The sequence below is a fragment of the Theropithecus gelada genome, chromosome 6 (assembly GCF_003255815.1).
Source record: "Theropithecus gelada isolate Dixy chromosome 6, Tgel_1.0, whole genome shotgun sequence".
Taxonomy (NCBI): Eukaryota; Metazoa; Chordata; class Mammalia; order Primates; family Cercopithecidae; genus Theropithecus; species Theropithecus gelada.
The window spans coordinates 94,987,162-95,059,250 of NC_037673.1; positions in this window are offsets into that span (position 1 = coordinate 94,987,162).

The window sequence follows — 72,089 nt, forward strand, 5'->3', positions numbered from 1 at the left end:
ATATGGAAAAATGTTCAATGTCACTAATTATCAGGGAAATGCAAATCAAAACCACAATGGGGTACCATCTCACTCCTACAAGAATGGCCATAATATAAAAATAAAAAAAATTAGATGTTGGCATGGATGTGGTGAAAAGGGAACACTTTTACACTTGGTGGGAAAGTAAACTGGTACAACCACTGTGGGAAACAGTGTGGAGATTCCTTAATGAACTAAAACTAGATCTATCATTTGATCCAGCAATCCCACTCCTTGGTATCTACCCAGAAGTAAAGAAGTCATTATATGAAAAATATAGTTGCACACACATGTTTATGGCAGCACAATTTGCAATTGCAAAAATATAGGACCAGCCCAAATGCCCATCAATGAGTGGATAAAGAAAATGTGGTATGTATATACCATGAAATACTATTCAACTATAAAAAGGAATGAAATAATAGCATTTGCAGCAACCCGGACGGTATTGAAGACTATTATTCTAAGTAACTCAAGAATGAAAAACCAAACATCATATGTTCTCACTCATAATTGGGAGCTAAGTTATGAGGACAGAAAGGTACAAGAATGATACAGTGGACTTTGGGCCTCAAAGGAAAGGGTTGGGGTGGGGAGGGATAAAAGACTACTTCGTGGATACCTTATACACTTCTTGGGTGATGATGCACCAGAATCTCAGAAATCGCCACTACAGAACTTATTCATGTAATCAAATATCACCTGTTCCCCAAAAAACTATTGAAACAAATTTAAAAAAAGAACTTAGGATCATGGTGCAGTATGCAGAGCAGTAGAGTTCAGTGGTGATGCCCAATGCAGGATCCTAGACTGACTCTTTTTTTAGTTAAAAATTAAGGATGTACTTTCTGCTGCCTAGTTACCACCCTCCCATCACCACCTTTGTTCCCACCCAGTTCCTGAACCTGTTCACTGACTATTCAATTCTGCCACATACATTGTATCCTTAACATGATTCTTAAACTAGAATTGCTTGTGTATCTTCCAGTAAAGAAGCTTGGTTGATATACCTATTGTGAAAAGCCTAGAGTAAAGGGAAAAATGACTAAAATAAATGTGCCCAGAAGGGAACATCTCACTAGCTGCAAGAATTAAAACCTCAAGAGTATACCCCCAGCTACCAAGAGGGATTTGAATTACAGTATTTGAAATGAAGTAAAATATTTAGTTTCTGTATTTTCTCCTCTAAGAGGGATTGAAAACCATATATACATACAAAATACACATACTCATTATACTGATTCTCTTGGAATTCTCTGACATTGATAAGAACAAGGAAGGTGGTAAAATTTCATATTTATAATACCTAGGTAGGTTAATTTTATTTTCGTAGCTATATATAATCAAATTCAATTAAGTAAAACTACAATAAAATTATTCTATTACTATATCTGATACTTCTTAAAAGGGAACATTTTAATTTTATATTTTATTTTCTCTATACTTAACAATATTTTTTACTATCTCTGTGTGTAGAGACAATTCTGTTAGACTATATCAGCTTCTCTTTTCTTGAATGTTTTGGTTCAGTAAAAGGGCCAAAGGTGTATTGTAGAAGGTGAACTGTAATTTTGGAATGTATTCTGCCCCTTCTGTCTTCTCTTACCAATCCCAGCATCCCCTCCCCATTATGTTTGTGTTATTACATAAAATGTCTTCATTCTCATAGTAATGTTAGCTTTGAAACTTCAAGTCCCTTCTGAATCTTCCAACTCCTTGGCCCCTATTTTTAGTTAGTTGCAAAATGATAAAGATGCAAGCCTTCACTGTAGCTTGACTGGTCCTCTCTTGTTCTAACTGGCCCTTATAATTTTCTTAGTAGGCATGCACAATAATTACATGGTTTTTCCTCTTTATTTTATCCAATAGCTTGCATTTGTAGTTTGTCACTTCAATTCCTTGAAAACAAGCTCCCTATTTTAGCATCTATGGTCTTTCACCATATGACTTAAACCATATTTCCAGGTTGACAACCCTTAGTAATTTCTCTATGATTTTCATGTCCAATATTGAAAGTAGCCCTTGAATTTAAGCACATTTTAAAGTTACTACTTCTGTGATTTTTTCCTCATGCTGCTCCTCCTGCCAGAGTTCAGAATGACCAATATGTATAAATTGCTTACTACGTTTCAGGCTCGCCATGAGCTTTTGGCATGTTTTATCTCAATCTTCATAAAAATCCTATGAAATAGAAATGGAAATGATGCTTATTTTACAACTAAAGGAACTGAGACACAAATCACATAAGTCACATGCTCAGAACTGCACAGCTAATAAGTGAAAAAAATCCAGAATCTGACCATAGAGAGTCTAAACCAGCAACAATACTTAATTAATGAAAATATGTTAAGTAGATAAACGTATTTAAGAGATCATGTTCTTTGATTTGTCATGGTTGCCATTCAAAATGAATAGTAAGATATCATGTTATTATTGACAATAATAAAGAAAATAAGAAAAAAGGCCTTATCTTTCATTTACACAAGTTTTACTTGTTCCCTAAAGTCTATGCCTGCCAAGTGATTCTCCTTCACAATTTCCTGTCCTTTTTCTCTCTGGATGAAATCCACCCCCTTTTCGAACTCTTATAATTCTTACTGCATGTTTCTCTGATCCACTGTGGTTTATTCTTGCCTGGATTAGAGCTCTTCTAGAGGCTCGTATCCTTGTGTTGTGTTTCTGCTAGGCTGTCAGCTTCTCAAGCATGACTTTTCATTTTGTCGTTCTCTTGAATAGAGTAGGTGCCCCCAAAATACTTATTGTTCGGATCAAGCTCTTATGAACACAGAATTACAAACAAAAATGGCTAAACTTAAATTATCTGCGCTATCTTTGATGTCTAAAGTTGAAGCATTGTTATTTTAAAAGAAATTCTCACACTACAAATGTTTGTTTTATTTTTTATTTACATGTTGAAAATAATATTCTGCATGTTCTTTACTTTTGTTCATGGTTAAAATATGGAGTTGCTATTTCAGTTTTCAAAAAGGTTATTGCTTTTATGTATCCAGCTGTAATTTTTATCTCAGGTTGCAGTTATAATCTGCAGGAAGACATTAAGGCCAGTTTTCATATGATCAAATAATCAGGAAGAGTGCAAACTTATCCATGTGGAGGGGGCTGAAAAAATCCATGAAAATTTGGGGGTTCTGACTTGATGGTTTCAGATAGTGGCTGTTTTTCAAGGCGCTTTCTGAAAATGCCTTGAAATTTCAATAAAAAATAGCAACATTTAAATAAAAAATAACAACACAGTCAAATAGGCATTAACCAATGGGGGACTAGAAGCAGGAAAGCAGCTATAACTCTATTTAGACAATAAGTATGCTAAAATGAGGATCAGGTAGCTGAGTGAATGCCTTCTATTTATTTATTTTTTCTGTTTATGATCAATTGGTGCAGAGCAAGAGTACCATGGAGTATAACTTTGAAGCTAATTTCCACTCTTTCTGATAATGTGTGGTTTCTCAAATTGATCTGACAAATTTGAATTAATAAAAAAGTGTATTTATTTTACAGTGTTATAGGAGGAAAAGTGTTATCCACAGGATAATGGATAAATACACATTATTTCTACTATTTAGTTTCATTGTGTTCCTGGCATCTGCTGAAGGGTAAGAATACTCTGGGCCATTTCTTTCTTTGATGTTATACTATATTGAAAAAAACAAAGAAAAATAAATGCTAACACAAGTTACTACAATAGAGTTATACTTTAAATTGTATGACATTTGTTTTTGTGAAGCCCTTATGGTATCCTGTTTCTTTCCCAAGCCTTCTCCTTTGTACTCCCAGGATTAGAAACTTCCCAATGGCAGGACTATTTTGCTTTTTAAAATAAGATGTTGAACAACATATTTTATTTCCTTCTTACATGTCATATGTCTTTGCAAAGTTATTTAAACATCAAGGTTTTGTAGAAAGAAAAGGAGAGAATTAAGAGAAGTGAAAAGAAGGAAGGAGGAAGATCAAAAAGAGTTCCCTGATAGAAGAAAAATCACCTTGACTTTTCCAAAGTGTTGAGAACAGGGCTCAACAAATAGGACATATTCTGGAAATGGTTCTATCCAGACACATCTTAGAGAGAACAATGGAGCCCCCTCATTATTGGGCAATTGATGGTGACCTTGAAGAGCTATACTCCCTTGGAAAGTTCCTCCTGTTGTCAGACCTTGAGGAGCAGAGGTGCCGTGGGAAATCACAGCAGCACCATTGTGGGATACTGGGCTGTTTGGCACCAGGGACAGGTTTGGTGGAAGACAATTTTTCCATGGACTACAGCAGGGAGGGATGTTTTGGGGATGATTCAAGCACATTGCATTTATTGTGCACTTTATATTGATTAATATTACATTGTAAAATATAATACAATGAAATAATTATACAACTCACCATAATGTAGAATCAGTGGGAACCCTGAGTTTCTTTTCCTGCAACTAGATGGTCCCATCTTGGGGAGATGAGAGAGACAGTGACAGATCACCAGGCATTAGATTCTCATAAGGAGTGTACTACTCAGATCCCTCACAAGCACAATTTACATAGGGTTTGTGCTTCCATGAGAGTCTAATGCCACCACTGATCTGACAGGAGGCAGAGTTTAGGCGGTAATGTGAGTGATGGGGAGTGGCTGTAAATACAGATGAAACTTTGCTCACAGCCTGTAGCTCACTTCCTGCTGTGTGGCCCAGTTCCTAATAGGACACAGACCAATACTGGTCCACGGCCCAGGGATTGGGGATCCATGCTGTAGATTGATGTCAGCATCTTATGCTAGGCAGACCAGAGATGCACTGAGAGGTTGAGTTATCAGTGATCATCAGATGGCAGAATTTGAACTGAAATGTTATTTCAGTTTACTTGTTCACCTGATATTTCCAAAGTGTTGGTCTTGGAAAGCAAGAATTAAACTCATTCTTATACTTTAAATGGTTTGTCCTATACATTTTCCTAAAACATGCCATTACTTTGATGCATTAAGTAATTCAAAGCTTGAGTTCGAATATTAAAAAGTGAGGTTGCCAGTGCAATATTAAAAAATAGAAAGTATTTAAGAGACAGCTCCTACAAATAGGTGACCAACTGTCCTGCTTTCCTAGGAACTGTCCGAGTTTTTGCACAGCAAATCCCACATCCCAAGAAACAGCACAGTCTCTGGCAAACTAGGACTAAAGAGATGCTTGAAGATTAAAATGCCTATAGCTTCAGAGGTAGTTTTTTTCCCCCCTCAAGAAGCCTTTTATCTTAAGCATCCTCTAACATAGGTAGTGTTTTCTCAATTTCAAGGCACTACTGCAGGTCCATCTGTTTAGACAGCTTTTCCTCCATTGATAGGTGAGATAAACTACTGTTATTCCTCCTTTGCATTTATGAGGCTCTTTTCTCTGTATGCATAAAATGCTTTCTAGATATCTCATTAATCCTCACAACATTCCCGTTGGTAGGGGAGCAAGCATTATAACTTCAGGTAGTGAAGATTCTTGTCACTCTAATAATGGCATTTTATTACTTAGCTTAATGTGATTTTATTGCAGATGCCTGGAAGTTTGAAACAGAGTAGTTTTTGCAAATGGAAATAGTAAATAAAAAACATCATCCTGGACATAATGCTTTAGGTTAAATGTTAAAGTTTGACATTGAAGTTTGAGATATGAGAACACATAGTGCCTTCTTTTCCATTTTTGATTTACATTCAACTTTTCTATTTTGTTGGTTTAGTTAAATAGCCTAACATTGCTTGTTTTCTATGGAAATGCTTATGACTTCTCACATCTTTAGTATGCTTTAATGTGGAAACATGCAATTTTAGAGCTGGAAGGGATTCCAGAGATCATCCAACTGTCTATATTAATAATTCAAATTGTCAATTCCTTTTTCAAGTTAGGAGGGGTAGTATGCTACAGTGGCAAGACTTCTGGAGTGAGTTTCCACATTGTTTATGCCCCTGCCAGGCTGTGGGACTGTCAGAAAGTCCCTTACTCACTCTCAGACTAGGATTTTACATCTTGAAGATGAAGGAGTTGAACAAAGCAATTACTGGGTTTGTCTCTAGTTCTGAAATGATAAAGACCAGATGCTTTGGTAGTTTGTAATTCACCTGAGGTCAGAGAGTCAAGACCCTCATCCACGTCTCTGAATCCCTGGTCCAATCCACCTCCCACAAACAATCTATTCTTGTGATTTTTAAAATTATTTACATAATAATCCTTCTATTTCACCTCCCCTGGAATAAAATCATATTGAATATTTTCCCTATGTTTTTTTTTTTTTTGCTGGTATCTCCTGAGATCAGAAACACAACGAAACTTGCTTAGTAGGCCATCTGTGTTCATAGACCACCTGCCTAAACAAATTTGCCAAGCACCAATTATATTTCCTAGAGGTGCACTGCATCTGGTGGCCACCTGCTTTATGGGTCTGTGAGCAGCTCATCAAGTGCATTAGGTGGGAAAGTCAGAATTTTTGGGAGGAGTGTAATAAAAACCACAATCCCCCAAATTTGTAGAAAATTAAACCTTTAAAATGAGAAATATTTGTTGATTGCAAAAAATTCACTTAGCATAACTTGTAGCATCAGAAATTCACAAATCAAATTGTAAATAGTAATTTTGACCTATTTATACCGAATTTCCCCCTTTTATTTGTATTGCAATAAACTTTTCCTTCCAAGTAGCAAAAATTGCTATACATTTTGATTGTTTTATTTACATGTTATTTCATAGAGATTGAAAACATAATTATGTCCATTTTACAGCTGAAGGAGTATTGGTTGTGTGAAGAAATAATGAAGATACATTAAACAGAAATGGTTTCTGGAGTCCCACCTTAATGTTTTATCCATTAATGTGGTTCTCACTTCAGTATTTCACCTCCTTCTTTGGCAGGTTTTACAGCAAGCATTCCATCTTGGGCAGTGGTACCATTTCATTCTGCTATATAATTAAGATAGAATGGTCACACAAGTGATTTGCAGTGGTTCTTGAAATAGTAATTAAGGTTTCTACCTTCACACTGTCAGGCATTTATTTTTTTCCCCTCAAACATTAAATGAAACAAACTGTTTAATTACTTGAGCAGCTATACCTGTCTCTTGGGAATTAAAGTGTGCATCCAAGTAGAGGTGAAAAGAACCATTTTAAACATTACTGGGCAAGTGCATAGCTCACTGGGGAATGATTGCACCACTGATCATATGGCTGACAATCCTGTATAATAACTTCATGATTCTCATCAGAATTTATTCATTTTTTGGTACTCTGTATTAAAATTCTTCTTTGCGTCACACATTCCAAGATACATTGGGGATTTATTGCTAGATATTATCAGTCTTACTATATTTCCTCAAATCTATGACAGACTGTATTTGGTGAACAACTAACAAGGCAAAAACACTTCCATTCATGAATTCAGAGATTTCAAAGTGTGAAAAAGTGCATGCTACAATGGATGCAATATGATTGTTTTTAAAATTTTATTATCTATTGACCCAGGTCTGTGCCAGGACTGTGGGGGCTTATAAATAGTGAATAAAGCTACGACCTTTTAGTTTTGACAAGATCCACTATGAAGTACCCTTTAAAAGGCCTGTTTCAGAGAGAAAAGTGGGAGATACAATATTAGAGATAGTAATTTTTATTTTCTAATACTATAAGACTGGAAAGTCATTTTCCACAAACAGTTCAAACAGCTTCTAAGGGATTTACTTTCTTTTGAATAACTCATTTTAGACCTGAAAATACTTTATAATATTCCAAGGGAGACAACATCACTATTATAAACAGGCCTTAAACAGTGACTGAAACTAATGCAAAAAAAATCTTTCATTCCTATTTTTTTCCTGGTTCACAGAAGTTGTGGGTAGAGAATATACAAAGCATTGCTGTATTATTTGGTGCTGACATTTGTATGTGAATAACAGGAACATTTATTATTTTCTTCAAACATCAACCAAATGCTTTCTGACATTGTACTCTAATTTTGCAGGATACGGAATCAAGTGTCATAAATGACAGAGGAGGTGAGCTGCAAGACTCAGTTTAATGTCTCATTTTTCTCATTTTTCAGAGGTTGAGATAGAAATATTGTGAAAAAGTCACTTCTATGCATATGAATCTTCATAAATGCAAATTCTATTGACTTTAACATTCAATTTGGTAGCAAGCTCAAAGGGTTTGAAATTGTACTTAAAATGTTTTCTTTTTGGTAGTCAACAACAAATATTTTCTGAGCAGTTGATGACATTAAGATTAAGTCACAGTAAAACCACAATTCAATGCATAAACATTAAAATGTAGATTTCTATTTTCAGTTGGCAATGTCATCATCTTTCTTATGTGACAGATAAGGAAATTTTGACATTGTTTTTACTGCCTGTCTCTAGCACAAAGCTCAATTCCTAACACATTGCGTGCACTATATATTCATTGAACTAAACTTATTGTCATGAATAAATTACTAATTCATTCAATCAATAAATATCTTTTGATCAACTTATTTTTGCCAGTTCCCTGAGAAAACATTACAGCTGCTTTCTACTTTTTAGTCCCTGTTCTTTCACTTTCCTCTGTGTTTTTTTCTTACTAGAAAATAGACTCAATTATCTTTAGCTCGGCTGCTAGTACTTCATTTTCACTTGATTTTCCATTTTCAGGATAGAGTACATTTCATCTGTCTAGCTATTATTGTCAAAGCTGCATTCTTCATCTGTCACACTGACCCATCTTTCCCTACCTGAAGTCCTTTATCAATTTTCCATTGCATTGAACACCAAGTCTGCAATATTCTCATTATTCCCTAGGGCCTATCACCAGGAAGATCAAAATACTTTTTCTTTTTCCAGTCACCATCTCTCCCAATTTCTTTTGTTTACCTGGAATTTGTCTCCTTGGGTGTGGCTCATTTAAACTGTCAGCATTTTTTAAATTGTTGCATATTAATTGTACATATTTATGGAGTATAATGTGATATTTTAATGCCTACATTTTATAGTGCTCAAATCAGTGTAAGTAGCATATCCATCCCCTCAAACCTTTATCATTTCTTGTATTAGGAGTATTAAAAATTCTCTCTTCTAGCTGTTTGAAAATAGATAATAAATTATTGTTAACTATAGTTAGGCTAAAGTGCTATAGAACACCAGAACTTATACCTCCTATCTAGCTGTAATTTTGTGTTTTTTAGACAAAGTTATATCTGTCCTATTCCTACCACTCACACTTTTCCCAGCCTTTAGTAACTACTGCTCTACTCTCTACTTCTGTGAGATCGACATTTATATTATCCTTCTTTCACCCTCCAACCTCAAGCAGACCACTGCGCCCATTGTTTTCTTCTTTGTGTCCTTGTGTACTCAATGTTTAGCTCCCACTTATAAGTGAGAACATGTCAAATTTGGTTTTCTTTTCCTGGTTAGTTTACTTGGGATAATGACCTCTGGCTCCATCCATGCTGCTGCAAGCTACATGATCTCATTCTCCTTTAGGGTTGTGTAGTTCCATGGTGTATATGTACTACATTTTCAATATCCAGTCCACCATTGATGGGCATTTAGGTTGATTCCATGTCTTTACTATTGTGAATAGTGCTGTGATAAACATACATGTACATGTGTCTTTATAATGGTAGAATGATTTGTATACTTTGGGTATTATATACAGTAATGGGGATGTTGGTTAGAATGGTAGTACTATTTTAAGTTCTTTGAGAAATCTTCAGACTGTTTTCACAGTTGCTTAATTAATTTACATTCCCACCAACAACATATAAGCCTTCTCTTTTCTCCCTAACCTTTCTAGTGTCTCTTTTTTTAAATTTTTTAGTAATAACAGTTCTGACTGTATGAGATGGTATCTCGTTGTGGTTTTGATTTGCATTTCTCTGATGATTACAAATATTGAGCGTTTTTATATGCTTTTTGACTGTGTGCATGTCTTCTTTTGAGAAGTGTCTGTTCTTGTTCTTTTCCCATTTTTAAATGAGGTTGTATGTTTATCTGTTGGCTGTTTAAGTTCCTTATAGATTCTGGATATTAGAACTTTGTTGTTTGAAAATATTTTCTCACATTCTGTAGGTTGTCTGTTTACTCTATTAATAGTTTCTTTTGCCGTGTAGAAGCTCTTTAATTTAGTTAGGTCCCAATGATCAATTTTTGTTTTTTGTTGCAATTGCTTTTGGAGTCTTTGTCATGAAATCTTTGCCAGGACTTATGGCCAGAATGATATTTCCTAGGTTATCTTCCTGGGTTTTTACAGTTTTAGGTTTTACATTTACGTCTTTAATCCATCTTGAGTTGATTTTTGCATGTGGTAATACAAAGGGATTCAGTTTTAATCTTCTGTATATAGCTAGCCAGTTATCCCAGGACCATTTATTGAATAGAAAGTCCCTTTCCCATTGTTTTTTTTTGTCTGCTTTGTCAAAGACGAGGTGATTGTAGGTGTGTGGCTTTATTTCTGGAGTCTCTAACCAATTCCATTGGTCTATGTGTCTATTTTTGTATGAGTACCATGCTGTATTGGTTATTGTAGCCTTGTAGTACAGTCTGAAATCAAGTAGTGTAATGATTTCAACTTTGTTCTTTTTGTTTAGAATTGCCTTGGCTATCTGGGCTCTTTTTTGGCTTCATATGAATTCTAAGATACTTTTTTGCTAAATCTGTGAAAATGTCATTGATAGTTTGATAGGAATGGCATACAATCTGTAAATTGCTTTGGGCAATGTGGACATTTTAACAATATTGATTTTTCCTATTCATGAGCATGAAATGTTCTTTTATTTCTTTGCATCATTTCTGATTCCTTTCAGCAGTGTAATTCTCATTTTAGATATCGTTCATCTCTTTAATTAGTCATATTCCTAAGTATTTCATTCACTTTGTGATGATTGTGAATGAGATTGTGTTCTTGATTTGGCTGTCGGCTTGGATGTTATTGGTGTATAGAAATGCTACTGACTGGTTTTAGATTGATTTTGTATGCTGAAACTTTACTGAAGTTATCAGATCCAGGAGTCTTTCTGCAGAGACTATGTGGTTTTCTAGGTATAGAATCATATCATCTGCAAGAGAGGAAGTAGTTTGACTTCCTCTTTTTCTATGTGGATGACTTTTATTTGTTTCTCTTTCTTTATTGCTCTGGCTAGGACTTCTCTATTTTCAGTTTTTTGAGTAACTTTCATACTCTTCTCCATAATGGCTGTGCTGGTTTACATTATCACCAACAATCTGTAAGAGTTTCTTTTTTTTGCATCCTCACCAGCACTTTTTTTTTTTTTGGTCCTTTAGGTAATAGTCATTGATTGTAACTGGGGTGAGATGATAGCTTATTTGGTTTTGATTTTCAAGTTATTGACAATTAGTCATAGTGAGCCTTTTTTCATATACTATTGGCCATTTGTATGTCATCTTTCAAGAAATATCTGTACAGGTCATTTGCCCACTTTAAAATGGGATCATTTTGTTTTTGCTGTTGAGTTGTTTGAGTACCTTGTATATTCTGGATATTAATACCCTGTTGGATGAATGATTTGCAAATATTTTCTTCAGTTCTCCCATTTTGCCTTCGTTGCCTGGGCTTTTAAGGTCTTATTCATGAAATCTTTTTCCAAACCAATGTCTTGAAGCATTTCCTCTGTTTTCTTCTAGTAGTTTTATAGTTCCAGGTCTTACAGTTAACTTATTTTGAATTTACTTTTGTATATGGCAAGAGATATGGGCCTAGTTTCATTCTTCTGGATATGAATATCAATTTAATTTAAATTTTAATGATGTTGTACCCCATAAAAATTGTCAACATTTTCATTCTTTTGCAAACCACAGTTTATCTTGGTATACCCTCATATTCTAACATGCAAAACATTATTTAAGTAATTAAAACAGCTTCTGAAATGTCATTGTGTCCACTAAATCTTCCTAGACTATTCAAATTAGTATAAGCTTATAGTCATCCTAACTAATAAAGATAATGAGATTTCCTTGTATTATGCCCATATCTCTCCTGTAGTAATGGAGGGTAATGTTTGTCTTTGAAACACTTCTTAAATTTATTCACCCGAAATTATGTACATAGAGTATCTTACATTTTATTCAGTTCTTGATGTATGAGTTTGTTTCACTGTTGGTATATCTTATAAATGTTTTCACATGTCTGTGCTACCTCTTTGATGTCAGGAACTGTTTAAATAATTTTCTCTGAAAATATAAAAAAAAGTACTCTATGTCCAATTAAGTGCTTAATTTTTGGCTGCTTCTATTATTTGTTAGCTATTCTTAGAACAAAGAATATGATATACAGATACCCAAAATGTACTGAAAAGAAATATAAACTAGTGTGATGAGAATTTATTAAAAAAAGAAATGGCCTTTGAGGGGGAGGGGAGGAAATCCTATATTTTATACATAAACAGTAAATTTAATTTTATTGCACTTGAGAGTTTTTATTTTTACCCCGGGAAGTCATGGTTCTCATACTTCAATATGCATGATAAAAATCTAGATAAAGTTATTAAAATTATAAACTATGAGATCCTAGCAGTAGCAATTTAAATTTATCCTAGAATGAGTTCCAGGAGTCCACAATTTCAGATTTTAAAATGTAGCTTCTTACTATGCTTCTTGAGAATTTTGTATTTTCATTGTATTAGGCCATGTCAGCAGGTTGATTTATCCCATTATATGCCTGGAAAAAAGATTCCTTGAAATTAGAATTATTATGCCTATTTCTTATTACCTTACATTACTATTGCCATTTGAATAGCAAATTCATATAATATCATTTTACATTTTTATTGGAATTTTTGTCAAAAATATAAGGCATTCACATTTTCTGCTTCATATACTCTGTGGGAGACACTGGTCACCTGTAATAGAATGCATTGCTCTGACCTTTTGCAATTTTGCAATGCAATTGACTGTTAATACTACTGTATCATTTTATAGATTCCAAATAGTCTTTGAAAAGGAGTTATCAGGGCCACTTGTGACAAGAATGTGATGTGCAACACATAAAAACTTCAGAAGTAACTAGTTTTCTTGATATTGGACAGCAGACAGGGATGTAAAGCTATGTAGGAAATAAACATTGTTTCAGTAGGAAGATAACACCAGAGGAAGGAGAGTTCTTTAAAAAAATTGAACATAGTTTATGGAAACATTCTCTCCTCCTCCTCTGACTCTTTTTTCCCTTTTATACCTAACACATGAGCCAACTGACTTGTTCAGTTTCCTGTAAGGTAATATCCCTTTCTTAACAATAGCACTGTACCATTTGCCCACTGTAGCATTTACAATAACGTGTACACTACTCCTTTCTATTTCAATTCCCATAATTTTATCCATTTCCTAGTACCAGAGGATTGTAGTATAAACACATGGTTATCAGAATTAAGTCTTGCTTTCTACTTAGAACTTTTTTCCTTCTTTTTAAGTTTCTAATACTTTTATATATTCGATACTTTTTTTATTACACTTTAAGTTATGGGATACATGTGCACAATGTGCAGGTTCGTTACATAGATATACATGTGCCATAGTGGTTTGCTGCACCCATCAAGCCGTCATCTACTTTAGGTATTTCTCCTAATGCTATCCCTCCCCTAGTCCCCCCACCCCCGACAGACGCTGGTGTGTGATGTTCCCCTCTCTGTGTCCATGTGATCTCATTGTCCAACTCTCACTTATGAGTGAGAACATGCGGTATTTGGTTTTCCATTCTTTAACACAGGAACTAACATGTTTGCTGAGAATGATGGTTTCCATCTTCATCCATGTCCCTGCAAAGGACATGAACTCATCCTTTTTATGGCTGCATACTATTCCGTGGTGTATATGTGCCACATTTTCTTTATCCAGAATGTCACTGATGGGCATTTGGGTTGGTTCCAAGTCTTCACTATTGTGAACAGTGCTGCTGCAATAAACATAAATGTTCATGTATCTTTATAGTAGAATGATTTATAATCGTTTGGGTATATACCCAATAATGGGGTTGCTGGGTCAAATGGTGTTTCTGATTCTAGATCCTTGAGGAATCACCACATTGTCTTCCACAATGGTTGAACTAATTTACACTCCCACCAACAGTGTAAAAGTATTCCTATTTCTCCACATCCTCTCTACATCTGTTAAAACCTGATTTTTTTTTTTTTTTTTGAGATGGACCCTCGCTCTATCACCAGGCTGGAGTGCAGTGGCACCATCTTGGCTCACTGCAACCTCTGCTTACCAGGTTCAAGCACTTCTACTGCCTCAGTTTCCAGAGTAGCTGGTACTACAGGCACACATTGCCATGCCCAGCTATTTTTAAAATGTATTTATTTTTGTATTTTCATAGAGATGGAGTTTCACCATGTTCCCATGCTGGTCTCCAACTCCTGAGCTCAGACAATCCACCTGCCTTGGCCTCCCAAAGTACTAGGATTACAGGCATGAGCCACCACGCCCAGCCGTTTCTCACTTTTTAATTATCGTCGTTCTAATTGACATGAGATGGTATCTCATCGTGGTTTTGATTTGCATTTCTCTAATGACCAGTGACAATGTGCTTTTTTTCATATGTTTGTTGGCCGCATAAATGTCTTCTTTTGAGAAGTGTCTGTTCACATCCTTTGCCCACTTTTTGCTGGGATTGTTTTTTTTTTTTTTTTTTTTTCTTGTAAACTTGTTTGAGTTTTTTGTAGGTTCTGGACATTAGCCCTTTGTCAGATGGATGGATTGCAAAAACCTTCTCCCATTCTGTAGGTTGCCTGTTCACTCTGATGATAGTTTCTTTTTCTGTGCAGAAGCTCTTTAATTTAATTGGATCCAATTTATCAATTTTGGCTTTTATTGCCATTACTTTTGGTGTTTTAGTCATGAAGTCTTTGCCCATGTCTATGTCTTGAATGGTATTATCTATGTTTTCTTCTAGGGTTTTTATGGTTTTAGGTCTTACATTTAAGTCTTTAATCCATCTTGAGTTAATTTTTGTATAAAGTATAAGGAAGGGGTCCAGTTTTAGCTTTCTACATATGGCTAGTCAGTTTTCCCAACATCATTTATTAAATAGGAAATCCTTTCCTCGTTGCTTGTTTTTGTCAGGTTTGTCAAAGATCAGGTGGTTGTAGATGTGTGTGGCATTATTTCTGAGGCTTCTGTTCTGTTCCATTGGTCTATATATCTCTTTTGGTACCAGTACCATGTTGTTTGGTTACTCTAGTCTTGTAGCATATTTTGAAGTCAGGTAGTGTGATGCCTCCAGCTTTGTTCTTTTTGGTTAAGATTGTCTTGGCTATAAGGCTCTTTTTCGGTTCCATATGAAACTTAAAGTAGTTTTTTCCTAACTCTGAAGAAAGTCGGTGGTAGCTCTCTGGGGATAACATTGAATCTATAAATTACTTTGGGCAGTATGGCCATTTTCATGTTATTGCTTCTTCCTATCTATGAGCATGGAATATTTTTCCATTTGTGTGTGTCCTGTCTTATTTCCTTGAACAGCGGTTTGTAGTTCTCCTTGAAGACAGAACTTTTTTCTTTATACTGGATTTATACATGTGTTCATATAAACTTATATTTATATGGGTATATTTTTACAAGGAAAATGTAATAAATTTGTATTTGGCTCTATACAGTATTTCTTTATAAAAATATTTAGTGAGAACAAAAATGACTATTTTCTTTTGTTTATAATGTTATCTTTGCTTAAATACCACCTTACCTGTTTTGGTTTTATATAGCACACTTAAGAAGGAAGAAGCCTTATTAAGTCACAGATCTTGCTTAATAAGGAACTAAGAGAGAGCTAGTTTGTGTAGGTAGAACTGAGGGTTCAGAAATTTTGTCATCAGTAGTCATCTGGAGACACTGGCCATATATCTATTGTAACTTGAAAGTACTGAAAGGGTTTTATACATGACTTGAGAAAGAAAACATAAATAGAGAAAACAAGTGAATGGACATTGCTATGGTTTTACTCTGTGTCCCTACCCAAATCTCATCTTGAATTGTACTCCCATAATTCCCACGTGTTATGGGAAAGTCCTGCTGGGAGATAATTTGAATCATCGTGGGGGAGGGGGGCTCCCCCATACTGTTCTCATGGTAGTGAATAAGTTTTTAGTTTGAACCACAGCGAAAATATATGAAGAGATTCAGTTGGTAGGAGAATGACTTACCATGAAGTGTAACGTTATGATTCTCTCTCTCTCTCTCTCTCTACACACACACACACACACACACACACACACACTGCTTCTTGGTTTTTTATGATGTACATATTTTACTTCTTTGCTTCTTTGCCCTCAGAATCTTTACTGACTGACTTCTTGTTTTAACATTGTGATTAATTTCTTTTGAGCAAGGTAATTTAGAAAGAATTTGGACTTTGTGACAGTTATACTTACATTCTCATTCTAGTTCTGTGACATACTAGGTAAGAGAGTTTGAACAATTTGAAGATTATTTGCTTTCTTTGGATTTTATTCATTTTATACAATAGAAATATATAATAATTATTGTACCATGGAGAATTTTTGGCAAATGATAGGTTTGCTACAATATTAGTTCATCACCTTACTTTCATATTTTCTTTTTGCTGAAATGTGAGTCATTTGTCTTATTTATTTGTATGTATTTATGGCCTAGTCCAATATATGAGACATTATTGCTGCCCACTAAATGTCTGTTAAATATAAGTGGTACCCTACTCCACTGTGAGTCACTTTTATACCCCAAATTCCAAGAGTTTCCTCAGATAAGTTCCTATTAACTGCTGTTGGGTCCTTGTTAAACAATCACAGGCCTATGCAGGCATCTTTCCTGGGAATGTTAGATATGACTCACACTTACTTCATTAGGCTTGTAGAGACAACTGTTAAAGTGATGAAGATTCTAAGATAAATCTAGAATGAAATTATGGCAAGTTATAGATGTAGTTTTGTAGGCAAAAAGAGAACGTTTTAAGATGAAAATAACAATTATTATAGTGTCTTAATGCAAAGGACTGAGAAAATATCATGAAGAAAAGAGAGTGGTCAATATCTAATGTTGGAAGGATGGCATGTGAACTAAAAGAATGCCCTTAAATTTATTAATTTGGAGTTGATTAATTATAACAAGGGAATACTAAATATCATACCTATAAAAATAATTATGGTATAAATAAAAACATACTGCTTTGTGTAGATGGTAAGAAATGTATGGAACATTTTAGGAAGTGATACAGATTATCAATATGGATCTAAGTATTTAAAGTATTGCATGATATAGCCATATCAAATATTTTAACATGTGACCCTACTATGAAAACATTTTTAAAATAATTTAGTTTTTATAAATAGTTTTTAATATTGAGAAAAGAAAAATCCTCTCAGCCTTCCTTAATGCCCAAAAGGAAAATCCCTTTTATAAAATGCAAATTTAAAACACAAATTATTTGGGCTGTCTGAATCTTCAAACTTTTCTAATCTTCAAATTTTTAATATTTTTTTGAAGATTAATCTTCAAATTTTTTATTAAAATCTTCAAATTTTTATTAAAATTACTTTATTTTAAAGGACTACTTAAGAGTGAGAGACTATGTGTTTAAACTTTCCCATTAACAGATTTCTCTGTAACTAAGCATTATAGTTACATAATTTATTTCTTAATTAACCTATTTCTTTGTTTTCCCCAGATTGAACTTTACACTCTATTTAAAGCAAATTTATTTGCTGTTTCCTGACACATCATTTTTTTCTGCCCTCACTCCCTTGCTGTATGTTCTTTTCATTCTCTGAACATTAGTTTTGTTCTAGACTCATCTTCTTCAAGATTCATTCTACAGTAATACACGATAATTAGATTACATCTAACTCTGTCTACAAACTATGCAGACACAAAGAGATACATGGGATAGAAACCCATGGTTGTCAATTATACCTTACATTTAAGTAGAGACAGATAGAATTTGCAATTTGTGACTCAAATCTGTAACTGCTCATCTTCATTCACATTATTGCAATGGATAACTTTTCAGTCTTTCAAAAATATCGAACTCTTCTATTGTCCAATTTCTGTTGAATCCATATGTTGTCAAAGAAAAAATGCACTAGACAGAATTAAACAGGCAGGAAAGAATTTATTCAAGATTATTTTGATAGGGGAGATTCAACTCAACTCCAATGAAACAAAACATGGAAGAGTTTCCACTTGATGGGGTAGCTAGTGAAAAAGTGCTGAAAAAGTTAGTGGAGAGGTTAGACAATGGGATTAGGCCATCTGTATTTACTAGTTGGTGCTTACGGAAGTTAGGAGTTAGGCTCCTACCCTCTCACACAGCCTGAACGATAGGGCACAATCTCCTTAACTGATCACATTTCGAAGAGATGGCTCCCAAGTCCTTGAGAAAGGGTTGTGAAACTAACTAGAGGCTTGGAGAAGATTTCTGTACATTTCAGAGGGGCAGAGAAAGAATTTGCAGTTATAGATTCTCTAAAGTAAATAAAATGGAAGTCAAGACCTTATAGGCGGGAATAAGCCAGTCTAGAATTTGGTCAAACAGAAGGAAATAGTAAGGTCGTTAGGCCATCTTTGTTAAGGCCATGATGGTCCTCCATTGTAAAACTCCTTTAGTATAGTGACAATAACATACTTCTGACAGTATGTTGCGCTATATCTCACAAAAGGAGAGGAGAAGTAAATATTTATCAGGTACAATTGTTCATTATTTCTTTTTCTGTTATATGCACAGATTGATTATAAGTAGCTCTTCCCCACCTCCCCAAAGAATCATAAATTCTGGGACAGGTTTTTGAAAGTTGTTATTATGCATTATATACTATGATTTGGGATATTATGATTTTTCTGAAAGATTTAAAGGTGATAGGCATTAAGCTTATTTTCCCTTATGACTAGACAGAAGCACAATGTCTACGGGTCAAAGGTTCAGACCATGCAGGACCCAGTGCTTAATTATGCTCTACTCTTACCTTGGGTGTTTTTGCTTTGGTTTACTCTCACCTGAGAAAATCTGCTTAACTGCTTAGAATCTCACTTTTCATAGCTCTTGGCAGATTAATAGCTTCTTCTGTTTTCCCGAAAGTGGCTTGTTGGGACTTAGTCATGGTTACAGAATGCCTCAGGCTTTTAGGAGAAAGATGCCACATTAATGCTACATTACCAAAGGAAATCTGTAGAAACCTTTGTTTTTAGGCTGTATTGATCCATCTATATATGAATCATTTTTACACATTTCTGAAATTTAATATAATTTGTTACTACTCCTTTTATATTTCTGCTTTTAATATTATTTGTGAAGGTTGACATTCCCATGACTCCTGCTCAGGAATACTATCTGATATCCCCCCTGAACTATATGGAGTATGGGAATGGAGGGATGAGAGAAAAACCAACAGAAAACAATTAAACTTTGTGTTATTATTGCTGGGTAAAATCTATGTATTTGAGAAAAATATATTTCAAAGCCTTTTCATCTTTAAATGTTATTCAGTAGTTGAAGGCTAGCCATGAAACTCTGCAATTTCAGTAGCAACTGAAAAATCCATCTCAGACCTTTGCTTTTTTTTCATGCAAAAAAACAGCTGCAGGCACAAAAAGCAATCCCAAGGATGCAATTACACTGAATTGCTTTCTAATGTATTCTTCACTCTTTACAACTATTACATTTCCACAGTAATATATTACTTAAAGTAACAATTATCCTGTGATTTGGATTGTTTTACACAAAATTTTACAATAGCAGGAATACTATTTACATAAAACTATAAGATATGACTGTTCAGATGAAAAGTTTAGAAAAAAATAAATTTAAGTTTGGCTTTGCTTTAGCTACAATTTTAGGAAGAAACTTAACTTTCACTTTTTAGAATGGGAAAAATATGCCAGTTCTTTCCAAGGACATCGTATTAAGTGAAACAGAAGATACAGGAAAGCATTCTGCTACTTGGACAGGTTATGGACAGCTCTGTGTTGTGTGTGCTGGAGAATGTTCTGGAGCTTTTATCTTTGCAGCTGTGTAGCAAGTAACTGCAGACATTTTTCCCTGTTGATAAATGAGTGAAGGGCCAGGGGAAGGAAGTTAGAACAAAAATTACTTTTAGAATTCTTCTACTTTAAGAACAATAATACCTAACACGTAGATCTTGCTATGTCCTTGGTTTTACAAACATTTAATTCTCAGCACGACCTTGTTATTTAGGGATATCCATATCCTATTTACAGTTGTGGAAATCTAGGCTCTAAGAGGTGAGCATTCATCCCAAGATCATGTAGTCAATAATTTATAGCTGGAAATCAAATGCAGACCTTTCTGGTTCCAAAACCTATGTTCAAATTTGTTGGCCTCTACTCTGTTTTAAAATCCAGAGTCCAGTTTCATGTATATGCATTCTGTAAGATTTTTGTGTGTGTCTGTTTTCGTTGCTATTGGTATCATAGGTCAACATATTTTTGTTTGTTTAAAAATTCACTCAATATAAAATTTAAAAACTACACATGAATGTAATTGTATTAGTAACAAAATTAATATGCAGGACACCTCAATAGTACATGTTTTGAAAAACATATATCAAAAAATCCCATGGCTTTGAAGTTCCTGGATTGATTTTATAAGTTTAAAAAGAAAAACAATAAGAAAATTGATTATTAATAGATTTTATGTATTAGAATATCACCCTAAAAACCCAGAAAACTCTTCTAGTGCCATACTTTACTCAAACACAATTTTGTTCAAATGAAACCTAACCTGCAGTAGGGTTTGTTTAGAGGTGGCAAATTTAACTTCTAGTGAGAATTATCATGAGGAGGTGAATCTCATCAGTGGAATCTTGCCATTTGTGATGCAAAGAAAGACATATTAAAATCAAGGGAGCTCAGAAGGGTTGAGTCCAGCTCCAGAAATACAGCATCTCAGGTCCCATTTCAAACCTGTTGAAATATAATCCACATTTTAGGAAGATCTCAGCCATTCTTATTCGTATTAAAAGTTGAGAACCACGGTTGTAAAACAAGAGGTGCAGGGGAACTTTTAATTTATTCTTATAAAATAACGTTTTGGTCCTCAATATATGTTGTTTATTAAAATCAACTATGGAAAAAAAAATGAAGTAGCTGTTGGGCTTATTGCAGACCTATTGAATCATAAAATCCATTGTGTGGGACATTGGCACATGGCATAGATAATTTGAGAAAAATTAATACAGTACCCCCAAGACATATGCATAAACACATAGACACTTAAAGTGCTCTCTCCGCTCCCCAACATAAATACATTAAAACATATATGGGTGATTCTAACATGACCACAGTTTGGGAAAACTGAGCTAAGTCTCTTTGATGCAGATCAAGCCATCTTCAAATCATCTTTGTGGAAAAAGGAGCATTTTGTACTAACATTTACCCTATTCCTGTTGATTCTAAATGCATTGGATCTTTACAATTTGGTACAATGCTACATTATCCTTAAAGTATATTTTCAATGCCCATTTCATCCAAAGGAGTTTTTCTTTTGTAAATCCAAATTCCTCTTTATCTGTATCTCTCAAAAGAAAAACCTCGGGCCGGGCGCGGTGGCTCAAGCTTGTAATCCCAGCACTTTGGGAGGCCGAGACGGGCGGATCACGAGGTCGGGAGATCGAGACCATCCTGGCTAACACGGTGAAACCCCGTCTCTACTAAAAAATACAAAAAACTAGCCAGGCGAGGTGGCGGGCTCCTGTAGTCCCAGCTACTCCGGAGGCTGAGGCAGGAGAATGGCGTAAACCCGGGAGGCGGAGCTTGCAGTGAGCTGAGATCCGGCCACAGCACTCCAGCCTGGGCGACAGAGCCAGACTCCGTCTCAAAAAAAAAAAAAAAAAAAAAAAAAAGAAAAACCTCAGATCCTATTTTGTATTATTTACTTGTGTGTATTGTTGTTAATAGTATACATTTTTATTATCATTATATTTCCCACATTACCTAAAAAGTTACTTCGAATATCACACTATTGGCATTCATTTTGTTGAGGAAACAAATGAATGAATAAATGAATGATCACTCAAAGGATAATAATGATGTAAAACTAGTGTAATGTATTAGAATACTCACTGAACCAGGAGTTAAGAGATTTAGCTCAAGCCTCTTCCCTGCTGTTAAATCAAGCATGACCTTGAATTAATTTCTCCTTTATACCAACTATTTTTGTATGATTATTAGGTGAGATATTTTAAGACTGTTTCTATACATATAAAGTTTGAAGCAAAATAATTAGCTATTTTTTGACTAAATTATCTAATAGCTTAGAACAGTATTTTCTGTGTCTCAGGATCCATTTCTACCTAATCAAGTCTTGATGTTGTAGATAGTTCTTATCAATAATTGTTGGTATCTTAATACGAAGATATCACGGGGCATTTAATATGCACATTCTCTATATGTGGCTGAATTTTATTACATGACTATACCTGCTATATATGCTGCATCAAAATTTTCAAAAAATTTACCGATTTAAAATACTGACAGATTTATTATCTCACAGTTACTATAGGATAGAAATCTGGGCACAGTTTAGCTAGATTCTCTTCTTTAGGGTGCAAGCCTCAATTCAGATGTTGGCTTGTGCTTCAGTCACAGCAGGGTTTTGAATGGGAAAAGGTCTGCTTCCAAGTATCCTCAGATTTTTGGGGCAGAGTGTTGGCAGAGTCCATCTTTTGTCGTTGTAGAATAGAGGTTCATGTTACCTAGTGAACTGTTGGCTGGAGATGGCTCTCAGCACCCAGAAACTACCCAGAATCCGGAATTTCTTACTATGTGGCCATTTTTCATAAGTCCTTATCAAACATGGCAGCTTACTCCTTCAAAGTCAGAAATGGAGGGTTTCCTAATATGCTAAGAGAGTCATATAACAACGTAATCGTGGAAATGACATCCCATCACCTTTGCTATCATCTACTGGTGAGAGACAAGTCATGGTTCTCAGTCACATTTAAGAAGAGGGAATTATGCAAGGGTATGGATTGTTGGGGCTCACTTCCATAGTTCACCTTCTGGTTTCCATGAATTCATGTCCTTCTCTCCAGAAAAATATATCTTCTCCCACTTCAAGGTCCCTCAAGTGTTTGTGAGTCTTCCAAGGGTTTTATGAAGATTTACTTACTAGATAAAATACAAATCCATAGAGATTTTGGAGAATATCTCTTCTCAACTTTTGGTTCCTCCCAAAATAGCTGAGGACCTACACCCTTCAGTTTCTAAAGGTCTATCAGTATGGTTAAGAAGATCCGTGAGGCACTCCTTTAATCTTTTGAAAAAGGCCATGGCATGACTTTTAATTTTTCTGAAATTTTCACAAAAGATTACACAATTTACAACCTCAGCTTTTTCTCTAGAATATAGATTACTGTCTGTGAATCTCATAAATTTAAGCTTGTTTTTCATTTAGAGTCTGAGAATTTTCAAAACAAATTCTGGTTCCTTTTGTTTAACTGTTCTTTCCTCAACTTATCTCTTTCCTCCTGCATTGTACTATAAGCAGCAAGATTGCACTTCCAAAACATTGCCTGGGAATATACTGGGCATACAGTTGGCCCTTGAACAACATAGGTTTGAACTGTGTGGTTCCACCTTCATGAGGATTTATTTTTTAACTAAATGAGATTCTATAGGGCCAACTATAGAAATTGAGTATGCATGGATTTTAATATACTGGGGTCCTGGAACCAATCTCCAAGGACACCGTACACTCAATTTCATCACTTACTGGTTGTACTTTCCACATAACTGGAGACAATTTCACCTGGCTTTCTCTTACTACATTACTGGAATCTCATTTCCTCAATTTCCCAATATCACATTCCTCACTTCCTCTGAGCTCTGTCAGCTTTCTCATCTATATTTCTGTAACAGCATGTTCAAGGTGATTTAGGCTCTATTGTGCTCATTAAAATTCTTCCAGCTTCTTCTAACTTTCTGATTCAAAAAGCACTCTCACATTTTAGCCATTTATTAGATTATCACCCACTTATGATCTGAAATTTGTATTAATCTTCTATTGCAGAAACTTAGAAGTTTAAAAAACACACTTATTATCTTATAATTTCTGTGGGTCAGGATCCCAGGCATGTCCTAACTGGATCCTCTACTCAGGATTTCACAAGCCCGCAATCAATTCATCAGTTGGACTGCATTCTTACATCCACTTCCAAGCTCATTCTCTTACAACTGTATGGCTGAAAGCATTATTATTATTATTTTTTTTTTCTGGCTATGAAGAGGGGTAGGTGGCAGAGGATTGTGGTCAGCTTCTAGAGGCTTACAAGCCCCAAATGACAGCCAGGAATAAAATGGAGGCCTCAGTCCTATGGTCACAAGGAGATGAGTTCTGCCAACAGTCTGAGGAAGCCTAAAAAGAAACAATGCCTCATTTGAGCTTTTGATGAGAGCTTAGATGTGGCTAATACCTGGACCAGCCTGATTTGTCTAAAAGAATGGTGTAATTTCCTTTCACTATTACATCACCTCTAATTTCCTACATGAGCATAAATCAGTCATTAATTCTTCATTTTTTTTAATCTTCTAATACATACAATGATGTAACATGTGAGTTAACCGCACAGATCTTATAACCAGGATCCCTGGGTTCACATCCCAGCTTTGTTCTGTATTAGTTATCAACATCTCTAAGCCTCAGTTCCTTTACTATTATATATAATGCTGCTGTATCATGGGATTGTTGTGAGGGTTAAATGAGATACATGTGTAAAGCCTTTAGGCATCTGGTACATGTAAAATGTTTAAATGTCTGTATATTTTTAAAATGGAGACAATTTTATGATACTTCTTACCTAGGTAAAAGTAACTAGGTGTAAAGTACTTTCCAGGAACCAACATTATAAATGACAATAGTTGACATATTACTAAATTTCACAAATATCTGTCCAACCTGAGGATACAATTATTTGTCTTAATGTCAAGGAAGCAGGTGATTTTTCAATGTATTGGTGAATGGGTTACATCAATTTCAGAAGCTAAATTAAATTAACAAACTCTATGAATTCCATAGATCTTAAGATTGATACCCTGTCAGAATGACAGTTTCTTAAATGAGTTTTAATGCACAATCTATTTATTATTTTCACAATATAAATCCTAAAAATTGAAGTCCTTAGGAAATGAGAAAAAAGGACAGTCAGCAGGGTTTGCCATACTTATGCATCAGCTAAAAGTCCTTAGTAGCATCTTGCTGGCACTATCTTTTTATCAACTTCTTTGTTAATGTGATTTTTTATTTTTTATTTTTTTGAGACAGAGTCTCACTCTGTCGCCCAGGCTGGAATGCAGTGATGCGATCTCGGCTCACTGCAACCTCTGCCTCCTAGGCTCAAGCAATTCTCCTGTCTCAGCCTCCCAAGTAGCTGGAACTACAAGCACATGCCACCACACCCAGCTAGCTAATCTTTGTATTTTTGGTAGAGACAGGGTTTCACCATGTTGGTCAGGCTGGTCTCGAACTCCTGACCTCAGGTGATCCACTCACCTCAGCCTTTCAAAGTGCTGGGATTACAGACATGAGCATCTGCACCTGGCTATTAATGTGATTTTTATTCCAATCACTATAGTGGCTATAATTTCAGTAATGCTCTCTTTTTCATATATCTTTCTTAATCCTTCTCTGTGTCACTTTTTAAATAAGTATCTCAACACTTGTCTTCCATCCATTTGGACTTTCAAAAAAATTGCAAACAAGTCAGTAAAATCCCTTATATGGGAAGGCTTTTAAGAGCCACATTTCTCATTTTGATGTAATAATATGAACCTTAAACTAGGAATCAGAAGATAAGGGGTCCCGACTAATATCTTTCTATGTTAAGAAATATTTAAGACCTTTGGTTCCTTCGTCTTGTGTGGAAATTGAGTTGGAGACTAATTTCCTTTAAACCACCAAAACTACATTTCTGTATATTTTAGTGTATATTTAGTAGTTGAAAATAATTGTTGGAGCCAGAAATAAAGATGGGATGAGAACACTTTTTTGGATGACGTTAAGCAACTTTATTATATGGTGGCCTTTGGAACTTCATGAGGCAGCTTAGAATAAATTTCTTCAGAATGGCAGAGACTCTCTCACCCTCCAGCTCCATTCTGGAGTTAATATCTCGTTATTCAATTAGGATATGAAGATTGGAAAGGATGGCTATTCTCCATTCAGCAATTTGGGAAAGAAGTTTTTCAAGTCAGACTCTGGATAACCGAATTTTTGAGACATCTTTTAAAAGCAGGTAATCTTCAAATTCTTGTTATTTTAAATATATAAATCCCTTATTTCATGCCTAGATTCTCATCAGTATTAAAGAAAAGGATTTTTTTTTCCTTAGTCCTTATTTAAGGCATAGACAATGTATGTTTAAGGCTGCATTATTTCATGATTATGCAAAGTTAATTCCTCCCTATTATCTGTAGACTTAAAAAAATGAAGCACACTTGGGTCTTATTTTTAACCACTGACTTTTAAAATTTTATAAACACATAAAATGTCATAATGCAAGGCTTCACAATATAAGTTAATAACCTCCAATATGAAACAATTAAATGGTTCAAATTTGAATCACACCATCTTTCATTATTCCTGATGGAAAAGGAAGTAGAAATCAAGAGTAAGAGTGATGAGAAATAAAAGAAACATTCATTTTGAAGTTTTCCCACCTAGTGAATCACAGTGCTCAAGGTAGAATCCATTTCCAGAATGCCAATATTCAAAGAGGATTGACAATACTTTAGAACCAAAAAGAGAGCTTCCGATGAAAGAACAACTTCAGTTGGGAGAGAAATATAAAATCAAGACTTTGCTCCCTCAATGTTATTTATTTTCTAAAGAGTTGAGAAAGAAGATTTAGAGTTAAGAAAAGAAAATTGTATTGTAAAATAGGCACATTGTCATTTGATAATTATGATAACTGATTTAAGTTTAAATACACGGTTGATTACTTATAACATTTCTGAGATCTCAGTATATTTTTATGCTGGAATTTTAAAAAATGTGAAATGCCTTCAAAATATATAGTAGATAAAAAGGGAAAAAACCCTTGAATTTCCTCTTGTCATTTTTAATGAGTAAACATTTATTTATTCTCATATTTATCAGGTTGCTGGAAATCATGTACTTTATATAGATATTATGGCAGAAAAGCTATTTTCATCTATAATTTAAAAAATATTTTAATATTCTCATATGTTCTCATATTCCCTACATTTTCTGCTGTTTCTCTTCACTTTTCTACAGAGAGTCTCTATCCATGCTCTGCTTGCTCTGTCAGTAGTAGACTGCTTTTGCATGTTATTTCTTTCTAGGCTTATGGTAAAGTCTTTTGCACAAGGCTTCTATTGTTCTTGTCCACCTAAATCTGACACAAACTTTGTGCTCCAGGATATTAGGGTAGGGCTATCTCAGAAAAAGTGTTCTTCTTTTCTGTCTTAGGTAGTAGAGAGTTTACTAACTCTTCTCCTGTGGTTATAAACCTCAGCTCGAAATCAGCACAGAATCCTATGCCTAGGATGCTTTCCTGACCCTCTTTCCAGGCAGTTTCTGCATCTGCTCTGATCCCAGCATCAATGTATTATTGCTTGTGTCTAGGACATGAGTAGTTTCTCTACATTTTCCCCAGAAGCAGATATCTTCTTCTACTCTCTTTACATAAGAAATCATTGTTGCCTGTGCCCTTGTGGCAAGAGTATTTGTTGCTCTTTCCTCAAGAGCTAAATGTTTTTGCTTCATAGGAAACAAAGGTCTTGGGAAGAGGGGAGGTATTTGTGCCTGTCCTCAAGAAACTAATTATCTAGTGAACATTTTGACTACCAAGGTGTGTTCTTTCCAGTGTCCTGCCTTCTCCTAATCTTCCTCATGATTATACCATAAAATCTTGCGGAAAAGACTAAATGAGTGCTAATTACCTTTGTGTAGGGTCCCCAGTTCTTACCAACTGATACGGTAGCCCATATTTAGCCTTCAAGAACGTATAAACATTTTAGCTCATTTTGTCTTATGCACTTGTATGGCAGCCATCTCTATTCTGTGTTCTGGCAAAAGAGAAATAGTTCATGTGTCCCTTCTTTTGGTGGGCAGGGTAGCTACTCTTTGGAATTCACTTTCAGTGATGCCCTTGAGACCTCAGCTCTCTAATGAGTTCAAGAAAAGTTATGATTATAGATTACCTTGTGTTATTCTAATTATTATAGTAGAGGAAACATTTTTCTGTTAGTTCTGGAATTAGAAGACCATAACACTTCCTTCAGATAATTTGTACAAATAATTAAGAATAATAAAAACATATGTTGCTATTCAACATAATAAGAAGGAAAAGATCAGTGAATGTAATTCCTTAACATGTAATCTACACATAAAATCACTTTATAAATTAATGTTTTATCTTATAAGGATGCCTTTAACTGCTCTGTTTTCATAGTGGACATAGTAGACATGTGTTACTGAGTGTCTTGCAGTAGGTTTTGGCTCGATAATGCAGCGCGTCCTTAGAACAGCACACTCTTCCACTTATTAATACCAATGATATGTCAGTGGTTTTCTTTCAGGAATTTTGCCATTTCATCAAAGTTGTTGTATTTATTGGCATAAAGTATTCTACTATAAGCTCTTATCCCTGAACAGACATTGTTTCTAGGCCTATGGTAAAGACCTTTACCTCAATGTCTGTTTGTGTCCATTTGCTCTAACCTGCTATGTTCTCTTTATATTCCTGATACTAGTATTTTGTGTTTTTTTTCTCTCTCTCTCTCTCTCTTTTTTTTTTTGGCATAAGCTTTGCTAGGGGATTACAAGTTTTAAAAGAATAAGAAGTAGAAAGTCTAAATAGCATATATATCCATCTGTTTTTATATCAAACTGTCAATTACAGATAGATGAATAACTATAGATCCTGAGATATATCTCTGTCTGTCTCTCTCCATACACACACACACACATATATACACATACACACCCCCCCCCACACACATATATATACACACATACACACACACACACATACACACACAGATTTTCCTCAACTTGTGATGGGGTTATATAATAAGTTGGGAGTATCAAAAGTCAAAAATTCATTTAATAACCTAACCTACTGAACATCAAATTAACCTAGCTTACCTTAAATGTTCTCCAAACACATATATTAGCTTTGAGTTGTGAAAAATCATCTAACACACAAAATCTATTTTATAATAAAGTGTTGAATAGCTCATGTAATTTACTACTCAGAAAATACAGGAAGAAAGAATACTTTCAAACTCATTATTGAGGCCAGCATAGCCCTGATAACAAAATTGACAAAGATTTAGAAGAATGAAAGTTTACAGAGAAAAAATCTCTCTTGAGCATAGCCACCAAAATCATTAATATATTAAATTCTAAAATATATATAAAAGGGTATAATACACCCTTATAAAGTAGGGTTTATCCCAGAAATGCATGGTTTCTTTAACTTGTTTTTTAAAAAGCAATGAAGGTAGTATATCAGATGAGACTGGGTGCATTCAGGGTGGTAAGCCACAGACAAACTAGTATATCGACCTAACAGAATAAAGCCTAAAAATCCTATAATTATCTCAATAGATTCAGAAAACCAATTTGATAAATACTTATTGATCATAGAAAAATCTCAACAAACTGAGAATTAAAGGAGCATCTTTAATCTGATAAAGGGTACCTACTAAGAAATTATAAATAGCATCTTTATGTATGGAAAGCCTAAACTTTTTCCCCTAACAATTATAAAATGCCAGTATCTGATCTTACCACCTCTTTTGAAAAATCTACTAGAAGTGATATTAATTGCAGAAAGAAAAGAAAAAAGGCCAAAATGATTATAAAGGAAACAGTAAAACCCTCTTTATTTGTCAATGACATTTTGTGTATCTAGAAACTGCTGGTGTAATTAATAAGTAATCTGAACAAGATTGCAGAAGAGAAAATTGGTATGCAGAGATAAGTTATATTTTTCTAAACTGATAATGGAATGTTGGACACTAAAAGAAAAATACCAATTATCATAGTATCAGAGCATCAAAAAGAAATATATATTATAAAAATGTTCATCGTGTCTATACTGCAAATGACAAAGCTATGCAGAGAAAAATTAAGGATTTAAATAAATGGAGAAATATACAATGTTTATTGACTGAATAATTCAATTTTTTAAATGTTAGTTATTCCTAAATTAGTCTATAGATCAGACAAAAATCCTAATTAAAATGGAGCAGATTTTTAAAGAAACTGAGAAACTAGTTCTTCAGGCTTGAAAAGACATAAAGAAGGTGAAGCATTATTGAATAATGCTACGAACTAAATGTTTGTGTCCCTTCAAAATTGTGTTGAAATCCAAATTCCCAGTATGATGGTATTTGGAGGTGGAGCTTTGGGGAGGTAATTATGATGAGGCCCTTTGGTGGGATTCATCACCTTATGAAAGGAGGAAAAAAATAAAATATCTGTCTGTCTCTGCCATCTGAGGATATAGCTAAAAGGCAGCCTTCTGTAAATGAGGATAATGACAATAACACAGGCTGTACTCATTAACACTACAAAATGCTGGCAATATTTCAAAATACTGAAAATATTCACACGTGGCTGATGTAAAGGTAAAATGGTATAATCCATATGAAGAATGGTTCAGTTGTTTCTTATAAAGCTAGTTGTGTATTTATCCTATGGTCTAGAAGTTCTACTCCTAGGTAATTATCTAAGAGATATAAGTCTACAAACTAACTTCTACAAGAATATTTATACAAGTCTTTTTTCATAAAACCTCAATAATGAGGATAACAGAAATATTCATTAAAAATGGATGAACAAATTATGCTATATTCACTCAGAAAGAAAGAGGAATGAGCTACTGATACATTCAAGAAACATGCATGAATCTTAAAAAGTATTTATGTTGTGGAAAATAACACACAAAATACACTGTATGATCTCGCTTATTGGAAGTCCAAGTAGAAGCAAAACTAACTCATGGTAGTAGAAATCAGGAAATGGTTGTCTCTGATAAAGTTGGGACTGATTGGAGAAAGGGACAGGGGGAATTTTTTAGAAAGTGGATATATTCTATATCTTACTTTGGATGGTCATTTTATGAACATATGTAATTCTCAAACCTTATCAAATTAATCACATACTTTGTTTCTTATAATGTCTTATACATTTTATCTCAACTGAAAACTGAGATTAAAGAGATTTTGTAAAAGTGCATCTTCATGATTTATTATTACATAAAATCGGATTAAAAATTAGTTATTGAATAGTGGCAGTGGAGCAGGATGGCAGATAAGCTCCACTTATCATACACTCACCTCCTCTTCCCTGACAAGGTCACCAAGTTAACAACTATCCACACAGAAAAAACACCTTTAAAAGCACTAAAAAAACAGGTGAGCACTTATAGCACCTGGTTTTACCTTTATATCACTGAAAGAGACACTGAAGAGATAGAAAACACAGTCTTCAATCATGGAAGTCCCCCACAACACCACCCTCAGCATGCTGCCAAGAGCATCTCGGGGTGCTGGGAACAGGAGAACACAGTAGTTGTGAGGCATTAAACTCATTGCTGTCCTGTTATAGCAGAAAGGAAAACCAGAGAGAACTCAGCTGACTCCCACAGAGGGAGCATTTAAAGCAGTCCTAGACAGAGGGAATCTCTGATCCCAGCAGTCTGAACTTCAGTGGCTGTTACAGTACTCTGTGTGTCCAAGTAAACTTGAAAGGCAGTCAAGGCCATAAGGACTGCAGCTCTTAGGCAAGTCTTGCTGCTGAACTAGGTCAAGAGACAGTAAACTTGGGGTTGGTGGGGGGCAGGGGACATTATGAGACACCAGCTGGAGCAGAAAAGAGAATGCCGTCATCATCCCTTCCATAACCCCAAGTTGTATAACTCACAGTTACAAAAGACATCCCTTCTTTCCTTTTGAAAAAAGGAGAGGGAAGAGTGGGAAAGACTTTGTCTTGAATCTAGATACCATCTTCCTCAGCAGGATAAGTCGTCTGTCTGAGTCATGAGGTCCCCATTCCAGGCCGTAGCTCCCAGATGACATTTCTAGACACACCATGGGCCAGAAGGAAACCTGCTGCCTTGAAGGAAAGAACCCATTCCTAGCATTATTCATCACCTGCTAACTGAAGAACTCCTGGGCCCTGAATAATCCGCAGCTATACCCAGGTACTATATCAAAAACCTTGGGTTAGCCTCTGAGGCATGCTGGCTTCAGGTACCAGCCTGGCCACAGGGGAGCAGAGCACCAAGAGGGTTCTTGGAGTCTCTGATTCCAGGACTTGACTCTTGGATGGCATTTCTGGACCTACCCTGGGCCAGAAGGGAGCCCACTTCCGTGAAGGGTGAGTCCCAGGCCAAATAGTATTCATGACAAGCTTACTTAACAGACCTTGGAGCTTAAGGTAACATCGGTGATAATCTGGCGGTATTTCTCATGGCTTGGGATGGCAGTGAATATGGGGTGAGACTCCTCCACCTTTGGAAAGAGGAGGGAAGAATAGGAAAGACTATGCACTGTGACTGGAGTGCCAGTTCAGCCACAGTACAATAGAAACCAGGTAAACCCCTAGATTTTGACTCTAGTACCTGACATCCAGATGGCACTTCTGGACCCAAGTCTGGGAGACCTTGCTGCTCTGAAGGGAAAAACACAGGCTTGGCTGTGTAGGGCCCCTGGACTTTGAGTGTACGTACACTGCAGCCAGGGAGTGGTTACAGCAGGCTTGTGTGAGACCCAGCACCGTGTGCTGGCTTCAGGTTCAACCTGGCACAATCATAATGATGGTGGTGACAGGGGTGCTCTTGACACTTTATCTTCAGCTTTAGGTGGATCAGAACAGAAAGAGAGAGACTCTGTATGCTTGGGAAAAAGTAAGGAGAAAGAACAAAAGTCTCTGCCTGGTAATCCAGAGAATTCTCCCGAATCTTGTCCAAGATTATCAAAGCAGAGCCTCTATGAGTAATCTGCAAGAACCACAGCATAGCTGTGCTTGGGGTGCCCCTTAAAGCAGATATAGCTTAGATTACAACACCTAAGTTCTTTCAAATGTCTGGAAAGCCTTCCCAAGAAGAATGGCTATAATCCCAGTCAGTGAAGACTATAATAAATACATAATTTTTCAATGCCCAAATACCAAAGAAGATCTACTAGCATCAACACCATCTAGGAAAACATGACCTCACCAAATAAACTAAATTAGGCACCAAGGACCAATCCTGAAGAAACAGAGACATGTCTTCTCCAACATAGAATTCAAAATAGCTGTGTTGAGGAAATGCAAAGAAATTTAAGATAACACAGAGAAGGAATTCAGAATTATATTAGATAAATGTAATAATGAGATTGAAATAATTAAAAAGAATCAAGCAGAAAATCTGGAACTACTAAATGCATTTATCATACTGAAAAATGCATCAGAGTACTTTCACAGCATAATTAATCACACAGAAGAAAGAATTAGTAAACAGGAAGACAGGATATTTGAAAATACACAATCGGAGGAGACAAAAGACAAAAGAACAAAAAACAATAAAGCATGCCAATGGGATCTAGAAAAATAGCTTCTAATGGGAAAATCTAAGAGTTATTGGCCTTAGAGAGGAGATAGATAAATAAGTAGGAGTAGACAACTTATTCAAGGAGATAATAGCAGAGAACTTCCCAAACCTAGAGAAAGGTATCAATCTTTCTTATCTTCAAGTACAAGAAGGTTATAGAACACCAAGCAGATTGAGCCCAAGGAAGACAACCTCAAGGCATTTAATAATCAGACTCTCAAAGGTCAAGGATAAATAAAAGATTCTAAAAGCAGTGACAGAAAAGAAACAAATAACATACAATGGAGCTCCAAAACATTTGGCAGAAGATTTATCAGTCAAAACCTTACAGGCCAGGCCAGGAGAATGTGGCATGATATATTTAATATGCTGAAGAAGAAAACAAAACAAAACAAAATAGTACCCTGGAATAGTATATCCATCAAAAATATTCTTCAAACATGAAAGTGAAATGAAAACTTCCAGATTTCATCAACATGACCTGTCCTATAAGAAATGGTAAAGGGAGTACTTCAATGAGAAGGAAAACGACATTAATGAGCAACAAATAATTACCTCAAGGTACAAAACTCACTGATAATTATTAGTATACAGAAAAACACAGAATATTAGGCCAGGTACAGTGGCTGATGCCTGTAATCCCAGCACTCTGGGAGGCTAAGTTGGCTGGATCACTTGAGTCCAGGAGTTTGAGACCAGCCTGGGCAACATGGCAAAACTCCATCTCTACAAAAAGTACAAGAATTAGCCAGGCATGGTGGTGTGTGCTTGGGGTCCCAGCTACTTTGGGGGGCTGAGGTGGGAGGATTGTTTGAGCCTAGGAGGTCGAGGCTCCAGTGAGTTGTGATTATGCCACTGCATTCCAGCCTGTGTGACAGAGTGAGGCCATGTGTCAAAAAAAAAAAAAAAAAAAAAAAAAAAAAAAAAAAAAAAAAAAAAAAGAAAAGAAAAGAAAAATGAACTAATCAAAAATGTTAATTATAATGACTTTCCAAGACATAATTCATACAATAAGATATAAATAGAAAAATAACAAAAAGTTAAAAAGCAGAATGATGAAGTAGAGTTTTTATTAGTTTTATTTTTGCTTGTTTATTTACTCAAATAGCACTGAGTTTTTATTAGATTAAAATAATGGATTATTAAATTGTTAGGCTAAAATAATGGATTATAAGATAGGATAGCATTTGCAAACCTCATGGTAATCTCAAACTAAACAACATAAAATGAATACACAAAAATAGAAAGTAAGCAACAAAATCATACTACCAGCGAAAGTCATCGTCACTAGAGGAACAGAAATAAAAGAAAGAAAGAAGACCACAAAACAACCAGAAAACAAATAACAACATGGAAGGAGTAAGTCCTTTCTTATCAGTAATAACATTGGATGTAAATGAACTAAAGTCTCAAATCAAAAGACACAGATTGGTAAAATGGATGAAAAACCAAGACCCAATAATCTGTTGCCTACAAGAAACACACTTCACCTATAAAGACACTCACAGACTGAAAATAAAGGGATGGAAAAAGATATTCCAGCCAATGGAAAAAAGATCAGAAGTTGCTACACTTATATCAGACAAAACAGTTTTAAGACCAAAGCTATAAGAAGATGCAAAGAAAGTCACTATATAATGATAAAGGGGTCAATTCAGGAAGAGGATATAATAATTTTAATATATATGCACCCAACACTGGAGCACCCAGATATATAGAGGCAATATAATTAGAGCTCAAGAGGCCCCAGTACAATATTAACACCCCACTTTCAGCATTGAACAGATCTTCCAGACAGAAAACCAACAAAGAAATATCAGATAGTCTGCATCAAAGACCAAATGGTTCTAATAGATATTTACAGAACATTTTATCAAAGAGCTGCAGAATACACATTCTTTTCTTAGGACATGAATTATTCTTAAGGATGGACCATATTTTAGGTCACAAAACAAGTCTTAAAACATTTAAAAAATAAAATAAGCATCTTCTCTGACCACAATGAAATAAAACTAGAAATTAATAACAAGAGCAATTTTGGAAACTACACAAATACATGGAAATTAAACAATATGCTTCTGAATGACCAGTGAGTTAGTGAAGAAATTAAGAAAGAAATTGAAAAAAAAAATTCTTGAAACAAATCATAATGGAAACATAACACCAAAACTGTGGGATACAGCCAAGGCAGTACTATGAGGCAAGTTTATAGCAGTAAGTGTGTACATCAAAAAAGAGGAAACACTTCAAATGAACAATCTAATGATACATCTTAAAGAAGTAGAAAAGCAAGAGGAAACCTAATGCAAAATTAGTAGAAGAAAAGATATAAATATTAGAGCAGAAATAAATGGAATTGAAATGAAGAAAACAATACAAATGATCAATGAAACAAAAAGTTATTTTTTGAAAAGTTAAAGTTGACAAACCTTTAACCAGACTAGGAAAAAAAGAGAGAAGATCCAAATAAACAAAATCAGAAATGAAAAAGGAGACATTACAACTGATACTTCAGAAATTTGAAGGATCATTAATGACTACTATGAGCAACTATATGCCAATAAATTGGAATCTCTGGAAGAAATGGACGAATTTCTAGAGACATACAACCTATCAAGATTGAACCAGGAAGAAATCCAATACCTGAGCAGTCCAATAAAAAATAATGACATCAATACCATAATAAAAAATCTCCCAGTAAGGAAAAGCTCCAAGGACCTCACCAGATTAAAGGATAAAACTATATTATTTCAGTTGAAGATGAAAAGCTTTTGATCAAATTCAGCATCCTTTCATGATAAAAACCCTCAAAAAATTGGGAATAGAAGGAACATACCTCAACATTATTAAAGGAATATACGACAGACCCACAGCTAGTATCGTACTGAATAATGAAAAACTAGAAGCCCTTTCTCTAAGATCTGGAACACAACAAGAATGCCCACTGTCACCACTGTTATTCAACATAGTACTGGAAGTTCTATCAAGAACAATCAGACAAAGGAAAGACATGAAAGACATCCAAATTAGAAAGAAAGAAGTCAAATTATTCTTGTTTGCAGAAGATATTATCTTATATTTGAAAAAACTGAAAGACTCAACAAAAAAACTATTAAACAATAAATAAATTCAGTAAAATTGCAGAATACAAAATCAACATACCAAAATCAGTAGCATTACTTCTATATGCCAACAGTGAACAATGTGAAAAAGAAATTTAAAAAGTAATCTCAGTTACAATAGCTATACATAAAATATCTAGGAATAAGCTTAACCAAAGAAGATAAATATAATGAAAACTATGAAATATTGATGAAAGAAATCGAAAAGAACACACACACACACACACACACACAAAATATTCCATGTTCATGTATTGAAAAAATCAATATTGTTAAACTGTCTACAACCAAATCAATCTACAGATTCAGTGCAACTCTGATCAAAATATTGATGACATTCTTCACAGAAATAGTAAAAACAACCCTAAAATTTATATGGAACCACAAAAGACCAAGAATAGTAAAAGATATCCTAAGTAAAAATAATAATACTGGAGAAATCATATTACTTGACTTCAAATTATACTACAGAGCTATTGTAACCAAAGCAGCATGGTGCTGGAGTTAAAACAGACACATAGGCTGGGTGCAGTGGCTCATGTCTGTTATCCCAGCACTTTGGGAGGCCGAGGTGGGCAGATCACCTGAGGTCAGGAGTTTGAGACCAGCCTGGCCAATGGGGTGAAACCTCATCTCTACTAAAAATACAAAAATCAGGCAGTCATGGGGGAACACACTTGTGATCCCAGCTACTCAGGAGGTTGAGGCAGGAGAATCGCTTGAACCCAGAAGGTAAAAGTTGCAGTGAGCCGAGATCACGCCATTGCACTCCAGCGTGGGTGACAAGAGCAAAACTCCGTCTCAAAAACAAACAAACAAACAAAATGCAGACACATAGATTAATGGAATAGAATAGAGAACCCGGAAATAAATTCATACACCTATAGTGAATTCATTTTTGGCAAAGGTATCAAGAACTTACACTGGGGAAAAGACAGTTTCTTCAATAAATGTTGCTGGGAAAACTGGATGTCCCTATGCAGAAGAATGAAACTAGATGGCTATCACTCACCATACACAAAAATCAAATAAAAATTGATTAAATACTTAAATCTAAGACCTTAAACTATGAAACTACTACAAGAAAACCTCCAAGAATATTTCCAGGACATTAGTCTGGGCAAAGATTTCTTAAGCAATACTCTATAAGCACAGACAACCAAAACAAACATAGACAAATAGAATCACATCAAGTTAAAAATCTTCACAGAAAATAATACAATCAACAAAATAAAGAGACAACTTACAGTATTTATTTCTCCCTACAGTATGAGAGAAAATATTTGCAAACTACTTTGACGGGATTAATGAGAATACATAAGGAGTTCAAACACCTCTATAGGAAAAAATCTAAAAATCTAATCAAAAAATGGGCAAAATATATGAATAGGCATTTCTCAAAAGACGACATAGAAATGGCAAACAGGCATATGAAAAGGTATTCAATATCACTCATCATCAGAAAAATGCCAATCAAAACTACCATGACATATCATCTCACCGCAGTTTAATTGGCTTATATCCAATCAACAGGCAATAACAAATGCTGGTGAGGATGTGGAGAAAAGGAAATCCTTCTATGCTCTTGGTAGGAACATAAATCAGTACAACCACTATGAAAAACAGTTTGATGTTTTCTCAAAAAAGTGAAAATTTAGCTATGATATGATCCAGTAATCCCAATACTGGGTATATACCCCTAAAAAAGGAAATTGGCATATCAAAGAGCTATCTGCATTCCTATGTTTGCTGCAGCACTATTTACAATAGCTAACATTTGGAAACAATCTATATGTCTATCAACAGATACATGCACGAAGAAAATGTGGTACATATACACAATGGAGTACTATTCAGCCATTAAAAAAGAATGAGATCCAGTCATCTGCAACAACATGGATGGAAGTGGAATTATGTTAAGTGGAATAAGCCAGGCACAGAAAGACAAAAACATTACATGTTCTGAGTTATTCGTGGGACCTAAAAATGAAAACAATTAAACTCATGGACATAGAGAGTAGCGGGATGGTTACCAGAGACTGGAAAGCGTCGTAGGGGGTGGATGCAGAGATTGTTATTGGATAAAAAATATATAAAAAATAAATCAGACTTATTATTTGACAGTATAATAGCATGACTATAGTTAACAGTGACTTAATTGTACATTTTATACTTAACTTAAAAACTGTAATTGGATTATTTGTAACTCAAAGGATAAATGCTTGAGGGGATGGATACCCCATTCTCCAGGATGCACTCATTTCACACTGCATGCCTGTACCAAAACATTTCATGTAGCCCATAATTAAATATATTTATTGTGTACCCACAAAAATTTAAATAACAAAAAAATTAAAAAAGAATTCCTATATATTTAAGTAACAGTTACAGGTTATGAATGACCCTCTAAACATACAACTTCAATCCCAATAGGATTGTTATTTCAGTCATATGCCCCTTATCTCTGCAGATGTGGCTTTGTGTGGAAAAAATAGAATCATTTCATATTCTTCCTGCTAAAATTTTTTTAACAAAATGAAAATTAGTACATTTATTAATACCCTCATATTTGTAAATAAAATATATCCATGTACATAATCATAGAAAAATTATAAAGGGATAAACTATAAATAAAGGTGTGAATAATCTTGGAATAGTGAGATTCAGACTGAATTTCATATTATCTTCTTGCTTACTTAAAATTTTAATCTTTTCTATACTATAAAAACATTGATTTTGCTTTTGACTTAGTCAGATTTTCTCCTTAATTTGTGGGAATTTTGGGTACACAAATGGAGAATGCTTCCCTTTGGAAAGAATTTGCATTTGTTTCTTCTTACATGAAAATGCAGCTACTAAACTAGTAGCTCTTTAGCCTCTCTGTAAGTCCTGGCTTTGAAAAGAAGTTTTAAATTGAGTATCCTCATCTACTGCTGGCTAAAATCTTTGCTTCATTTACTGACTTGCTTGTTAATGAAGTAGAAACACAGGGATTTTTCCCATGGACCATAATACCTGTGAGAACAATTTAATGACTCAACAAATGATGGAAATCTCCTAACACTCTATTATAAACTTTCCCTGGATCAAGGATGGTGGCTGACCATAGTCTCCACTCACTGTGGTCTGAATCCATTAAACCCTCACTGTAGCAGAGTTCCATTAGATAAGAAATAATCTATAAGTATCCTTCTAAATAGATTAGGGAGGCAGAGCAATTGAAAAAATTTCAGAAGAATTTTCAAAAAAGTGGAACTTTAATCATGACCTTTGCTTATCCTTTATGTATATTTTTCCAATTGTAGTATGTGGCCAACCTTAAAAGAAAATGGTGGCATTGACTTTGCCTTCTCTGATTAAAAGCAAGAATCATAATCTATAAATCTCACATATTCTGACAAAAAAGAAAAATAAATAGATGTTACAGTGTCAGGGGACTTTCAGGCCCCATTTATACATTTTTCAAATTTCCTTACCAGATTGTAGACGCGAACATACACATCTCTCTCAATATTTCATTTGAAAAATTACACATGTAATACAGGAAGAAATTTTTCATGCAAAACATTAAAAATATGGTCAGGCATGGTGGCTCACTCCTGTAATCCTAGCTCTTTGGGAGGCTGAGAAGGGCAGATCACCTGAGGTCAGGAGTTCGAGACCAGTCTGACCAACATGGTGAAACCTTATCTCTGCTAAAAATACAAAATTAGCCAGGCATGGTGGCACATACCTGTGATTCCAGCTACTTGGGAGGCTGAGGAAGGAGAATCACTTGAGCCTGGGAGGCGGATGTTGCAGTGAGTTGAGATCGTGCCATTGCACTTCAACCTGGGTGACAGAGAAACTTCGTCTCAAAGAAAAAAAAAAAAAAAAAAAAAAAAAAAAAAAAAAAAAAAAAAAAAAAACATAGATACCTCTGACTTTACCATTATCTAATCTCATGCGTCTCATGAGGAGGGCTACTGTTTTGAAATTAGAAGGTAAACCTCGGCCATCGCTTTTTTCTTTCCCTTTATATTTGCTATAATTTCCTTGAGTTATACTTACCTTGTCATTCACCATAGTTTCCCTGTAGATGCTTAATTTTCAATAGAAATAACATTATATTGAAAAATCATATTTTTACTAAAGTTCCCTCTGGCTCTCTCTTCTGAGTCACCAATTTATTCTTTAATAGCAACTATTTTGCTTTATCATCTAGCTCTTCGTTGGATTCCTTATTTAAAATATTTTTCTAAACTTTCTATTCTTCATAGATAAATATCCTTTTGCTTTTGTATAAAAATTTTGAATACATACAGGCTTGCCTTGACTAGCAACACATTCTTAGTCATTATAAATTCTCTGATGGATATGGGCCAATCTGGGGGCAGTCTCCTTTTGACATATATGTTGTTCCATATTGTATATTGGTGTACAAATGAGATATGTTTAAAGATCTACTATTAATGAAGGGGAAATAGCTTCTGAAATCCTTGCAAATACATAAATAGACTCAGTACAATTAAATATTTTCATTCAGAATTTATTCATTAAGTACCTACTAAGGTTAGTAACTGTGTTAAGTATGAGTGTACTAAAAAATTATAGTAAATGCCACTAATTCTCCAATTCATTAATTTATTCATTTAACGAATATTTACTGAAAGCTACTACATGCCAAACCTGGTCTATGTGTCAAGATTAGATCTTGATGTTGATCACAAGATCAGCAGGGCACTATGGATAATTGTCCCCTGAATGATTTTGTAACTTATCAGGCATTGTGAAGCAATGAAAGTAATGTGTGTAAAGTGATTGAGCAATACTGAATCTTTGAGTTAGATGGTGAAATCTGATAACTTTCTGGAAAGGTAACAATTGAGGTAAACCTTAATAACGTAAAGGAGACAACCAGTCAAAGACCTGGGAAAATAGCATTTCATTCAGAGGAAACCTTAGGGAAAGTCTTCATGGGAAAAACGAGTTTAGGGTGCTTAGCGAGTAGGAATAGGACATTGTGATTAAAATACAATGAGCAAGTGGGAGATATATGTAATGAACTCCTAGATCAGGTGCATGTGGTAGACTATAGTGAGGAGTTTGTCTTCTTTTTCTTTTCTTTTTTTAAAGTTCAATAAGAAGCTATTAGAGGGTGATGCAGAGCAAAACATATGGCCTGAAATCATATTTTAAAGCTTACTCTTTGCTTATATGGAGAATGAACTATAGAACTGCCAAGAGGGGAAATAGAAAGTCTCTTGAAGTAGTGCTGGTGATACATGATAGTGGCTTGGAGTAAGGAGATGGAAAAATGGATGAATACATTTAAAAATTAGGATCAAAAGCACTATAGATATTTTAGATATAAAAGAAGAAATAGATGACTCAAAGATGAATTCACCATAGCAGTGATAGCTAATACATTTCAAGATTCTCACAGGAAGAGCTATTTAGCTGGAGTACTAAAGGATGAGTTAGAGCTAGCCCAATGTTACCAGAAGGTAGGAGAACATCGACAGCCATGTAAAATGCTTTATCTTTATCCCGAGAATAAAGGGGAATAAATGAAAATTTTAACTGAGGTAGCAATCATAGTTTTCAGATCAGAATGATGTATTATAAAAATCACCTGGATCCCATCTCTGTAATTTCAGACATTTTGTGGGACAGATGCAACTTAGATATTTAGCTTATTCCAAATTCGGATGAAATTATATAAATTTTCAATTTCTTGAAATTCCGGTGGTGTATAAGACACTGAGGAAGGATTTTATGCCCAGAATGGAGACTCTCTAAAATCTCAGAAATTTGGCATGAAGAAAAATTGATGTCTATATTCTCCATCCTGAACCATCTTGAATATTTTGCAAGGAATTTTTCAGAGGCTGTTAGAAAAGCTGTAAAAGGAATAGATACTTGTGAGAATGCAAAGTGAGAAATAAATCTTCCAATCTGTACATAGATGATTTAAATACCCTGTGAATCACTCTAACTCATTTTATAAAGTAACGAAATCCTCTTCTTTCTAATTGGATGTTTGATACGTGAGGAAATCTGAAGCAATACTAAAAGTGCTACATTATTTCAAAACAATATTTTTTACATTGCTTGCTTTTCAATATTTTTATTGTTAAGATTTCCAAAAGCTGGAAGTGGAGATTTAAAAAAAAAATCCATTAAGAAACTGCTTTTCTCAGAATGAAGCCATAATCTTTGTGTGTAGTGAACAGTTCTAATTTTTTACACTATTTGGCAGCACAGATGGTTCAAAAAATACTACAACCACTGACATTCTTCAGCTTTTTCTTCCTAGTCATGTTATGGCAAATACAGAATTAGCAAGTGCCTTGCAACCTAATTATGGTGATGAGGATATGTTCTTTGTTGTACATCAGGAAAGGAGAGTTTTACAAAGTTGGATATTGATTTCAGGGAATTATCAAACATTGTTTTTTTTAGACTGTAAAATAATTTCAGGATTTGTATCTTTGATTACATTTTCTTTTCCTCCTTCTATTGCCAATCAGTTTCCTAGAAATGCAAGAAAAATAAATTTGGCAAAGCAGGTGATAAGATCAAGTTTTGATTGGTAACACTGTTACTCTGTTGTATCAGACATCATGCTTAATTACTACAAAGAGATAAACTATACTTTTGGGGTATACGCTAATGTATGCAATTCTTAACTGCTGATCTACACTCACAGTTTACATTTTTAGTAAGATCCCTGTAATATCAAACTTCAAACCTACATAATTAAATTATGACACTGAATCATGAAAGCCAAACATATTCTATCATGGGGATCAAGGACTTCAGGAAATTTTTACCAGTAAGCCTTGAGTTGCTTTTCTCCTTATTTCCTAGTGTTTATTTTATCTTTGAACTGATGCTTCTTATATTGGAATTTTATTTTCTAACATGGATTAGGAGTACTTATAAATGTTATCTTAGTAACTCACATCTTTACTGGTAGTAATCTTACATTATTTATATTTTTTCAAGCTCATTGGCGCTTCCCTGTCTGTTCAGACTCTCCTTCCTGGAATTTCTTTTTTTTTTTTTTTTTGAGACGGAGTCTCGCTCTGTCGCCCAGGCTGGAGCCTTCCTGGAATTTCTTACCTGTCTCTTTCTATCACTATGCAAAGGCAAAATTAGAGAAACAACAAAAATGTACATAAAAACAACAAAACTTGATTTGGAAATCATAAGAGAAGATAATAGACTGTTGTAGGTTGTTCTTGGACACAAAGATTTCCTTTCTACGTAAATATTGTCCTATGTAAGTCTCAACCAAAGACAACAAATGAGTGTATCTCAAGTAAGTTTTTGTCTAAGCAATTATTATTTTGAAAATACTTCCAAATTTTTTTAATGTCACCAGAATGTTATCTTAGAAATATAAAATCATTGGCTATGCTTAACAATTATCAGTGGTATTTTGGCTTGAGTTCTCCCAAAGTTAGAGTCTGATACAATGATTTTGGTCTGAGTAATTTATTTGGGATGTGCTCTCAGGAAGTGCTGTAGGAGAGTGACAGCAAAATGAATGAAGAGAATGAAGAGTGGGCAGCTGACAGTCAATCTTTCATACATAAAATGTATGAAAACTACCTCCAAACTGTCTCAACTGGGGATGACCAACTGACATGCAAGACTTACATCCCTTACTGTGTGAGGGTTGTTTTGGGGCATAGCTTTTTAGTATGTCTGGCCTGTTTCACTAACAAGACTGCTTTTGAATCCAGAGAACAGGCTACTGTCTCTGTTTGACATTTGAGAGTATGCAAGGAGATATGAGCAGGGTACCAGCACCATCTGTTTCACAGGGTACAGGCCTGTGTTTCAGACCATGGCAATAAAGCGAATATTGAAATAAAACAAGTCACAATTGTTGTGGCTTTTTAGTGTGGATAAAAGTTATGTTTACACTATACTATAGCCTATTAAGTGTGCAGTAGCATTATGTCTAAAAAATCATACATCACTTAACTAAGAGCTTATAGCTAAAAAATGCTAATGATTATCTGAACCTGCTGTGAGTCATAATATTTTTGCTGGTGGAGGCTCCTGGTTGATGGCTGCTGCCTAATCATGATGGTAGTTGCTGAAGGTTGGGATGCCTCTGGCAATTTCTTAAAATTAGACAGCAATGTATTATGTCACCTTTATTGACTCTTTCCTTCACAAAATGTTTCTCTGTAGCAAAAAAATACTGTTGGATACCATTTTACCCACAATAGTACTTTCAAAATACAAGTAAGTCCTCTCAACCCCTGAAGTTGCTTTATCAGCTAAGTTTATGTGTTATTTTAAATACTTCGTTGTTATGTCAACAATGTTCACTGTATCTTCACCAGGAGTGGATTCCACCTTGACAAACCACTTTCTTTGCTCATCCATAAAAAGCAGCTCTTTAATTATTGAAGTTTTATCATGAGATTGCATCAATTCAGTCACATCTTACGGTTCTACTTCTAATTCCAGTTCTCTTGCTATTTCCAACCCATATACAGTTCCTTTCTCCACTGAAGTCTTGAGCCCCTGAAGGGCATTTATGAGAGCTGGAATCAACTTCTTCTAAACTCTTATTCATGTTATTTTGACCTCCTACCATGAATCATGAATGTTCTTAATGACATCTAGAATGATGAATCCTTTGTGGAAGGTTTTCAATTTACTTTGCCCAAATCCATCAGAGGAATAGTGATCTGTGGCAGCCATGGACACGCAAAATATATTTTTTAAATAATAAGACTTAAAAGTTGACATTGCTCCTTGACCCATGGACTGCAGAATGGATATGGGGCTAGCAGGCATGAAAACAACAATAGGGCCGGGCGCGGTGGCTCAAGCCTGTAATCCCAGCACTTTGGGAGGCCGAGACGGGCGGATCACGAGGTCAGGAGATCGAGAACATCCTGGCTAACACGGTGAAACCCCGTCTCTATTAAGAAATACAAAAAACTAGCCGGGCGAGGTGGCGGGAGCCTGTAGTCCCAGCTACTCGGGAGGCTGAGGCCGGAGAATGGCGTGAACCCGGGAGGCGGAGCTTGCAGTGAGCTGAGATGCGGTCACTGCACTCCAGCCTGGGCGACAGAGCGAGACTCCGTCTCAAAAAAAAAAAAAAAAAAAAAGAAAACAACAATAATGATGTCTCCATCAGACCTCTTGTCTTGCATTACTAGGTGTATTGCCAATAAGCAGTAATATTTTGAAAGAAATCTTCTTTCCTAAGCAGTAGGTTTCAACAATGAGCTCAAAATATTCAGTAAACCATGCTTTAAACAAATATACTGTTATCCAGGCTTTGTTGTTTCACTTATCAAGCACGAGTAGTGTAGATTTATTATAATTGTTAAGCCTCCTAGGATTTTGGGAATGATAAATGAGCATTGGCTTCAACCTATACTGATTAGCTGCATTAGCCCCTAGGAAGGTAGCCGGTCTGACCTTTGAAACTTTTAAGCCAAATACTGACTTCTCCCTACTTATGAAATTCCTAGATGACATCATTTTATCATAGAAGACTTCCTCCATTGAAAATCTGTTGTTTAGTGAAACCAGCTTTATCAATGTTCTTAGCTACATCTTCCTGATAACTTGCTGTAGCTTCTACATCAGCACTTGCTGTTTTACCTTGCACTTTCATGTTATGGAGATAGCTTCTTCCCTTAAACCTTACAAACTAACCTCTGCTAGCTTCTAACTTTTCTTCCACATATTCTTTACTCTCTCAGCCTTCATAAAACTGAAGAAGTTAGGGTCTTGTTTCAGATGAGACTTTGGTTTCAGAGAACGTTGTAGTTGATTTGACCCATCCAGTCTAAACTTTTCCGTATCAGCAATAAGGTTGTTTCATTTGTCATTTGTGTGTTCACTGGAGTAACACTTTGAATTTCCTTCAAAAACTTGTCCTTTGCATTCACAACTTGGTTATTTGGCACAAGAGGTCTAACTTTCAAGCAATTTTTGCTTTTGACAGGCCTTCCTGATTAGGCTTAATCATTTCTAGCTTTCTATTTAAAGTTGGAGATGTGCAACTCTTTCTTTCACGTGAACACCTAGAGTCCATTGAATTGCTATTAAGTGACATAATTTTACTCTTGTTGCGACTCTGGAATTAGAAAGGCCTGAGATGGAGAGACATGAGGGAATAGCTGGTTGGTGAAGCTGTTAGAACACATACAACATTTATCAATTAAGTTCACTGCCTTGTATGGACACAGATCGTGGAATCTCAAACCATTGCAATAGTAACATCAAAGATCACTGATCACAGATCACCATAAGAGATATAATAATAATGAAAAAGTCTAACATATTGTGAGAATTACCAAAATGTGACCTAGAGACACAAAGTGAACACATGTTGATGAAAAAAATGGTGCAGATAGATTTGCTCTGGGCAACTTTGCCACAAAACTTCTATTTGTAAAAAAAATGCAGTATCTACGAAGTGCAATAAAACAAAGTGCAATAAAATGAGGTATGCTTGTGTAAGCAAGAAACATTTTGCATCTAAGTGCTCCCTTTCCTCCCATGGAAAACAAAAACTTGTAATCTTTTAAAATCAGTAGACAAAGCTAAACTGATTTTTTTCAATAAATTCCCATTCTGATATTAATTTAGCTGCCGCATTGAGGTATTATCTGTCTGTAATATTATTTCACAGCCTTGTTTGAATATCTTTTTTTCCACGAGAAAAAAATCACTAGAATGGTGGCTGTTTTAGTAGGATACCCCTTAAGGAAAGTGCTTTGAGCCATCTCTATAGAAATATGCAAGCAATGGTAAGTCCTAAGTGATTAGACATAAAATACTTTATTGAAATATTGTCAAGAAAGTAAAGAGCGTCTATACAGCTCACTGTTATTGTTTCTAACTCTAGATGAGTGCTTATGCAGCTTCGGAATACCTAGAAGCAAATTGACTCTTTTTTTCCAAGTTTTGTATAATTCTGTGGCTATAGCGAAAAAATGGAAAGACTTGGACTTAGCTGGGGGAATATCATCTTTGAAAATACAGTACACCTGCTAAATTGGTTGATTCTTGCTACATCAAAATATTTCTGAAACTCGCCTTACTTTTTCAACCTGTTTTAGACAGAGAAAGGAAACAGCCTCTCTAACTATTTCCTCTGGGTTATGGACAGTGGCCAGGTTTGGTCGAAAAAAGAGAAAAAAGAAAAATCCCTCAGCAAGCATTTATGAATCATTGGTAAAACTTTAAATAGCACAGGATTTTCTGACTTGGCTCTGTACTTCATTATTTACAAAAAAAAAAAAAAAAAAATGAAATGGTTGTGCTTAAGTAGAACAAAAACCACAGTTGCCTCTTCTGCCTTTGCTCTCAGACTCATTTCTGGGGAAAAATCCAAATTTCTACCATCTGTGGTTTCTTAGCAATATGTAAAAGAAAAGAGTTTGATTATTAATTGAGCTGAGTTAGCTATCCCCCAGAGATTTACACTTTGATAAGTCCCTACTTGACCAGTTGGCTTGCTTCTTTTATCTCTGATGAAGCAGGAGCCTGAGGTATTCAACCATTTCAAAATATCCACATGTTTCTCCTCCAGCAATAACAGTAGCTATAAACTCAGAGTGTAGCATAGGATCTTACTACTATCGGATTACAAAGTTATGAGCATTCTCCTCCACAACCTACAGTCAGCTTACAGTTGAAGATCTAACAGACAAGAAAATAAGAACATAAATTTTTACTCAGACAGCTGCATTAATAATGTGTTACATTCATCTGTTTGCTAGCCATTAAGAAAGAAAAATGTGTAGATAAAAATAAAATGATCCATTCTCAGGAAACATCTGACCTAAATTGACTATCATTCCCATAGTCTTCAGTGAATATAAAGATATTTTCAAATCCTTCTTTTGAATAGTTTATCTGAAATTTTGAGGTACCTTAAATAATTATTTCTTTATTTTTCAAATTATTCATAAGACTTTTATCTAATACATTTTCTATTAATGTAAAGGTTAGAATAAGAAAGATAAGCCTAGGCATGAAGGATAACTTCATTATTATTGCAGTTGTGAAAATAGAAGATATTGCCAAAACTTTCTAAATATTTATGTATTATGTATCATTTATAACATGTAATGTCTATTAATTTTATTTCTTACCATCTAAACCTGCAAATGTTTTTTATGTTTTCTGATGTGATATAGTCTCATAAGTAAATTACTTTTTGGAAGAAATTCTCTTCCTTTTTAAATACTGCAAAGCTACTCTCTCATCTTTTGGTGTCTTCCATTTATTCAAAGACCTTCATGATCCTGTTTTGGCATTATCTACCGACTTGCTCTTCCCTTCTTACCTTGCTGCTGGGACTTCTTGCAAGCTTTGAATACAACTTGTTCCTTTTTGCTGCTGAGTTCTGTATTCTGTCTGAAATGTTCTTTCTCTAGTTAAATATTAATTTGTCTGGTTAAATATTATGAATTCTGTAAGTGTCCTCTTCAACATATTCTTCCTTGAGGCCTACATGACTCTGTAAAGTAAGGTCAATGCACTTACTATACATTCCCATAGAATGGACCACTTTCCTTTGCTAGTTTTTAATGCTTGTCTTGCTGGTAATGCCTTTTTGTTGTTTGTGTTTCACCGCTAGATGCTGAGTTTCACAGGGCAGAAATCAAGTTTTTCATATTTACTGATACATTACTAGTGTCTAGCAAATATTCTCTGGCACATAGTAGGTGCTGAATAAAAATTTATTGAATGTTTATTTTATGGTTTTTACTGACAGTAGGAAGCATTTTATCCTGGGAGAAAAATATTTATGGACAATTCAAAAAATGAGAAAAAGATAACTCTATTACATTCGTAGTAACATGTAGTATAAGCATGCACACATATTAATAGTTTGTTGATATATACATAAAAACAAATAGACTAACACGTATCAATGTCTAGCTGTTAAGTTATATTTAATCAGTCTTTGGACCATCCAGTAAATGTGGAAGTGGGCTGAACAAGTGTGTTTTTTGTTAGTAGAAAAGAGCCTAAAAATAATCTACTTTCAAATAATTATAATTAAAGTACATGCAAGGTGTAGTTCAAATTCAAGTCGTTTTAATATGAAACACAATTGGAATGCTTTGTATATGTATACATTTCCATGTTTAGAGATGCCTGTGCTTTGCATTCTTAAAAATATTTCCATCATTTTTTAATGACCTCTAAAATTTCAGGGTCTCATCTCTTATCAAATATTTCATTCAGATATTACAGAATTCTCTGAATGTTTAAAAGCTTAATGAAGTAAATGGGCTTTTCATTTTCTTACAAATATGGTCACTAACATTCAATGTATCATTTGTTTCTCAAAAATCTATGTTTGTGATACCACCAAAGGAGTGCATGTGAAAGAAAGTAAGGGTTGGATACAAATAAAGGAAGGTAGGTGACTTTTATGCATTTTTAGAATATTAAATCATGCCAAATCCATTTACTTATTATTTAAAAAGGTGTAACTTTGGGTAATTTGATGTAATGTTCTCAAAAATATGTTGGCAAATTATTTAAACAAGTCTAATTGCTCTAGTATATAAATTGCCCCCAGAGAGCAAATGAGATGTTTCTACAAGTATGCTAACTCTTTAAAATTAGACAGAATGCACTAGAGCAGTAATTCATCAAAGTTCTTCTAATATTAAAAAATGACTTTTAAGGATTCCCTCAAAAATCTTTCAGAAGTAGAGCACAGTAACAATATGTTTGATTATCTGTAAGTTTTTCTTAGACACTCAGTAATAGGTGAAACTTCTTAAAGACTTTTATGTGATAACATATTAAAAATTATTGCTATTTACTGATTTCTCTGGACAAATTGTTCTTGTTGCATAGCCATATTACATCAATTTATTTTATCCTTTTGTCATTTCAATATTTAATATGAGTGATAGTGTTCATCAGTGCCTTAGCTCAGAGGTCTATTTCTCACCATTTGGAAAACAAGCCTGACATTTATTGAAACAATCCCATGCACAAACTGTTTAATCAATCTCTATTTTGGGGTCTTATGAGTGCTCAGATTCATAAGCAAAATCTAAATTTAATCATTTAGTTTGAATACTTTAAAAAGTAAGCATGGACTAAATTTGGAGAGTTATGTAACACTGAAGGGTTTGTGAAAGAGTATGGAATGGAACCCATTCTCTTAGGTTTAGTCTATTTTACTTCCACTGCAGTATGCTGGATTTGGAATATGCATTCATTCTCTTTACAAATATTTCTTCCATATCTATCGCGTAAAGGCCCTTGGGAATACCTTGGTAAATGGTCAGAAAATAGTGTGCACCCTCACAGATAATAAATCCTAGTTGGAAATTATGATGTTCAATGGATTTTACATTTTCTACCTTCTGTCTCTATATATTACATAGTATTTATTTTATATTATTTGATTATGTAAAAATTATACTTTTTTTGTGAATAATTCAATCTTTATACAACAGTTTATACTAGTATCTCTTGCATAATTACTGTGATGAACATCCTCCCAGATATCTTCTGTATCTTTGGGTGCATCTTTCCATAAATACAATCATACTGTTTGTCGTCATTTTTCTCCTCATGAAATTACTTTTTAAAGACATTGCTTATGATATATAAGCACCCTGCAGCATTGTTTCCTAATAATTCTATATCCTAATCCCACAATATTTCATTAGAATTTGATGAATGGCAGGTTAAAATGAAAATATTAAAAACTTATAAATATAAAATATATTCTATATAAACTTACAATATAAAATATTAAAAAACACATAAAACTTATGGTGCCTTCTTTATGGAAGGGTGGAGATAAATCATATAGTGATCTCAGATAAGTGGACCAGGCAGGTAACAGCAAGGAAATTAATGAAGACAGCTGGATACAAATGTATTTGTGTGCTTGTCTGCCACAACAAAATAGTGGGTGGCTTAAACAACAGACATTTTAAACAACACGCATAGTTGGATCGCTTAAACAACAGGCATATTCGGGTAGCTTAAACAATAGACATTTATTTTCTCACAGTTCTGGAGTTTAGAAGCTCAAGACCAAAGTGCTGGCAGAGTTGGTTTCTGGTGAGGCCTCTTTTCTTGGCTAGCAGACATCCAGCCACCTTCTTGCGAAGTCTGTACAAGGCCTTTCCTCTATGTTTTGCAGACAAAGAGAGATCTCTGGTATCTCTCACTCTTCTTATAAGGACACCAGCTCAATAAGATTAGGGCCCCACTCTCATGACCTCATTTTATCTTTACCTTCTTAAAGACTCCATCTATAGACATAATTATATTGGGGGTTAGGTATTCAACATATGAATTTGAAGACACAATTCAGTCCATAACAATAAGTAAGAACAGACTCTCAAGCATATCTCTTCCAACATCAGTGAAAGGGTGGTAGAAGGAACTGGGGAAACTGTTTTGAAGCCATGCCCTAAGTAAGGGGCATAACCACTGCTAAGCTCCATTTGGTTGTTGACAAAGAGAAATGCCAACTTTTTTCATTTTTATGTAAAATCACTGACTTTTTACAAGTTTGGCAAATAATTCTAAATTGTTGCAAATAATTATGTAGGCCAAAGAAAGCTGTCTGTGGATCATACTTGGCCCTCAGACTATCAAATTATGATTGCTGGTGGTATCAAAAGAGCATATTTTTAGTACCATATAGAGCTGGATTCAAATATTGGTCCAGTCACTTATTCACCATATAATATAGCAGATGTTCACTCCCAAACCCCACCCCTTATACTTTAGATTCTCAATCTCCAAAATGAGAATAATTAAAAAATCTAATGACCAATATAATATTTAAATTACATTAAATTATTAAAGTACTTGGGACATGGTTTTACATACCCCGAAACACTGAGGTGCCTTGAATTCACTGACGGGAATTTTCTAATGGACTGAACAATTTAGGGGTTAATAGGAAGAGAGTTGCTTCTCTTTCCTTTTCTGAAACATATAGCTATGTAAATATATGAAAAGAAGTCATCCTCTCTTACTGTCTGTTGTTATCTTGTGTAGTTTTACACCTGTACCCTTGGAGTTAAGCAGGAAATAGCATTTCTTTTCCCTAATTCTGCATTACCTTTGCTGTCGTGTACTCAAAAGACATAACAAACCATTACCTAGAAATCAAGCTGCTTTCAGTCTTCAGAGCTAAAGGATGAGATCCAAGCTCTGCAGGAATCCAAGGACCTCGACATTTGCTTTCCCATCATCTTTCAGGGACATTTGAGTTTTGGTGAAGACTATGAATTTATTCTGTACATGAACAACTAAGAAGCTGCTCCTTGAGCATAGATCTTCAATTTGGTGAAAGTTCAATAACATTTGGATGAAAGCTTCTATAACATTTTAAGTCTCATGTGAAATTTAACATGCATATACTTGTAATAATTCACTAAGCTCTACTGCTCAAACTTGCTGTAAATTTGAATTTCTATTTCAAAGTTATTGGGTACTGAGGAATTAGCATAGTTGATGTCATGGGTCTAGTGACTTTCTGTTTACATTAAAATTAAGCCAGTTAGTTGTGAGAAAATAATTCAGAAACAATGTTTCAAAAGCAGAAAAATTCTGTGCACGTTTTTTTTTCTTTATCAGTAATACATTTCATTTGCTTAATGTAGTGTTAGTATAATTGTTGCTATTATATTCAAAGTAGAGATAATTTACATGAAAAAATCTGTTTATATTTTTGAAATATTGAAGAGTAAGAACTCATTAGATTAACAGAGGACTGCACAGCCTTTTGAAATGGTAAATATTCTGATTTCAAAGTGTGGTTTTAAAGACAGCAGTATAGTATTGGAAAATATTCAATATAATTCAAAATAGGCTTGAATATTTATAAAATAAAACACACCAGGTACATATTTAAAAAATAAATACTGCAGTGAGCCGAGATTGCGCCAGTGCACTCCAGCCCGGGCGACAGAGCAAGACTCCGTCTCAAAAAAAAAAAAAAAAAAAAAAAAAAAAAAAAAAAAAAAAAAAAAAAATAAATAAATACATTCACTTACAAGTGGTATTATGCAGTTGATAATATGTTGTGTTTCTACATTATAGATAAATAAAACGTTTCTGTAATAGGAAAATAGTTCTTGATAACCTTGCTTAACCTTTCCTCTTCTAGAGGTTAACTCATGAAATGGAAATATACATTTTAAATAATTATAGTATACATTGATAAGATTTTCTATGACTAGAGAAACGGGGCAGAAGACTTAATTTTGTGTTTATTTTCTTTAAAGCTTCTTAGAGCTCAATCATTAGCTTGTAGTAGACTCTATGGTGTGGCATTCAGACTTTGCCATTATTCCAGAGCTAAGTCACCCATTCCTTTATCTTTTAGCAATGTTAATGGCTTAAGGCTCACAGCCGAGTTTGTCTTCAGGAATTGTCCTCAGCAGGAGGGAGCTGTCTCACACAAGATTATGCTTCCTTTAGAGCAGGAATTTCCAATCTTTTGGCTTTCCTGGGTCACACTGAAAGAAGAATTGTCTTGGGCCATACATAAAATACACTAACACTAAGGATAGCTGATGAGCAAAAAAAAAGAAATTACAAAAGAATCTAATGTTTTAAGAAACTTTACAAATTTGTGTTGGGCTGCATTCAAAGTCATCCTGGGCCACATGCAGCCTGCAAGCTGTGGATTGGACAGACAAGCTTGCTTTAGAGGATCAGCCTGTATCTAGTGATTTGTCAGTCTTACTAAAGTAAGTAATCAGGGACATCTCTGAAAACCACCTCAGCTTCTGAGTTTGCTGTGTAATGAGCTGAGGCCTCTATGGCAATCAATCCATTTCAGTTCAAATTCTTCCTCTACACAATTCTACTTTTCTCACGCTCTCACAGGTGTTATTTTAACAGTACTTTCCAACAAACTCTCTGAACGCAAATCTTCATCTCAGACTTTCCAGACTTCCTAGACTTGCATCCTAAAACAACAACTTGGAGAATTTCAAAGGCATTATTATGTCGAGTTAAAAATACCAATCTCAAACGGTTATCTATGGTGATATTCCATTTATATACCATACTGAAAATGACAGTTACAGAGATGGAGAACAGTTGGGTGGTTGATGAGGGTCAGGGATAGTGGGTGAAAGGAGGTTGGTGTGACAATCCAGAAACAACTCAAGGGAGATCTTTGTGCTGAAAGAATAGTTTTGTATCGTGTTTCCAGTATTGATTAGTCTATACATATGAAAAAAATGGCATAGAACTATTCACAAATATTGTACTAATGTCACTTTCCTGATTTTGAAATTGTTACTATAATTATGTAGAGTGTTGTTAGTGGAGGAAATTGAGTGAAACTTATGGACTTCGAACCTCTCTAAACTATATTTTTGTTTATATTTATTTTAGAATAAAAGTTTTAAAAACCTCCAAACAATTGAATTTAGTGAGTGGATTAAAAAGTAGGAGAGTAAGAGAACAACTACAGGACTAAGTTGAGAAAAAATGTAGTCTAAGGGAATAGTAGAATGAAGCTTGCTTTATTTATTGTTTGCTGTTTTTATAGGCTGAAGGATACCAGTAGTCATCTTTCTCTTTACTAAGTATATAACTATGAAAAGGGAGTTTAAACTACAATTAAGAAGGTTTGGGCAAACAATTGGGAGACTTTCAGGGATAAAATTTAATAATAGACTAAAAGTTTCAGTCAATATTAAAAGATTGTAATTTTTGTACCTAGTGAACTTATAAAATTAAAATTTCCAGGAGAGTTTGGAGACAGAAGACAGCATAATTAGATAATAGATAATACTCTAACAGATCATGTGTAATTATATTTTATGGTCCTCTAATATTATCCAATCCAAGGGCATGTTATTTTCTGAAATGTAGCTGGTAAATCAACTGATAACTTTTATTCTATTTTTTTCTTTCTCTTTTTTTCTCTTTATACCCTATGGGTATACCTCCAGATTACCCTTTTTTTTTTCTTTTCTTTATTCATACCACAACATTTTAAAATTAAAAAAAAATGCAGACTCTTTTCTATTGCAATAAATATTAAAATAATAACAATGGCGAAAAAAAAATTTCATTCATTGGTCAATCAGTTAATGTGATTTTCAATATGCTGTTAGAAACTTGTGCTAATTCATTAAGAACTAGTAGTCTACCAGAGATGTGACACATGAGGATTATTTTTAATATTTGAGAAGTTCACAATGGTGACCCTAGAATCCAATAGGAAAAAAAATGGCAAAGAACTTTAGCAACTCACAGCAGAGGAGCTACAAGTAAATTCTAAACATGCAAAAATGCAAACTTTCATTAGTAACAAAATAAATGCAAGCTAAAACACTGATGTGATAACATTTCTCTCTTGTCATATTAGCAAAGAGTCAAAGACCTTTTGTCTGTTTTAGCAGAGCCACTACCTCATAATTATGCTGAGTTCTGGAAAGGTCCAGACATCCAGAGCTCTTCTGTGAGTACAGGATTGATGGTTCACCCAACTGCTCAATCTCCAACAACTTCTTGGGGAGATTCATATTTAAGAATCATGACAAGTTAGTGTCTTTGTCTACTTTGTATTGCTATTAAATAATACCTAAGGTTGGGTTATTTGGATCACGTTTTCCAGGCTATGCAAGAAGGATGGTACTGGTATTTGCTTGGCTTCTGGTGAAGGTTTTTGTGCTGCATCAAAACGTAGTTTATAAAGTCAAAGGGAAGTGGGCACATGTAAAAAGGGACTAAATCTGTGTGGTGTCCTGGCTTTATAACAACCTACTTTGGGGGAAGCCAACCCGTTGCCCTGAGAACCAATCTATTCTTGGAAGAGCAAGAACACATTACTATGAGAATAGCATCAAACCATTAATGAAAGATCCATCCCCATGAGCCACACATTTCCCACTAGGATCCACCTCCCAACACCATCACACTAGGGTTTAAATTTCAACATAAGAAATTTAATATTGGTGGGGACAAACAAGAAAAATCCAAATCTTAGCAGTAAAGAAGAGTGTAATCAAGGTCAGTGCCAGGGAAAGATAGAAAGGTAGAAATAAAGAGAAGAAAGAAATAAAGAGAGAGGAAAAGAAAGAAGAAAGTAAGAAGGGAAGAAAAGAAAAGAAAAGAAAGAAAGAAAGAAAGAAAGAAAGAAAGAAAGAAAGAAAGAAAGAAAGAAAGAAAGAAAGAAAGAAAGAGAAAGAAAGAAAGAGAAGAAGAAGAGGAAGAAGAAGAAGAAGGAAGAGGTGGAGGAGGAGGAGAAGAAGAAGAAGGAGGAGGAGGAGAGAAAGAGCAGGAGGAGGAGGAAGGAAGGAGGGAGGGAAAGAAGGAAGGAAGGAAGGAAGGGAAGGAAGGAAGAAAGGAAAAGATGGGAGCAGTGGGTGTACCTTTATCCTTGAGACAGGAGGGAGGGAAAGAGAGAAAAAAGTATGTGGAGATCTATGTGGCAGCTGACTGTGAAAATGGTCCTGAAGTAGCCCTCTATTCCTGGCGTCTTTGTTTCTCTACAACTGTCATTCAAACATAATCTTGTCGTACAAGAAGAGTTTTATTTAAGCATGAAGGAAGGGTGGCTTATCTATTGCAGTTTATATTTCCTTCTCATCACTTGCCTTGTGAGTCTTTTGATCTTATCTTGAGAGTGTCACTTTTAAGGAAGTTGACAATGATGTAGAAATGACTAGAAGATAGAAATCAAAGAATTTTGACCCAAAGGCTCTTTAACAATTTGACGAGGACTTTCTTTTCTAAGCAAACACTTGGAACTGGACTATCTTAGCTTAAAACATTGCTACAAAATAGATAAGATTTTAACTAAGCATCCACAGTAGCTACTTAATCATGTGATTTATGCCAAACACTGTGTTTTAGACATTGCGTATGGTGACCAGTTCTCTATTATAGTTGTGCAAACTCAGCCATAAACTCTTCGTAAAATAGACTCAAACATAATTGGACACATTTTCTCCTTGGACCCAAGTAACCACAAGAGAATCTGTAGACCAGCAGGGATAAGCCTTGAGGCCTTGACTGAAAAGAGCATTAGTGATATGGCAAATAATTTTTCATTTGTGCCCTAATCTATTTACAGAAAGAGACATCCTAGTTACATTTTCTACACAGTTTTACAACGATCAGTGAATTATACCGGGTTTCAGCCTCACACTAACATAAGCTTTCAGTGTCAGTACTTCACATTTATTTCTCTGATTAAAAAGGTATCCACATTACCTGAAAGCAGGAGATTAAACACAAAAAATATTATTGTCTATTATATAGGCCATGCAAATGAAGTATTACAATTCAGCATATTGGAAGAAAACCCAATAGAGTGGGTGGTCTATAATCAGTCTTTGAGCAGTAACTGTGAGAAACAAATTATTTCTGTGAGTGAAGAAATAAAAATTCTTCCACAAAAAATTATAGAATGAATAAATGAATTCAGAAATGTTACAGGATATAAAATCAACACACAAAAATAAATTGCTTTGTTATATACAATGAACAATCTGAAAGGGAAATTCAGAAAGAATCTTATTTACAATAATATCAAAAACAATGAAATAGTTTAGAATAAACTTAATCAAGGAGGTCAAAGACTTGAACATTGAAAACTATAAAATATCTACCCTCCCCATGCCAAAAAAAGAGAAAGAAAACTATAAAATATTGCCAAATGAAATTAAAGGCACAAATAAGTGACAAGGCATCCCACATTTACAGATTCGGAGGCAATATTATTTAAAAGTCCATATTACTCAAAGCAAATCCAGTGTAATACCTATCAAAATTCCAGTAGCATTGCTTGCAGAAATAGAAAAATAGCACTATAATTAATATGGAATATCAAAGGAAACATAATATTCAAAACAATCATGAAAAAGAAGAATAAATTTGTGGGCCATACACATATTCCAGATTTCAAAACATATTACAAAGCTATAGTAAACAAGTATAGTATACACTGTTATAGTATACTGGTATAGTACGGTACTGGCATAAAGACAGGCATATAGACCACTAAAACATAACAGATTCCAGTAATAAACCATTGCATAAATGGTCAAAAAATCTTCAATAAGAATGCCAAGATCACACAATGGAAAAAGAACAACCTCTTAAACAAATATTTTTGAGAAAATTGGATATCCATATGCAAAAGAAAAAGACTGGGTTCTTTACATTTACCTCAATTAGAGGTAAATTATCTCAAAATAGATTAAGATCATATTTAAGACCTAAAACTGTAAAACATGCAGAATACAATAGGGGAAAAGATTTATGACATTGAATTTGGCAATTATTTCTTTGATATTACATTCAAAGCACAGGCAATAAAAATAGACAAACAGGATTTAATCAAAGTTAGAAAACATACTAATAGCAAAGGAAACAATCAACAGTGAAAACCTACAGAATGGGAGAGAATATTTGCAAATCATGTATCTGATAAGGGGTCACTATGCAGAATATATAAAGAACTCCTACAACTCAACAACAAAGAAATATTATCATACAAAATATACAAAGAACTCTTAAAACTCAATAATAAGAAAACAATCCAATTTAAAAATGAGCCAGAGACCTCAACAGACCCCTCACAAAAAAGATATACAGATGGCAGATAAGCATTGAATGCCATCAGGGAAATGAAAATTAAAACAAGATACAACTACATATGTATTAGATGACCAAAATCCAGAATACTGACCAAAGCAGGCAGGAGAAGATGGACCAGCAGACTTGCTGAGTCCTCTAGCCATCATCTTTCTCCTATTTTGCATGCTTCCTGCCCTCCAACATCAGACTCCAAGTTTTTCATATGGGAATTTCTGTACCTTCTGCTCAACTTTTTTGTGGACCTAAATGTGCTCTAAATTATTTGTACACATATTCAATAGAATATTTATTCAGCTTTACAAAAGAAAATCCTGACACATAATACAACGTGAATGAACCTTGAGGACATTATGCAAAATGAAATAACCCAGTCATAGGATGTTAAATACTGTATGCTTCTACTTTTATAAGATATTTAAAGTAACCCAACTAATAGATAGAAAAAGTAGAAGGATGGTTGCCACAGGCCAGAGAGAAAGAAAAATGCGGGTTTATTGTTCAATGAATAGAGTTTCAGTTTGATAAGATGAAAAAGTTCTAGATATTGCTTGCACAAGATTGTGAATATAGTTAATGGCACTGAACTATACACTTATAAATGTCGAAGAGAGTTTTATGTTATTTTTCTTTAATCATAATTAAATGATAATGATCGGAGTAAGAGCAAGAGACAAGTGGACACAAATTTAATTAGCTGATATTTTATTATTTTTTTAATTTCAAGGTTAATGTTTGAATATTAGTTTTACTGAGAATGTTTCAAAGTTACTCTGGAAGAAAGAAAAGGAAGTAAAGAAGAATGGAGAGAAGAATGGAGGGAAAGGAAAAGTTTAAATAGAGTCTTCTTTTAAAGTATGTTCCAATTCATTTCTTTCTCTTTTTTTTTTTTTTAATACTTTAAGTTCTAGGATACATGTGCACAACGTGCAGGTTTGTTACATATGTATACTTGTGCCATGTTGCTGTGCTGCACCCATCAACTCGTCAGCACCCATCAACTTGTCATTTATATCAGGTATAACTCCCAGTGCAATCCTTCCCCCTTCCCCCCTCCCCCCTCCCCATAATAGGCCCTGGTGTGTGATGTTCCCCTTCCCAAGTTCAAGTGATCTCCTTGTTCAGTTCCCACCTATGAGTGAGAACATGCAGTGTTTGGTTTTCTGTTCTTGTGATAGTTTGCTGAGAATGATGGTTTCCAGCTGCATCCATGTCCCTACAAAGGACACAAACTCATCCTTTTTTATGGCTGCATAGTATTCCATGGTGTATATGTGCCACATTTTCTTAATCCAGTCTGTCAGTGATGGACATTTGGGTTGGTTCCAAGTCTTTGCTATTGTGAATAGTGCCTCAATAAACATACATGTGCATGTATCTTTATAGCAGCATGATTTATAATCCTTTGGGTATATACCCAGTAATGGGGTGGCTGGGTCATATGGTATTTCTGGGTCATATGGTATTTCTAGTTCTAGATCCTTGAGGAATCGCCATACTGTTCTCCACAATGGTTGAACCAGTTTACAATCCCACCAACAGAGTAAAAGTGTTCCTATTTCTCCACATCCTCTCCAGCACCTGTTGTTTCCTGACTTTTTAATGATTGCCATTCTAACTGGTGTGAGATGGTATCTCATTGTGGTTTTGATTTGCATTTCTCTGATGGCCAGTGCCGACGAGCATTTTTTCATGTGTCTGTTGGCTGTATGCATGTCTTCTTTTGAGAAATGTCTATTCATATCCTTTGTCCGCTTTTTGATGGGGTTGTTTGTTTTTTTCTTGTGAATTTGTTTGAGTTCTTTGTAGGTTCTAGATATTAGCCCTTTGTCAGATGAGTAGATTGCAAAAATTTTCTCCCATTCTGTAAGTTGCCTGTTCACTCTGATGGTAGTTTCTTTTGCTGTGCAGAAGCTCTTTAGTTTAATGAGATCCCATTTGTCAATTTTGGCTTTTGTTGCCATTGCTTTTGGTGTTTTAGACATGAAGTCCTTGCCCATGCCTATTTCCTGAATGGTATTACCTAGGTTTTCTTCTAGCTTTTTTATGGTATTAGGTCTAACATTTAAGTCTCTAAACCATCTTGAATTAATTTTCGTATAAGGAATAAGGAAAGGATCCAGTTTCAGCTTTCTACTTATGGCTAGCCAATTTTCCCAGCACCATTTATTAAATAGGGAATCCTTTCCCCTATTTCTTGCTTTTGTCAGGTTTGTCAAAGATCAGATGGCTGTAGATGTGTGGTATTATTTATGAGGGCTCTGTTCTGTTCCATTGGTCTATATCTCTGTTTTGGTACCAGTACCATGCTGTTTTGGTTACGGTAGCCTTGTAGTACAGTTTGAAGTCAGGTAGCGTGATGCCTCCAGCTTTATTCTTTTGACTTAGGATTGTCTTGGCAATGTGGGGTCTTTTTTGGTTCCATATGAACTTTAAAGCAGTTTTTTCCAATTCTGTGAAGAAACTCATTGGTAACTTGATGGGGATGGCATTGAATCTATAAATTACGTTGGGTAGTATGGCGATTTTCACAATATTGATTCTTCCTATCCATGAGCATGGAATGATCTTCCGTTTGTTTATGTCTTCTTTTATTTCACTGAGCAGTGGTTTGTAGTTCTCCTTGAAGAGGTCCTTTACATCCCTTGTAAGTTGGATTCCTAGGTATTTTATTCTCTTTGAAGCAATTGTGAATGGAAGTTCATTCCTGATTTGGCTCTCTGTTTGTCTGTTACTGGTATGTAAGAAGGCTTGTGATTTTTGCACATTAATTTTGTATCCTGAGGCTTTGCTGAAGTTGCTTATCAGCTTAAGGAGATTTTGGGCTGAGATGATGGGGTTTTCTAAATATACAATCATGTCATCTAGAAACAGGGACAATTTGACTTCTTCTTTTCCTAACTGAATACCCTTGATTTCTTTCTCTTGCCTGATTGCCCTAGCCAGAACTTCCAACATTATGTTGGATAGGAGTGGTGAGAGAGGGCATCCCTGTCTTGTGCCAGTTTTCAAAGGGAATTTTTCCAGTTTGTTCCTATTCAGTATGATATTGGCTGTGGGTTTGTCATGAATAGCTCTTATTATTTTGAGACACGTGCCATCAATACCGAATTTATTGAGAGTTTTTAGCATGAAGGGCTATTGAATTTTGTCAAAGGCCTTTTCTGCATCTATTGAAATAATCATGTGGTTTTTGTCTTTGGTTCTGTTTATATGCTGGATTATGTTTATTGATTTGCATATGTTGAACTAGCCTTGCATCCCAGGGATGAAGCCCACTTGATCATGGTGGATAAGCTTTTTGTTGTGCTTCTGGATTCGGTTTGCCAGTATTTTATTGAGGATTTTTGCATCGAATGGGGGCCAATATTCAACATTCTTAAAGAAAAGAATTTTCAACACAGAATTTCATATCCAGCCAAACTAAGTTTCATCAGTGAAGGAGAAATAAAATCCTTTACAGTCAAGCAAATGCTTAGATTCTGGCACCAGCAGGACTGCTCTACAAGGGATCCTGAAGGAAGCACTAAATGTGGAAAGGAACAACTGGTACCAGCCATTGCAAAAACATGCCAAAATGTAAAGACCATCAATGCTAGGAAGAAACTGCATCAACTAACAAGCAAAATAACCAGGTAATATCACAATGACAGGATCAAGTTCACACATAACAATATTAACCTTAAGTGTAAGTGGACTAAATGATCCAATTAAAAGACACAGACTGGCAAATTGGATAAAGAGTCAAGACCCATCACTTTGCTGTATTCAGAGACCCATCTCACATGCAGAGATACATATAGACTCAAAATAAAGGGATGGAGGAAGATCTACCAAGCATATGGAGAACAAAAAAAAGCAGGGGTTGCAATACTAGTCTCTGAAAAAACAGACTTTAAACCATCAAAGATCAAAAGAGACAAAGAAGGCCATTACATAATGGTAAAGGGATCAATTCAACAGGAAGAGCTAATTATCCTAAATATATATGCACCCAATACAGGAGCACCCAGATTCATAAAGCAAGTCCTTAGAGACTTACAAAGAGACTTAGACTCCCATACAATAATAATGGGAGACTTCAACACCCCACTGTCAACATTAGACAGATCAACGAGACAGAAAGTTAACAAGGATATCTAGGAAATGACCTCAACTCTGCACCAAGCAGACCTAATAGACATCTACAGAACTCTCCACCCCAAATCAACACAAAATACATTCTTCTCAGCAGCACACCACACTTATTCAATATTCCAAAATTGACCACATAATTGGAAGTAAAGCACTCCTCAGCAAATGTACAAGAACACAAATTATAACAAACTGTCTCTCAGACCACAGTGCAATCAAACTAGAACTCAGGACTAAGAAAATCAATCAAAACCACTCAACTACATGGAAACTGAACAACCTGCTCCTGAATGACCACTGGGTACATAACGAAATGAAGGCAGAAATAAAGTTGTTCCTTGAAACCAATGAGAACAAAGATACAACATATCAGAATCCCTGAGGCACATTTAAAGCAGTGTGTAGAAGGAAATTTATAGCACTAAATGCCCACAAGAGAAAGCAGGAAAGTTCTAAAATTGATACCCTGATATCACCATTAAAAGAACTAGAGAAGCAAAAGCAAACACATTCAAAAGCTAGCAGAAGGCAAGAAATAACTAAGATCAGAGCAGAACTGAAGGAGATAGAGACACAAAAAACCCTCCAAAAAATCAATGAATCCAGGAGTTGGTTTTTCAAAAGATCAACTGCTAGCAAGACTAATAAAGAAGAAAAGAGAGAAGAATCAAATAGATGCAATAAAAAATGATAAAGGGGATATCACCACCGACCCCACAGAAATACAAACTACTATCAGAGAATACTATAAACACCTCTACGCAAATAAACTAGAAAATCTAGAAGAAATGGATAATTTCCTGGACACTTACACTGTTCCAAGACTAAACCAGGAAGAAGTTGAATCCCTGAATAGACCAATAGTAGGCTCTGAAATTGAGGCAATAATTAATAGCCTACCAACCAAAAAAATTCCAGGACCGGACGGATTCACAGCCGAATTCTACTGGAGGTACAAGGAGGAGTTGGTACCATTCCTTCTGAAACTATTCCAATCGATAGAAAAAGAGGGAATCCTTCCTAACTCATTTTATGAGGCCAACATCATCCTGATACCAAAGCCTGGCAGAGACACAACAAAAGAAAAAGAGAATTTTAGATCCACTTCATTTCATGAGCCAAGAAAAAATTTTAGATTAAAAAATTGGAAATTATTCACTTTGATATATTTTATAATAAGCTGTGTATTGAAACAAAGAAAAAATAACCATAATTAATCATATTTGAGAAGAAATGTACATATAGACCTTGTAGAATAAGTATAAATTTAATATTTATGTTCAGATGTTCTTTTCCATTTTAAGTCAGAAAGGAATTTTCATGGCTAGTTCAAAGCCATCTCTAACAGAAGGTTTTAATCAACCAACTGTAAAAATAAATAGCCAGCATAAAAATAGTTACAATTGCTTTGAGTTGTGCTATTTACAGTACAGACCTTAAAATGTTCAGTTAATTAAAGTAATTGCACACCCATTTATGTAAAGTACTTTGTATACATTATGTGCCTGTGAGTTTTTCCTTGGCATCCACTAAGAAATGACTACTATTTGGTAGGCATAGCTAGAAAGGGAGAATTGTAATGTGAGGGCAGATTCACTGGCAGCCTTGTGCACTTTTCCAAAGATGAACACCTTTCCTGCTTGGTCAAGGGATCAGAAACAAAACTGCTAATCTAATAATATATTAAATTTATATTTATAGCTTATCTGTTTTCAATATTGTTATGGTTTTGTAAGCAAAGAGCATGACATAAATTTGGTTCAAACTTCTAGAAAAAGTTAGGTTGCCTTCACTGAATTTCAACATCAGAAAATAATTTAATAAATTACTCATATAACACTCATATACTAATTATTTATCATAACACTAATTATTTCATCTTAGGGTTTTACCATGTTTGCTAGTTGAAACAACTGTTCCTTGTGTTGCTTTTTTCAAGAAAATTGTCTATTCATCTAAATTAACAAAGGTATTGGAAAACTGTTGCTAATAGTATCTTTAAAGTCTTTGCCATTTATGTACCTATGTTCTCCTTCTCTCTGCCTTATTTGTTTATTTTCTCTGTTTTCTTTTATTGGTTTTTCTAGAAGTTTGTCTTTTTTTTTAAGTTTTCCAAAATAATTAGTTTGCTTGTAATTCTTAAAAATAATTTAGTTTTCTAATAAATTTTAAACACTTTCATTTGTCATCATTATTGTCTTTTTTATGTTTTTCTTATTATACAATTATTAGTTGCTTTTTGCCTTCTTGAAATTCATTTGTGGATGTCCTATCCCAGTACTTCAAAATGTGACTATACTTGGAGACAGGGTCCTTAAAGAGGTCACAAAGATGAAGAGTAGAAGGGTGGTTACCAACCAAAGACTGGGAAGGTGGGGAGGGTTGTGGCAGGGGGATTGAGGGGAAGTGGGGATGGTTAATGGGTACAAAAAAAATAAAAAGAATGAAAAACACCTAGTATTCGCTAGCACAGCAGAGTGATTATAGTAAAAAATAATTTATCATACATTTTAAAATAACTAAAAGAGGATAACTGGATTATCTATAACACAAAGCATAAATGCTCGAGGTGATCGATACCCCATTTATCCTGATGTCACTACTACTCATTGCATGCCCGTATCAAGATATCTCATGTAATCCATAAATATATACATCTACTATGTGTCTATACAATTTAAAAATTAAAATAAAGTAATGGAATTAACAAAAGTTAAATGAGCTCATTAGGTTGGACCTTAATTGAATAAGACTGTGTCCTTGTAAGAAGGGATTAGAACACAGACATAAACTGAGGAAAGACCATGTGAAGAAACAGGGAGAAGACTGCTATTCACAATCCCAGAATGTGGCCTCAGAAGAAATCAACCCTGTGGACATCTTGATCTCACACTTCTAGTCTCCATAACTATGAAAAAATAAATTTCTGTTGTTTAAGCTACCTATATTTGATACCTTTGTTAAGAAAGCTCTAGTAAACAAATACATTAATGCAATGTTTAACTGGGGAGGGGGATGGGTGGGTGGTTGATGGGGCAAACATTCTGAACAATGTGTTGTCAGGTAATTTTGTCATTGTGTGTTTACTTACACACACTTAGATAGTATAGCCTATTATAAACCTAGGCTATACCGTATAGCCTATTGCTCCCAGGCTATAACCTTGTATAGAATGTGACTGTGCTAAATACTGTAGGAAATTGCAACACAACAGTAAATTGTGTATGTAAACATATCTAAACATTTATGTATCTAAACATAGAAAAGGAAATATATTACATTATCATATTACCACCACTATAAAACCTCTTGGCAAGAGAAATGTTTCAACTCAATTGTAATCTTAAGAGATCACCATTCTGTATGTGTTCCATCGTTGACCAAAATGTCATTGTGCAGTGCATGACTACATATTTTAACTTGTTGATTAAAGTTTATTGTACACATCATGGCTTACAATATATGATGAATTTTCATTAACAGAACACAATCATGTAACTAAATATGCTCACCAACTAATTGATCAGTACCAGCATCCCAGACGCCTGTTTTATGTCCTATTATAGGCTTAATGCTCTCTCCTCACTAGTCCTGACCAAGGATAAAGTTCAACCTAATTTTAACAACATAACCTAGTTTTGTCTGTTTTTGGCCTATTACAAATAAAAAAAATACATTATATGTTCTTTTGTGTGTTTTCATTTGAGATTATGTCTGTTAGACTCATTTTATGTTGTTCCATGCAGTCGTAGATTGCTCTTTCTCATTTCTGCATAGTATACCATTGGGCAAATGTATCATAAACTCTCTTCTATTGTTGTATTTAAGTTTTGTCTATTGTGGATATATTTGTAATATATACTCTAGATACCTTTTGATAAACATGTGCATACATTTCTCTTGAACATAACTTAGAGTTGAATATTTGGGCTACAATGTATACATGTATTCAGTTTTAGTAGATTTTGCTAGACCATTTTTCAAACGGGTTCACCAATTTACAACCTACCAGCAGTGCATGACTTGGTCAACGTTCTCACCAACTCAGTATTTTTCATCCTTTCATTTACTCTTTCTGGTGCATATATATAGTGGTCTTTTATGGAGCATTGTATTTGCATTTCCCTGATAATTAGTGAAATTGAGCACATTGTTGTGTGCTATTGGGTACTTGAATATTCTCTTTCTTGAATTGCCTGTTGACGTCTTTTGCACACTTTTCAACTGAGTTTTCAGTCTTTTTCTTGGCCCACTTCTATTCTTTTTCTGGTCCTTAAAGGTCAGTTATGGTTGTTTATTTATTTTTAGTCTATCTTTATGCACTGTATTTCTCCTTAAAAATGTTATATATTATATATTGTGTCTGGTAGTTTTGCTATAACATGTTCCAACTGTATCTGGAAGTATTTTTTAAAATTTCTTATTGCCTCAAAGATAGGCAATCATACCTCTGTACTTAGAAAATATAGGATCTAAATTCATAAGAATGGGATAATTATTTCCAACAAGTTTTATAATATGTATTTATTTATCTTAAGCCAATTTCATTTTATCAGAAATTTAAATGGAGAGTATGATGATAATATTTTTAGTATTTACCTGAAAAGATTAAATTATGGATATATTTTCTGTGTACTAAAAATGATTTTATAGATTTTTATACAATTTTATGTTAAAAAGCACACAGTAAAATAACCAATCATTACAAAATGGATCATTATGTGTTTGTCTATTATTCAAAACTAATATCTAACATACTGCCAATGAAAAATCTGTGTTAAAGTAAACTAAATAGCATTGGTTTATATTGTTAACACACTCATTCCATTCAATGAATGTTACTAAGGCAATGTGAATAAATAAGTTAATTCAATCATCTAGAAAATGTAGGAGATAAGGAAAATGGAGTTGAATACACCAATTTTATAAGATAATGAGTAGATTTAGGAAATTCATTAAATAGTAAAGTCAAAACATATTGTTAGATCTCCTGAGGAAGAGATTTGGAAACGGATTTAGCCTACGCTTTGTAGATTGCCTATTCCAGTAATCTCTAACCTTACTGCACATTTTAATAAATTATGTATTTTCAATAATGCATCCCTACAAACAAAAATTGCCTTGATTATTCAATGTCGAAATTAAAAAGTAAAAACATAAATGATACTTGTCTGGTTTTCTACTTAACAGTTCTTCATTCTGGGCCTTAGAATGAAAAATTTTTACAGTCTAGGATAAAATTCTCTTATAAAGACTGTTCCCCATATGCACACATTTCTCTTGAGTATAACTTAGAGTTGAATATTTGGGTTTATGGCTTGGTTGTATGGATCCCAGTCTTTCCCAGCATGGAAAAATGCAGAGTTATGCAATAATAAATAATCAAAATAGTTATCTCCTAATAAGATGTTATAGGGGATCCTCAACTCTTTTTTTGGAAAGATAAATTAATATTTTAAAATAAATTTCTGGCTAGGTAATGCTGATTGCTAGAAAATTAACTTTGGTAGTCAAGTCAAAACAAATCACTATGTGAACTCTAAATATTAATATTCCTTATTTTCCAAATGAAATAAAAATATAGAATGTATGCCAGAGACTTATCTCAGAGACTTAACTCCAGGATACTTCAAACCTTTACTTTCATAGTTTTTTGGGGGGCCACAATGTATACACATATTCAGTTTTAGTAGTTTTTGCTAGACAATTTTTCAAATGGGTTCACCAATTTACAACCTACATGCAGTGCATGACTTGGTCAACATTCTCACCAACTCAGTATTTTTCATCCTTTTGCTTCTATTTGCTAAATCACACTTGTTTTTTCCTTTTCTTACATTTTTCAATTAATGCTATAGTTGGACAGTTGGCTTGATTTATTATTTTACTTTCTTTCCAGATCTTTCCTCACTCACCCTCTGTACTAAATCCTGCTCATAAGACATCCAGGGTTCTGCCAAATCTCCCAGACTACTATTCCAGTCTAGGCCCAGCATGCCAGTCTTCCTTTTTCCTATATGGGGAAATTTATCAGCAAATTAGAAAAACATGACATGGATGAGATTAGCCCCTGAGGTGTGAAGAAATTATTATGAGGTTAAAAAAATGTGGAAAATTCTCTATATAATTAGGAAGATTAGACCATAAACTTTGGGAAACCAACTCTTAGGAGTAACTTGTTTTTGAGCAATGAGTGAAAGGTCACAACTGTGTTGTAGCTAAGCAGAGAGAGGATTTATTAACAGAAGGGAGATAGCCTGTGGAATCCAATGAAAAAGAGGAGGACTTAAAATTAGAAATTTGACAAACTTTGAGGAGAGAGATCTTAGCTCTCAGGGGCATATTTATATTAATAGTTAGAGATTTGTATAATACTTCCCTTTAAGCAGAAAAGGTTATAAATCTTTTACATAGTTTGAACAATTCTGATTCTTTAACTTACAGTCTGTCTCCTTTTAGCTGCTCCTAGACAAGAAAACCAGGTTAGTGCTTGCTGGCAGGAGAAAGTTTCTAAAATGTCAGGGACAAGTGTGGGGAGAGGGGTGGTGGGGATTGATTTCAGGCAAACTGCTGTGTGTGGCACCATCAGGACTTCTGAAGGACGCTGAATGACTACCTCAGAGAAGCAGCACGATCATAGAGCCAGGCTGAGAGAGACGATTTCAGGACAGAGGAAAACAAAAGACAAAGTATGAAGTAGAGAGTCAGAGACAGAAGCACAACTTAATTTTCAGAGCTAGGAGAATGTGGCATCAGAGTTTGTTATTTGTTTACTTTCGGTTGGTATCTTCTGTCTGCTATAGAGGTCAGAAAGGAACCTATCAAGGAAGCTTGAGACTTCTAACTGAACATTCCAGGTACATGGCTCAGGAAGGCAATGCCCTGAGAAGAAGGAAAGCGAACTCAAAATACTAGAAAATGGATTCATCAACAAATTTAAATTTTTATTTATACACTGTTCTTTGGTAATTTTGATTGCCCTGATTCAGCACATGAGAATTTAGTAGAAATGGATATAATTATGAAGTTGAAATGCTGGACTATAAAAGCTGAGGGTAAGGTTATAGAACATGGCAATTATTTTAATCACAGACCATTCTATAAGTCTTCACTTGAGTGTGTAAGGGAGTAGGGGAGATCTTTTGTTTTCCTTTTATAATACATTTTAGGACATTGCTCTTTAACTGCACAAGCATATGAATTGAGAAATTGTAAGAGACAGCAATTATTTGCAGCAGAACTGCTTTAATCTAACCACATCCTATATCTAGAAAAGAAAATCAATGTAGATATTGGTATTCAAATTGTGTGTAAAGGTGTTTATGTGCATGCATATGCTTAATTTAATGTTACGTTGTGGGTTAATAATAGTCAGTTTCCTTAGTATGGATGTTTTCAACATTTTTTTCCAATGTGAATTAATATAATCACGTTGTAACTATTTACGAACAGCTGCCTCATTACAAAAGTGCTGACATACTGTTTACTGTATTGCTGTTGATTAGTGGATAGAAACCAGCTCACTACATTCCAGATTATAGAAGGTTTATGCTTCTTAGAAGTATTTTTATAACCCATGGAAACTTGATTTTTTTAAATGAGGGATAAAACTACTAACATATCATCTTTATCAGACTTTGTAATTTTTCTTCTCAAGGCTTCAAATTTTAAAATAATATACTTTGAATTTGTTCATAAGAATGAATCTCACATTAAAAAACTGCTGTTAATTTCAACCCCATTTATGGAAATGCATTAATCAGTTTCTGTATTCTATATATAAACCAATTGTTATGCATGATTCTGGTTCAGGCACTCTGTTGTGGGTTGAAGACATAATGATGAAATATATAGTATTTTCCCTCAATACTTGTAGTAAGCACACTTGTTAACAGATTGTTAAAAATAAGTATTAGGATATTCAATGATAGATATACACAAGATGTAGAATTAGTAATGAGAAGAGGGTAATCATTATGTTGTGTATTTAGAGAGAAATGAAAGACTTTCTAGAAGAGGTGCCATGTGAACAAAGTTTCAAAGAATGAATAAACATATGCCAAATAGGGAAGGAAGAACATTCCCACCAGTACATAGTGCCCCTGTGTTCCGTTCCTACAGCAGCACTACAGGCATGGGTAACTAAAAATAATTCAAAATTGTTGGATTAAGAATCTAAAAGGAAAACATTGTGGGAAGTAAGACTGAAGTTACAAGAACTTACCAGCTTATAAAGGGTGTTTTCTGCCTTGATGAGGAAGTTCGACTTCATCCTATAATTAATGGGAAACCACTAATTGTTGTGAAGCAGAGTAATGATGTCTTTATGTTTATGTAGTGGCAAAATCATTTTAATGGCAAATCTAGGGGTGGGCAAGGGACAGAAAGCTTGGAATCAGGAAGCAATACTCCATGCATATGAAGACATGGAGGTATATTTATACAGAAGCAGTAGGGAAGAAGATAATTTAAAATTGAAAGTTATTTCAGAGCAAAATTATGCAGGCAACCACAGGCATGAATAAAACTGCCAAGGTCAAATGTACAGTGTATTGTGAAAGAAAGAAGTGCTACAAACAGAATTTCACAAAACATCCACAAATATGCTGTGGAAAAAAAGAAATAACCAGCATAAGAGATTGAGACAAG